Below are 65,016 nucleotides of genomic sequence, written 5' to 3' on the forward strand. Positions count from 1 at the left end.
ATGGTCAGTTGTTAACATTGTGGTGTCTTGATTGTCAAGTGTTAACATTGCTGTGACCTAGTGGTGGTCAAGTGTTGATATTGTGGTGTCTTGATGGTGTAGCTATTGCGATTGTGTTTATAGTGGGGCGTCCAAATGATGTAGTCATTGTGTTCGTGGTCATGTCTTTCTTGTGAATCTAGTTTTGTTCTGTTTATGTTCCTGGTGATGTCCAGATTAGGATTTCACCCTATCATGTTCCCAACGAGATACAACTCTCCTTAATCTGTATGTCGTCTCCTGCATTGATTCCTAACGGCTTCAGAAGCCTAATGTTACTGACATTGTAACATTATTTTGCAGTCATTTTTCAAATGCGTTAAGTCAACCATTTTTGTCTTCTACAAAATGTTCTGCTACTACATATGTAATTAGAGTGTGATAAGACGGCTGTGTCAAAGAGGGACTTGTGTTTTACTTACTTCAACCAGTTGAGCTCCGCCTACTGCTCCACCTGCAGGTTCGTGAAGATCAAAGGTCGGACATAGTGCATACAGGAGTATCCATAAAATGGATAGCATATTATAGAACGGCCTTTTGGCATCTATGTGTAAAGTTTAGATACACCTTTGCTTGGAGCAATGCAAAGAGTCCTCTGGCTCTGTATAGGCTCTGTATTATAAAAGAAGATTCAAAACTGTAAACGTTTACAACAGACAAACATAGAGGAACGACAGCTTTTTAATAATAACACATAATCGTGGTTACTCGTGGACAAAGGAAAATGGAAAATGACCTTTTCTTCTTATGAATTTCTTACTTTGTATACTTCAGTTTATATCTTTGTCTATCAGTTCAGGTTTAGCTATACCAGACCCATGGCAACCATAAATATCTTCTGATGTCACAGCCGTGAAACAATCTACTTTATCAGTTCTTCACAATTTGTTCGTCAACTTCATCTTTTCTGTTGTTAAATGAGCCTGAGCTGCTTGACACGAGAGGCGTCCCCTGGTCGCCTGATGTGTGTACACATCCCTTTCGAGCAGATGTGGAAGTGGAGATCATCGTGTCTTCCAATGCTTTCCCCCTGGTCTCTTCGAGTCCAATGGTAGCAAGCACAGTGAGAACCGCCAGAATTCCCAGAGCAACGAATGGCACCATGAGGTCCTTAGTTCCACCCTGAAACGTTTATTATTATTTAAACAAATGTGGATTTCACTGAATCATAAAACACAATACAAGTCATAATTTTTCGGCGAAGATTTCGAAGAGCACCACGCGAACGTTGCTCAAACGTTGTTTGATCAGGGTTACAATATTCAGGGCCTCAGCCAAGCCTCCGAGGTGTTTTGTGATAGACACGTGGAGGACAGTTCCAAATCCGACGCATCAGTGACAAAAATCATTATTTTAGATCATAATTCGGCCAGAAAACAATCAGTATATTTTGTTCATTATTAACCCTAAAACAAATATTGCTTGACATTTTAATAAAGTGATTTGATATGAAATTGAAAAATATGCACTTGCAACCTTTTAAGAAAATGCTCATCAGGGGACCCCATTGAGTGAAAGCAAATCATCTCACAGACTCCCTAATTATAATTAATAGAGCTGTGATGGAAATTTGAGTGAGTGAATGAGGATCGAACCAAGTTCTTCGGCATGACGCGCGAACGCGCTTAACCACTAGGCCACACCACCACATGAGAAGGGAGACAGCGAGAAAGAGAGACAGATTGAATACTGCAGACTGCGCTGCCTCAAGCAACAATTACACACACGCACACACAAACACTTTACTTTTAATGATTTGTTACCAGACACTGACCAGAGACAGAACTTGACCTGCGAATATACCACCGATTCTTGCAGCGGCACTCTGAGCAGCAGACGACAAGTTTCTGGAAGAACAAATGTATTACTTTATCACAAGTTGATACATCAATGTCAACTTACATAACTTTTCGGAAACTAATAATAATAATGTCCTTTTTGACACTAATGTGATTGACAAGATTCGGGAAAAACGTCTCAAATATGCGGACCAGTGGATGCCCAGCTTAGGCACAGACACAGTATCGTAAGCGACATGATGGCGTGGCTCCATTATTGTGTTACCGTCTTCGCCATGCTTGTGGTTTTGACACAGAGGTCCATCCATGGTACGACCAAGAATATGTAGAGGGCGTCATGGAAAATGATAAATAGAAAATTCTTTGGAATAGGCCCTCAGACCTCAGACCTAACCGGGCCAACAAACCTGATAGTGACCTTTTTGATGAATACAATGAAATCATTTATATCGTTGAATTTTCTGTCCCCTTTGACACTATATTATTGATAATATACAGGAAAAACATGGCAAATATCCGAACCTCGCTTTCGAAATATCACGTTTGAATACCAAGTACCAAGTTGTCCGAGTCCCCATTGTTCTCGGTGCCTGAGGTTTGGTACCTCCCAATCTGTTGACTGACATTGGGAGAGTACTCGGATTTTCTACAGCCCTTCTGACAATCTGGGTAATGCAGAAGGCTGCAGTGTTGGTCAGTCTTCACATTCTCCGAAAAAGTTCTGGGTGGGTTTGACTAGGCAGCGCTTCCTGGGAGAAGTCCCATTCGCTGTCTGGGCTGTGTGTAGAAGGGGCAAGGGCCCTGAGTTGATGCTGACCCTAACCAGCCTGACTGTGCCAGGATCATCCAAACCCTCTTTGCTGCATTTTATCATTTTAATCTGTACATAATACTACTACTACTACTAATAATAATGATAATATTTTTTCCTAGGCGCGGCTTTACATCCACTGTGGAATTCCTAATGACTGTTTTAAACAAGTGTGTTTTTAACCCGGTCATGAAACTGTTCAGTGTTGTGGAGCATTTCATTTCATCTGGTAGAGTGTTCCATTTCACGACAGCAGAATGTTTTGAAAGATCAGTATCCAAACGTCTTGAGGGCGTGTACACATTTAGCAGAGTAAGTGAATGAGCTTGGCTTAACGCGGCTTTGAACATTATTCCAGTTATATCGCGGCGTGTCAGCTTGATGTTGGAGGAAAGCCCGAAGTGATGCAGGTCTCAGACGTTTACCACTTCGGTGAAACCCATGAGCACGGGTATGGTGCTGACAAACCTAGAAACATAATCGGGGCGAACCGGGATTCGAATCCACAATCATAGGTTTCTGGCGTACCCAAGGGATGCAACTCTGCACAGCACATTGCGGCGCCTCAGACAACTAAGCCACCCGTGCGATCACAGGGGCCAAGAGATCGCCAGGGGCCGTTCTTTTATGCACTGAGTTGTCAAAGAGAAAACTCAACCCGAGCTTGTACTGGGAGCCAACGAAGAGACTCAGTATTGGTGTGATGTGAGTTCATGTCAAAATCGCCTTTTGTGCCACTTGTTTTTGAGCAAAACCTGTTCCACCATGGCCCCGCATATTAACCTTTTGAATTGTTAAGTAAACACCACTTTGCAATAACGAAACTGCTTTTAACCCTTTCACTGCCTTGAGGACAGAACAATATCACGAAAAACGTCGAACCCGCGAAGACCGCACTGTAGGGAGACGGATGTAGTCTCTTGCAGCGGCGACATGGAAGACATTTTATGAAACTGACAATTGAATATTCACTTACGCCGAGTTTATAGTTTATCCTTTTTGAACGGTGAAATATGTTTTATGCAGAACGTTGTATTATAGTCTATGCATTATATGTACGTGTGATTCGATAGGTTTTCGTTCACAGAAACAAACAGATTGAAAAGAAATTACTCTTGTATTGATCAGGGCTATGTTTAAGCATGAGTGACCCATCAACATATGCAAGTAATAGTTAGGTGATAAATATGCTCGAAAGGCGGTCTGTATATTACAGGAAATACTGTTTACCTGATAACTGTAGGGAACTGTTCTGCGCACAAAGTCAAACAAACTAGCCACCCTGTGGAGATTGTAAATTTGGCTGCTATTGCACATGCGTTGATGTAATTTCCTCTTTCATCAGCAGGTGCTAAACATACAGAAATGTATGGTAAATAAACGCATGGTGCACACAACAACTGAGTTGCTTGCCTCTTACATTTTTATAAAGAGTAAACGACTGAACATAACAGGCTAAAACCATACTTGCTGACATCGACCTGCTACACTGAATTCTGCTTCAATTTTTACTATATTATCTACCCGTGCGTATCCAGTTAGAATTGGTCTTCAGAAACCCATGCTTATCGTAAGAGGCGACTAACGGTACTGGGTGATCAGGCTCGCTAACTAGGTTGATGCATGTAGTCGTATCCCAATTGCGTGGATCGATGCTCACTGAATTGTCTGGTCCATTGAGTGAGTGGGGATTGACCGCCGTCATATACCTTGAATTTTGCGGCGTAAAACAACAAAGAAACATGATTAATAACGGTTTTTTTCCATTATTATTATTTAGTTCGAAATGAAACAAACATTTTAAGATTTTTTTGGTTATGAGCAGATAAACAAACCGACGTCAGTTTTGTTGGTTGACAGCTGCATAATACCTGCAACCTGTTAGCTCTTGTATCCAAAATTTTATGTTTTGAAAAGATTGTAATTATTTGCAGACTGCCTTAACTCAGCTGGAATACTGCTGGGTGCGGCTTTAAACAATAAGCAAACAAACAATTTTATCTAATAAATGCAACACAAGCTGACTGTACCTAACCGTGTTGATATTGCCAGTCCAAAGCACAATGCAGCCGTCAAGAAGAATGATAACGCAGCCCCAACTCGCCGTCCGAAACTGTGAACAGGATGAGCATGCACACATTTAGTGAGTGAGTGAGTGAGTGAGTTGGGTTTAACGCCGCTTTGAACAATATGCCAACCCTATAATGTTGGAGTGAGTGAGTGAGTGAGTTGGGTTTAACGCCGCTTTGAACAATATGCCAACCTTATAATGTTGGAGTGAGTGAGTGAGTGAATTGGGTTTAACGCCGCTTGGAACAATATGCCAACCTTATAATGTTGGAAGAGCCTTAAATGATGCAGGTCTCAGACGTTTACCACTTTGGTGATACCCACGAACATGGGAATGGTACTGATAAACCTAGAAACATAATGAGCGACGTTAAACTCAATTTCACCTCACCTCAAAACATGTAATTTCTGAGAAAAACGCACTAAGTTTAAGGGCACGAATAATTATTAGAATGCGATCAAGAACAATGAAAAATGTAAAGATAGCAAAAAATGGTAAAAGTGTGCAATCAAACTTCGTTATAATAATCTTTTACAATAAAGGAAGATCTGTACTATGTTAACCCGTTTTACATTAAGTGTTAACAGGTAAATTCTTACAAGAAAAGTACTATTTACATTTAAGGTTGTAACACTATTTGTATTCTAATACAATTAATGGCATAACGGATGCACAACTACACAATTAAAATCGAGTTTATCAGACATATGATATCGATAGATGAACCATTTGCGTATTAGTTATCGTTGTCATCTGAATATATACTATACTTATTGAAGATTTAGACATTGATGTGGCAACTTGTTAACAGATGAATTCGATCAGTAAGTTTTAGAATCCTTCAAGAATATTAATTTTAAAGCTGCGTTGATTATGGATTACTTATTGTTTTGTGTATTGCATTATCGCCCCATGTAAAGCAGTTGTCCAAACTTCCATCTTGAAAACTCACAAAGAGGTGATGAGGATGATGCAAGGAGTTATAGGCAGCTCTGTGAGAGCCATTAATGTCAGGTTCATGTAGAAGTCACCGGACAGATTCTTCAGGCCGAAGGCTATACCATAGTATACTACAGCGCATCCAAACCTAGTGGGAAAAACACAAACCAATTACATCCACATGCTGTAACGTTGAATGCACTCACAGAAGTCAAAGAAGTTACTGAGAGTTCTGAAATTGCATTCTGTAACATCACTGAAAGACTTCTTCGCTAAAATGGAAGAAGCTACTTAAAGTGATACCTATGACCTTTTAGACTAGAAATAATACAAGCAAACACTGAAATACATGCAGCTGAACCATTTCATATTTTTTTCTGTACAAATCAAGAACAATCTACGTCTGTGCCCCCACATTAAATGAACGACTTCATTTCAGAAAAAAATAATTCTGATATACCCTCTTTACTATTACTTTAAATTGGACTTGACTAGCACAATTATATCATCAAGGTCTACGAGTGATTATGGTAGGCAACTTTCAGACCAGGTGAACGTTCACACATGATCTGTGGCATCGTAGTGAAGGCAATATGCTTTAATTGAAATCAAAAGGTAAATATGAATATAGAACCAGTCAGAAAACACTGAATTATTTGCATGCAATCCCATTTACTTCAACGGCATTGCAAACCTCTCTGTCTCTCTGACAAGTCTTTCTGCATAAAAAGGAGGATGTTCAGGCCAGGCTTACCAGATAAAACATGAATAAAATGTTTTCTTGAAGAGCTTCTTTGTCCTCAGTAGATCCAGATAAGAGTAGTTCCTGGTTTGTTTCCCCTCCGCCTTCTCCTCCTCAGCTATCAGCTCCAAGATGGACGTGTCCGGAACTGGCTTCTTGTTATAGGCCGCCATCTTGTTGATGACACTCTTCGCCTCCTCCAGACGTCCTTTCACAGTAAGCCAACGAAGCGATTCTGGTACAAAGCTACAAGATCACTTAAGAACTTAAATACTTTGTTTCACAGTGGTTTTGGCTTGGTAATATGATCTCCGTTAAATGTCATCAAGATGAGCCATCCCCAGCCCTCTCTGCATAAGGACCAGCACTGAGTCTGTTAATGGAATATCAATTTGTAACTTGAAACTACACAGTCTCAGCTCAGATCCGAACACATTCTGACCACTGGAGGATATAGTATAAAGGCACGTTTCCACTTGTAACATTTTTTAATTAACAACATTAGAAAGATTATGTCCAATAAATGAATGACAAAACTTCGTCATTAGATATGATTATCATCATGATTGTGAACTTCAGAAAGACCACGTTTTTGTTCTTTAAATCAAATACTTACAACCATGTACAGAGGTATGGGAATGTCAAAGCTGCCATTGCGAGATGGATCCATTTCCAGTTGTGGAGCCATTTAGCTAAGAGACTCAATACCAACATCCCTAGAGGCCAGTCAGGAAGTGATGCAACAAAGGCCCGCCATTTCGTTCCAACAAATTCTATCTGGTACAGGTATGCAGTTGCCAAGTGAAGACCACATCCAACGCCAAGAAATGCTCTCACAATTGTAAACATGATCCAGGAAACGGAAAAGGCTGATACGATATTTCCAAGGCAGGTCACAAATAATCCACCATAGAAGACCTTCTTTCGTCCGTATTTGTCTGCACAGTAGCCAGCGATTATTGCACCCACAAGCAAACCGGCCATTTGAACAGATATCATAGCATTGCTGACCCAACTCATTTCACAGACCAAATTCCACTGAAATGAAGCAAACCGAAACGTCGTTTAGTGAAGTATATAAGACAGCTTCACGATAAATCTCAACGAAGAATGAAGAACGAAGAGTTGTTTATTTCACGATAAAACATTGTTCTATCATGACGTCATTTCTGGATATTCGAACATGCGCTCACTTCTTGATGACATCTTAAATTGGACGACGTTATTTTTGAGGGGGAAGTGTCTCGTGAGTTGTTCCCCATAGATGTAACTGGGCAGAGCAGATGAAAGTGGGAGAGATATGACAATCGGTATTGGGAGAAAAGGTGCGGATAATTGTCATAAACATTGTGAGAATGCCAGACTTAACCTTGAAAAGGCTGTACAACATGTTGATATCTCATATAAAAAATATTCGACTCGTTGTCGTTGTCTATCGTACAATAAAACACTGCAGGGAGATTAAACCATGAGGGGCGCCACTCGTCGTTTATTTCTTAAATAGAACGGTGTTTTAACATTAGGTGGGACTGATGACGTTTTGCTTCCACATTGATCGTGATTTGCATCCTATAAGTGTTGTAAAGTCCGAAACGATGCACTGTAAACAATGTTTGTGTTGTCATAATGAGGGAAAAAACAAAGATAAGTTGGCTTGCCGTTTTACTCCTCTGTAAGTCACAAATATGAACAACAAAATAGATTGCGTTTTCACATATTTAAGTGTAAGTGCAATAAACTGGGACTGTAACTATAACAACAAAATAATCCCCGATCGATAGAGGAATGATTTTTTTCCTTAAGTTTGTAATATGAGATACAAGATCGAAAATCAAATGTTCCTTGAGAATTGAGTATTCACATGGTAATAATTCCACTTGCCTCAAAGTATTTTCTGTGAATATATAGAAAATCCTTCCTTGATTGGATTGAGGATTATGGTTAATGAAATAGAGACTTCATGATGTAGAATCCAGCCAAAGGCTGACAGTACTGAGGCGTGGTTTTGGCAGAGTTGTGACATTATTGGATATGTCAGTTATACCAAGTTCTTTGACCAGAAAATTAATATAGTGATGGTCAGTGGAAACAACTACAAACAGACTTTGGATGAGAGCTGGCTGGGACATCGTGGATGTATTCGAATTCTGTCGCACTGACTAAATCCACTCTGACGTACATTCAACTCTTTTTTACTGAGCCATATTGGCATATGCTTCTGCCGCATCCCTAAAGATTGTACAGTTGTGGTCTCAGTTGGTCATGGGCTGTTCATTTTGAGTCAAATGTGAATAATATGGCATTGTCAGTAATAGCGTCTCCTGTGATTAAATCATCTACACGGAGGAGCCACAAGTTACATCATGAGCTGCCAAATCCACCTTCTGCAACACGTCCCTACAATTGAACGTCTTTGAAGAAAAGGTGGGAAAATTAAACTGTTGGTAGTTCCTAGAATGTTTTTGGACATTTAGGGAATATAACTTTTTTCTGAGAAGGTTACTTGTGTTTAAAGCATCACTCTTCTTGGCTGCAAATTTCAAAATCTGAATTATATTGAGCATACCTCTGTGACAGCCGTCTCCATGACATCACTGAACTTCCGCTCACATGTTCCGTTCCAAACGCAATTTTGAAAGCTTCCGTTCAGTTGACTCGTATTCAACTGGCTGAGTTCATTGTCACCAGATGTACACCACCATGCAGGCTCCACACCAGCAAATGCCATCATCAACATCGTTTGAACAATTATTATCTTTGAACAGGCCAATGTCGGAATTAAGATTTTTTGGTAAAGACCAAATCCTCCGATATCTTCAATGAGACCTTCCAAATGCATGATGATCTCTAGTGCTATCTGTGATGGTCGCTGTATTGACTGAGTCTGATGTATCTGACATAGAAAAAACAAATACATCTAGCAACAGAATTTGAATTCATGGCAAGACAATGTCAGTCCAGTTGTCATTCACCAAATAATATTGTCTACTTCATATAAACCAATAACCTTTATCCTGACACTTAATGATTCAGTTTGGATCTATCAAAACGCCAGGCAACAAACTGATTGTAAACGGCCCATTATTATTATTAATGGTAGTAGTAGTATTATAAGAAGCAGTAGTAGTAGAATTATAAGTTGTAGTAGTAGTAGTAGTAGTAGTAGTAGTAGTATAAGTAATAGTAGTAGAATAAGTAGTAGTGGTAGTGGTGATAGTAGTAGTAGTAGTAGTAGAAGTAGTAGTGGTAGTACTAGTAGTTGTAGCAGTAGTAGTAGTAGTGGTAGTAGTAGTAGTGGTAGTAGTAGCAGTAGTAGTAGTAGTGGTTGTAGTAGTAGTGGTAGTAGTAGTGGTAGTAGTAGTAGTGGTTGTAGTAGTAGTGGTAGTAGTAGCAGTAGTAGTAGTAGTGGTTGTAGTAGTAGTGGTAGTAGTAGTGGTTGTAGTAGTAGTGGTAGTAGTAGTAGTAGTAGTAGTAGTAGTAGTAGTAGTGGTAGTAGTAGTAGTAGTGGTAGTAGTAGCAATAGTAGTAGTAGTGGTTGTAGTAGTAGTAGTAGTAGTGGTAGTAGTAGTAGTGGTAGAAGTAGCAGTAGTAGTAGTAGTGGTTGTAGTAGTAGTGGTAGTAGCAGCAGTAGTAGAAATAGTGGTTGTCGTAGTAGTAGTAGTAGTAGTAATAGTGGTGGTAGTAGTAGCAGTAGTAGTAGTCGTGGTTGTAGTAGTAGTGGTAGTAGTAGTAGTAGTAGTAGTAGTAGTAGTATAAGTATAAGTAGTAGTAGTAATAGGGGTAGCAGTAGTAGTAGTAGTGGTAGTAGTAGTAGTAGTAGTAGTAATAGGGGTAGCAGTAGTAGTAGTGGTAGTAGTAGCAGTAGCAGTAATAGTGGTAGTAGTAGTAGTAATAGTGGTGGTAGTAGAAGTAGTAGTGGTAGTAGTAGTAGTAGTAGTAGTAGTAGTGGTAGTAGTGGTAGTAGTAGTAGTAGTAGTAGTAGCGGTAGTAGTGGTAGTAGTAGTAGAAGTAGTAGTAGTAATAGTGGTGGTAGTAGTAGTAGTAGTGGTTGTAGTAGTAGTGGTAGTAGTAGTAGTAGTGGTAGTAGTAGTAGTGGTAGTAGTGGTAGTAGTAGCAGTAGTAGTAGTAGTGGTTGTAGTAGTAGTAGTGGTAGTAGTAGTAGTAGTAGTAGTAGCGGTAGTAGTGGTAGTAGTAGTAGAAGTAGTAGTAGTAATAGTGGTGGTAGTAGTAGTAGTAGTGGTTGTAGTAGTAGTGGTAGTAGTAGTAGTAGTGGTAGTAGTAGTAGTGGTAGTAGTAGCAGTAGTAGTAGTAGTGGTTGTAGTAGTAGTAGTGGTAGTAGTAGTAGTAGTATAAGTATAAGTAGTAGTAGTAATAGGGGTAGCAGTAGTAGTAGTAGTGGTAGTAGTAGTAGTAGTAGTAGTAGTAGTAGTAGGGGTAGCAGTAGTAGAAGTAGTAGTGGTAGTAGTAGCAGTAGCAGTAGTAGTAGTAGTAGTAGTAGTAGTAGTAGTGGTAGTAGTAGGGGTAGCAGTAGTAGTAGTAGTAGTAGTGGTAGTAGTAGTAGTAGTGGTAGTAGTAGTAGTAGTAGTAGCGGTAGTAGTGGTAGTAGTAATAGAAGTAGTAGTTGTAGTAGTAGTAGTAGTAGTAGTAGTAGTAGTAGTTGTAGCAGTAGTAGTAGTAGTGGTAGTAGTAGTAGTGGTAGTAGTAGCAGTAGTAGTAGTAGTGGTTGTAGTAGTAGTGGTAGTAGTAGTGGTTGTAGTAGTAGTGGTAGTAGTAGTAGTAGTAGTAGAAGTAGTAGTAGTAGTGGTAGTAGTAGTAGTAGTGGTAGTAGTAGCAATAGTAGTAGTAGTGGTTGTAGTAGTAGTAGTAGTAGTGGTAGTAGTAGTAGTGGTAGAAGTAGCAGTAGTAGTAGTAGTGGTTGTAGTAGTAGTAGTAGTAGCAGCAGTAGTAGAAATAGTGGTTGTCGTAGTAGTAGTAGTAGTAGTAATAGTGGTGGTAGTAGTAGCAGTAGTAGTAGTCGTGGTTGTAGTAGTAGTGGTAGTAGTAGTAGTAGTAGTAGTATAAGTATAAGTAGTAGTAGTAATAGGGGTAGCAGTAGTAGTAGTAGTGGTAGTAGTAGTAGTAGTAGTAGTGGTAGTAGTAGCAGTAGTAGTAGTAGTGGTTGTAGTAGTAGTGGTAGTAGTAGTAGTGGTAGTAGTAGTAGTGGTAGTAGTAGCAGTAGTAGTAGTAGTGGTTGTAGTAGTAGTGGTAGTAGTAGTAGTAGTAGTAGTATAAGTAGAAGTAGTAGTAGTAATAGGGGTAGCAGTAGTAGTAGTAGTGGTAGTAGTGGTAGTAGTAGTAGTAGTAGTAGTAGTAGTGGTAGCAGTAGTAGTAGTAGTAGTGGTAGTAGTAGCAGTAGCAGTAGTAGTGGTAGTAGTAGTAGTAATAGTGGTGGTAGTAGAAGTAGTAGTGGTAGTAGTAGTAGTGGTAGTAGTAGTAGTGGTAGTAGTAGCAGTAGTAGTAGTAGTGGTTGTAGTAGTAGTGGTAGTAGTAGTAGTGGTAGTAGTAGTAGTGGTAGTAGTAGCAGTAGTAGTAGTAGTGGTTGTAGTAGTAGTGGTAGTAGTAGTAGTAGTAGTATAAGTAGAAGTAGTAGTAGTAATAGGGGTAGCAGTAGTAGTAGTAGTGGTAGTAGTGGTAGTAGTAGTAGTAGTAGTAGTAGTAGTGGTAGCAGTAGTAGTAGTAGTAGTAGTGGTAGTAGTAGCAGTAGCAGTAGTAGTGGTAGTAGTAGTAGTAATAGTGGTGGTAGTAGAAGTAGTAGTGGTAGTAGTAGTAGTAGTAGCGGTAGTAGTGGTAGTAGTAGTAGAAGTAGTAGAAGGTGGTGGCTGCACATTTGAATGCAGGCAATTCTTGGCCCAAGATATCATAAAGAAACGTATAGAAAAATAATTATACTCAACAACAAAAGTTCCTGTGACTCCAATATTTTAGTGTATTTTTCAAACAAGTAAAGTTTGGTTTTCAATATTGTAGTACATGTATGGAATCAAGTCACAAAAACGCAACTGCTACAGTAAAGCACGCATTCCATGCAATCCCCATGCATTTCACTACCCAAGAATGGGTATAAAAACATGTGCGTTAACGGCATTCCATATGCATTGTTAAGCATCTTGCTGAAAAAAAACCTCAGAAAAACAACAAAATTACGCAATTATTCAACAGTACGAAATGCCACGCCTGTCCGAAAATGGGCGTCTGCGAGCCATTGGTATGCTTGAAGAAGGATCGAGTCAACGTGATATTGCAAGACAATTTAACGTCCACAGAAACACCATTTGATGTTGATGGCAACGTTGGCAACAGACGAATGCAGTCAGAGACCATCCTCGGAGTGGCAGGCCACGCGTAACCAATAATCGACATGACAACTGGATTCGACCAACACACCTACGAAATCGCTTCCAGTCAGCAACAGTGACTGCAAGAAGCATCCCTTGCCTTCGACGAATATCTTCACAAACCGTACGTCGTCGCCCTTTATGTGCAGGGATTGTCGCCAGAAGACCCGCCAGACGTCCCATTTTGACAGAAAACCACCGCCAAGCACGTCTACAGTGGTGCAGACAGCGTCTACGCTGGACGGCCATCCCGTGGGGACAAGTTCTATTCACTGACGAGTCTCGTTTTCACCTCAGCCACAGCGATGGATGGATTCGAGTGTACCGACGTCGAGGTGAACGTTACGTCAATCATTGTGTCATGGAAGAAGATTGGTTCGGGGGCGGCAGCGTTATGGTATGGGGTGGGATTACAGAGGACCCGGTTGATAGTGGTAGAGGGGAATCTCAATTAACAGCGCTACCGCGGCGAGATCATCGGCCCTGTTGTTCTATCATTTTTGCGTCGTCATGGCCCAGGCATTACCTTTCAACATGACAACGCCCGGTCTCACATTGCTCGACTTGTTCAGGATTCTCTTCAACAAAACAACGTGAATGTCATCCCCTGGCCGGTTCGCTCCCCTGATCTCTCACCAATCGAGCACATGTGGGATGAGATGGATCGGCACCTTCGACGTCAACCACGTGTTCCACAGACACTCCAGGAACGTTGAAACATGCTCCAGCAGATATGGACAGATATCCCCCAGGACTTTGTGCGGCGCCTGGTACATTCCATGAGACGAAGGTGTGTTGCTTGCATCGCAACCAGAGGTGGACACACACGCTATTGATTTGTAAATTGACATTTTGAAGTCAGTATGGCAAGTATGGCAAATGAAACGATTTGAACATTTACAGGAGTCTTTTATCTGTTGCAAACCGAAATTGTTTCAAATTTGGTAAAAAAAACATAACTTTACATTAAATCTTATTCAATGTCACAGGAACTTTTGTTGTTCAGTATATTATTTATTAAGTCATTTAAAAGTCTCTGCTAATAATGAGATTTGGTGAATGCTTTGACTTAATCGACACAAACTGTTTATTTTTGTGTGAAATTATTTGTTTTAAATACAGGAAGGCGCTGAGTTTAATATATTTAAAAACTATCTGGATGAACAGACGTTTGAATCACCTTCTTGAGCAAAAGATTTGTAACTGTGAAAATGACAAGAAAATGATAGGAAGCATGTTGTTAATTGACACTCGAATCCCCATAGTCATACAGAGATAAACCATAGTCATACAGAGATAAACCTTAGACATACAGAGATAATCCAGAGTCATACAGAGATAAACAATGGTCATACAGAGATAACCCATAGTCATACAGAGATAACCCATTTTCATACAGAGATAACCCTGAGTCGTACAGAGATAATCCATAGTCATACAGAGATAACCCATAGTCATACAGAGATAACCCAGAGTCATACAGAGATAACCCTGCGTCATACAGAGATAACCCTGAGTCATACAGAGATAACCCATAGTAATACAGAGATAACCCAGAGTCATACAGAGATAATCCATAGTCATACAGAGATAACCCATAGTCATACAGAGCTAACCCAGAGTCATACAGAGATAACCCAGAGTCATACAATAAACATCATGTAATCTGACACCGTCCAATCACAGTGTTGTATCTGCAAATGACTGGTAAATACTCACCTCTTTTTAAAAGATATTTCCTTATAACTATGAAAAAAAGAAGGTCAATTTTATCACAGAGAGTCCTGCTCTCTTCAGTATACGCTATAGATGTAGCACAGATGAGTTGGTAGCACGGAAGAGCTGTGTCACAGGATATGCCACATCACGGTGGGTCGTGTTTGTGATCAGATTAAATAATCTGAAAATGTCAAGTGTATCGTTACACAACAAAACGGCACTCTTTTTGTGAAAGTATGTGCAACTGGTACTTTCTTACCTCTTTGGACTACATATCTTTCAGTTATTCAATTATGATTCCATTATGATCAAAGTAGATCGATGTAACGCTGAAGGCTTCCCCCTGTTTAGGTAATTGAAACTACGTCAGATATAGCACAGCTTAGTCAGATGTGCGAGGGACGTGTGTCACAGATCGATATAAGGAATAATGTCAGATCGATATAAGGAATAATGTCCACAAAAACACCCAGCTTCCCGATTCAAGGTATGGTTTTGTGAGATGTGTGGACAAAATGTGGCTACAGCCATAATGACACAACTGTAGTGCAGTAATGTCAGCCATGATGACACAACTTTGGCGCAATAATGTCAGCCATAATGACACAACTGTAGCGCAATAATGTCAGCCATAATGACACAACTGTAGCGCATAATGTCAGCCATAATGACACAACTGTAGCGCAATAATGTCAGCCATAATGACACAACTGTAGTGAATAATGTCAGCCATAATGACACAACTGTAGCGCAATAATGTCAGTCATAATGACACAACCGTAGCGCAATCATGTCAGTCATAATGACACAACTGTAGCGCAATAATGTCAGTCATAATGTCACAACTGTAGCGCAATAGTGTCAGCCATAATGACACAACTGTAGTGAATAATGTCAGCAATAATGACACAACTGTAGCGCAATAATGTCAGTCATAATGACACAACTGTAGCGCAATAATGTTAGCCATAATGACACAACTGTAGCGCAATAATGTCAGCCATAATGACACAACTGTAGCGCAATAATGTCAGTCATGATGACACAACTGTAGCGCAATAATGTCAGCCATGATGACACAACTGTAGCGCAATAATGTCAGCCATAATGACACAACTGTAGCGCAATGTCAGCCATAATGATACAAATGTAGCGCAATCATGTCAGTCATAATGACACAACTGTAGCGCAATAATGTCAGCCATAATGACACAACTGTAGTGAATAATGTCAGCCATAATGACACAACTGTAGCGCAATAAAAATTGCAAAGATAAAGCTCAAAGGAACCTTAATAGTAATTCTTCTCAAATAAACAGCCAGGGGTGAAATATTTGAATTGGGAAAGTCCCTTTAAGCGACCAAAGTGGTTTAGTCTTTTAGTAGCACTTTGAACCCAAAGCTAGTGTAGTTTCGAATTGGCTGTAATGGGTTCTTTTTGTGTAGTGTTTATCGAGGACATTCGCAACTTTTTTTCTGAAAATGTGTTCGGCTGTTGATACATGACGGCCACAGTTAATCCACATCCAGAACTTGAATATTCTCTGTCGTGTGGCAGGAGTACTGCTGAACGGAATAGGGCAATACATACCTTACATGCCAATTGTGGGAGTGGCGGGTGCCACCTGTGGGGCAAGACATGCTTACCTTTTTCGCGAGCACCTGGTGTCATCATTGACTTTCAGTGATCCATTCATTTTCATCGCTATTTGCCTTTTACGCCCAATGTAATCGGTTTCGTCAGATAATACTCTGGCGTCAAGGGAAACCAAACTACGTTGTTGGTTGGTATCTGTAAATAACCGAGTCTGAACCAGACAATCCAGTAATTAATATCATGAGCATAGATCCACACAATTGGGATCGATGACATGCTTCAGCTTGATCACCCGATCCCGTTATTCGCCTCTTACGACAAGCATAGTCGCCTTTTACGGCAAGCGTGGGTTGCTGAAAACCTGTTCAATCCCGGATTTTCACGGGTCGAAACAACAGGGAATTCTATCACCCTAGATGGCGTCAATGGAGCAAAGATGATTTCTGAAACTTTAATGACATAAAATGTGACATATGGCTTTTTGCACTGAATTGGTTTAAAATAATTATTTTTTGTATCATCAAACATTCGTACATAGATGATACGGCAGTCTGAATGTGTATTATACATGTGTCGGAATAGAAACATAAATCAGCTGCGTACTGCCAACAAAAAATAATGTAGCTGTCGTTGAGCTAGGCACACGCCTTAAAATGCCTCCGAGAGGGTATCTCAATGGACAGACAAAATTGTCAATTGTGGGTACGACAGAGGGAGCCTATCCGTGTCCCTAATTGTCCCAATGTTTGGCAAATCAGAACGTGTCATTTCTCTACTGTGGGACAAGTACCGTCAAACTGGTGGGGTTGCACTGAGACCTGGGTGTGCGGACCTAAACAATGACACCCAGACAATATCGTCTTATGACATTAAGTGCACTGTGCAGCAGATTCAAATCTGCACCTGTAATCAATAGAGAATGTCATACAATAACAGGTAGGCGAATTTCAACATCTTCCGTTAAAGGCGTCATGTGAAGGGTGTGACCCTAACAGCTTACGATAGGCGGCAAAGATTACGTTGGGATGGGCTTTGCGATAATGGCGTTACACCATGTTTACAGACGAATCAAGGTTTTCCCTCCAATTCACAGATGGAAGAAAAGGTTGTTGGCGACGTAGCGGCGAGCGGTATGCCAGGGCAACAATTCTTGACCATGATCGGAATGGAGGATGTAGTGTCATGGTAAAGGACGGTAGTGTCACACTTGACAGGCGAACTGATTTGGTTATTGCGAATGGACATTTGACTGGCCAGCGATATGGTGACGCCGTTTTCGCTAGAATTATCGTTGGAAATATTGAACTGCAAGATGCCAATGTCAGACCACATCATGCCGAATATCCTTGCCGAGACGGCATACGAACATTGGACCAACTGTAGGATATTCTCGGGCGGATAGTGTATGCCAGCGACCCAGCAACCGCCGACGTGACCCAGCTTGGGGTAATAGCAATCAAGGCAACCAAAGACAAGTTAATCAACAGTATGCTATTAAGGTGTCATGCATGTATCGCCCACATGGTGGACACACCAGATGTCGATCTACACGCCCGAAAACATTTTTCCTCATTACATTTTCACTTTCATCTCATCAGTTATCTTTTTTTATGTCGGTAGTATATACATCGGCAGAACTAGTCCAACTATTGCATGTTTGGTACAGATGATGCGTTGATTTGATGCTTGAAATATATTATATATTATAATATATGAAATTAAATGAAAGTATGGTGAACAGGAATAATTCGCAGTGTCATTACTAGTAGTAGAATGGACAGTCGGTAATTGCGTTACACCACTGTCGCATCACGACTTCGCTCAAACATGCATATATGTATGTACACGAAGGCACGTCGACGCGCATATGTACGATTACATATAAGGTGTTTGAAGAAAAGGTGTTCACTAGCGCCCTGCATTTCGCAACCATCGATATTACATTTTTCGGCCCCATCCATGAACAAAAGAAAACAAATAGTTAAGATGTCTCTTAAGCATATACGTTATACCAGCGTAAATGAACAACGAGTTGTCTCCATGATCCTTTACGATAACAAGCTAAAATTGAACAAATAAAGATAACATCATGTGAATGAACTGGTTTATTAAACAAGGTGATTAAAGAAGATTTGAAAATACCTACTGTTCATCAGCATTGATATACAAACAAATCTATGTTACGCAAACCGTTGAGAGAGATACGCGACCTTACTGTAGTATCATGATACTGCAGCTGAGATCGCCTGATGAGCTGAATGCAGAGTATCGGGAGGACTCCAGGTTTCGAGTGTCAATTAACAGATTGCAGCACAACCAGAATTACAGTATTGGAGATTTCCTCCGTCGTGACATTTCCGTAAATCTGCTTTTTTTAGGGAAATTCTTGTCATTTTCACAGTTACAAATCTTTTGATCATGAAGGTGATCAAAACGTCTGTTCGTCCAAATATATTAAAATCAGCACCTTCCTGTTTTTAAAACAATATATTTCACACCAAAGCATTCACCAAATCTCATTATGAGCAGAGACTTTTAAATGACTTGTGATAATATGTTGGCTTTGTGTTGTTTAACAACACACTCCATATGACGTCAGCCCGTAGAAAATCGCGTCTGGACATGCTACCTATCCTATAAACATGGTCATCACTTTTTCTTGTATCACATGCTTTGAATTCAAACCAAGCTAAACATTATTAGCCAGGTTGTTCTTAGAACGAGAAGCAATATTTTCTCTGTACAAGTCCTTTTATTTAAGAATTGACTTAGAGATATAAACGGAAAAAGTTGTGCATATTGTGAAATCCGTATAACCCCATAACATCAAAAACATATTGAAGTCTATTAATATATAACGTCAACAATAATAACTTCAGACTGCTTATTTAAACATTAACACACACAAACATGTAGACAACAATACGAAATCAGTGACATCTGTCAGCGCTATATACAACATAAGCCCCTCCCATTCTATTATCAACCAATCAAGGAAGAGTAGTCCGATAGTAGGCGTGTCCTAAAATGTTTCGGAAGAAAAGGTTGTTTGTTTAGCCAATCAAATGCCTCGGATAGTCTATTGGTCTCTTTAATTATGCTTGTTTATGTGCTATTTCGTCGGGGGCACGGTGTCCATGTCGTCTAAGCATCACATCGCTGTACGTCCCTTGGGCACACCAGAAACTTATGGTTATGGGTTCGAATCCTGGTTCGCCCCGATTTTGTTTCTAGGTCTGGCTGCACCATACCCGTGCTCATGGGTTTCACCGAAGTGGTAAACGTCTGAGACCTGCATCACTTCGGGTTTTCTTCCAACATTAAGCTGCCACGCCTCTTTGTTTCATTCACTCACTCTTTATTTCATTTCCACATACAGCATCCCTAACATCAATAATCCTCGTCCCAATATCACTGACGTCCTGGTCATCTAGCGTGACATATCCATCTTTATCACCCTTGTCAAATTCGTGTCCATTGCTGTCAACATCGTTTGGTCCATTCTCTTGAATGATTACAGCTTCAGGGTTTAGTTTCATAAAACCATTCCTCGTGCGACCACAATCAGGGACGCCTGTATCAGCATCAGCTTTGTCACAGGCATAATCGGTTTCGGATGACATGTTTACTTCTCGTTCATCGGATTCAGATAACATGACATATTTCTGGTTCTTGGAAAATTCACTACAACCGTTTTCTACAACACCATTGCCACCATCGCCAAGCATATGTGTATCGTTCCCCTCAGTAAATGTCGCATCTTTGTCCTGGACTATACCATCCATGTCCTTTCTAAGGGGGATCATCTCCTCTGGTTTGTCTTTGGGTTTGTTCGTTATCTTGACCTCAATTGTGTCCTCCAGTGCACGACCGCTGGTTTCTTTCAGTAACAACGTCACAACACCATTCATGAAGATCAAAACGCCCATGGCTGCAAACGGTGACATGAGGTCATCCTTGCCTCCCTGCATAAAGAAATATATATATGAATCCAGAGACTTTTTTAACATGCATAATGTATATTTGGGCGACCTATGAGTTATGAGACTTAACACACACCACGATTGCATGAATTAGGGACTCTCATTTGATATTCTGGGGCTTGGATTTTCTCACCCAAAAACATTGTTCCAGATATTATTAAAAAAAATATTTATGCTTCAAACTGTTGAAAGAAAAATTCCCTGCGACAAAAATGACATTGTTGCAAGGTGTTTTTCTTTTTTTTCAAATTCTGGCTCATTGTCTTAAATAAAAATATATCTGGTTTTGTGGCAGTAGCTGAACAAATATATCTCGATACAAAATACCATTTTAGAAATTACAAAAGTGCAGTCTTATGACACTTATCTCTTTGGTGAAAAGCTTAACCAAGGATCATAATCAGGGTGAAACCCACAATCAGAGGATCCTGTTACGGAAATGTGTATGACTAAGAGTGGGTCATACTTACTTAAAGTTTTTATCTTTATTTACAATGCTCTTATCCTAAGGGGACTTTGTGAAAGGTGTAATGGTCAAAATGTTTATTTCCATTTTCTATCAATTATGACAGCTCAATTGGTTAAGGAGGTATAAAATCTGTTTTTTACAATTTCCACAAATTATGTATTGCATACAACAACAGTATTATACAATATGAAATAATTGTAATGGTTAGGATGTTTATTTTTATTTTAATTTCCTGGTTTTGAATGTTATGTTTCATTTTTGCCAATTTTATGTCAACCTTAATAAGAAGTGAGATAATCACAGATTGGTGTGGTCAAATCGCCATTTGGTTTGAGCAACATGCATGGAGAAGTCATGCAAGGCATGTTTGTGAGGTCTAAAGTAATTGTGAGGCACTTTTATTCACTCATTTGAAATTTCATAAATAGGAATTTGTTTGTAAATGCATCTTCGTAATTTCTACCATGCATAGTAACTTCATTCTTCATAATTTAGGTTTTGTGGCTGATTTAGACTTGGCTTATGGAAATATGGCCTAGACTCAACTTTTGTTCATAACTAATGTTGTGAACTGTACTGTTTTGACAGACGCATGGATCAACGTACGTGAAACAGATTCACTACATAAAGCATAAAGATAAAGACTCTGTATTATAACAATTGAAGGGCCCATGAACTTCCATACCAGCGACAAAACTTGTGCTGCCAGTATCCCTCCAATTCTGGCTACTGTGTTCTGCGACGCATAGGCAAGGTTCCTGAAAACAAGGAGAACATAGGTACAAATGTCCATTCGGATCACACAAAAACAAATCAGTTCCTGGAAATATGCAATCAGTGGAATTGAGTTAGTGTTCATTCCCAACATTAACCATTACACAATCTTATTTTAATTCCACTATAACTTCACCATTCACAATATTGCCCATGTTATATACAGAAATATCATATTTAAGGATACCCGCACTGGTCCAAATTACATTACACATGATATACAGCTTCACTATTCCATTCAATCTCACTTCTCCTAAAAGTACCGAGTCTGTCAGGTTCAACTGCAAACCAAATTTGGTACAAACATCACGTCGAAAGTGCACATTTTCTGTTGAAGAGGATTTTTTTTCTGTCACAGTTTCCAGGCATTCATTTCATGATAAGTGGAATGCTGTAACTGATCAATTTTGCGATTTGGTGTTGGGATTGGAGGTGTATTTCTACCTGATGACTGTTGGGTATTGCTCACTCGACAGTGCTTGCGAGAGGGACCATGCTGATATAGTTAGAAACTTAGCCATTTGTGCAAACGCGTTCTCCAGGGTGCCTTTCATGTGAGGAGGGGCTAGATCCAACAGAAAGTCATCTTTATAAACCTACAATCTCTTCTAAAAACACAAAACATTAAAGTGTTTATAATGAATAACCGGTTTCATAAATAATAATCTCATCAAAATCGGATCTTTTACTCCGATGTGATACCTCTAAAATGAAGATTTGAGGACACCTCCACGGGAGGACGCGTAAGGTAAGCCCTGAGCAAACGCTGACCACAACATCTAAATGAAAGATGCGTGGCTTCTTTGGGCCACCTTATGTCAGCTTTCTAAAACACCTAGCTCATTTGTTTACCACATCGATTAGGAATTTCTATTTGTACAAATAAAAAACACAAAGATGCTCCCGGGTGCTTTGGGTGTGGATGCCATGGTGCTAAGAAACGACCGGGTGTTTTTAATATCCACACAATATAATGACACGGTCTTTTATCTACATTCGAAAGTTCGCTGGCGAGATACAGAAACAAGACGTAGGTCTGAATGTTTCGCTCGCTCGTACTGGGCATCTGGAAGACTCAACGTTACTCTGATTATAGGAAAGTCGTCATTGGATCAAAGTGAAATATCTCATTTTAATGAGAGTGAGTAAATTACCGAATCTATCCATGCCTGCATTTGTTAATATTTCATTAGGACATCAATGCACAATTGAGCTGCATAATATCATCTCGTGATGAAATTATACATTTTATCTCACATTTCACAGTCGCCGCGTATTAATACAACAGAATACCAGTTTTTCCTGTGACCAGTTGTCAGTACATTGTGATTGTGACAACGTGTTGACGGCAGAGCACAACATTTATGGCATTTCATCCTTCATTTCCAATCAATCTTGTGACCGTGTAGAACTTACCAAGACGGTTAGCCATTGCAACTCCACAACACGAGAAAGAAGATAGAAAGAACAAAATTGTACAGGACCATCTACGTCCAAATCTGAAATATTCATCATCAGTGTTATTTCAAAATCTGAAACACAAATTTTGACTAAAGAAATGTGTTAACCCTTCCACAGACATATATGTACATGTGCGTGAATGAGGGGTAAACAATCTTGTGTGACATTCTTATTTCATTCTGTCAAGTATCACTCTTTTCATTTACATTAGGGGCGGTCGGGAAGCCTTGTGGTTAAAGCGTTCGCTCGTCACGCCGAAGACCCGGTTCGATTCCCAACATGGGTACAATGTGTGAATTTCAAATTTTACAGTTAGCTTCGTCGTGTCAGTAAGTGATCATGTAAATGAATAATAGACAACGCATTGTGGTGCAACATAACCTTTAAAATGATGGAACATGTACCTTGTGGTTATCGTTTAAACAGGAAGTTTTCTCCATAGTTTGTATGTTTCTTGTTTAACGCCGAACGTAGCAATATTCCAGCTATATGACGTCGATTTGAAAACAATCGAGTTTGGATCAGACAATCCAGTGATTGATATCATGAGCATCGATCCAAGCAATTGGGATCGATGACATGCATCAACCAAGTCAGCGAGTCTGACCACCTGCATATTCGCCTCTTTACAACAAGCATGGGTTGCTGAAGGCCTCTTCTACCCCGGATCTTCACGGGTCTTCCCCAAACGGAAACACCTACAATAGCGACACAAGGAGAACTGCAGGCATGACGGGAAGTTCCAGAACCGCAGTCGTCATCAAGTTCATATAGAAGTCTCCAGAAAGTTTCTTCATACCAAAGGAGATGGCGTAGTACACAACAGACAAAGTAAACCTTGAATGAAGAAATAAATGACCCATTTAATAAAGTGCATTCTATTATGAACAAGAAATCAACATAACGTATACACATTCGATTTGTTTTGTTTGTTTGGTTGTTGTTTGACGCCGAACTCGACAATATTCCAGGAATATAACGGCGGTCTTTAAAAAATCGAGTCTGGAACAGACAATCCTGTGATTGAAATCATGAGCATCAATCTTCGCAATTGGTATACGGTAACATGCATCAGCCGAGTCAGCGAGTCTGACACCCGATCCTGTTAGTCGCCGTTTACAGCAAGCATGGGTTGCCGCATTTAGCTCCTGTAACATGACGGCCATTTTAGAAGGGTATTCTGTGTTTTAAAGATTGTTTTGGCATCCGCCTGAAGACAAAATCGAAAACATAAACAAACAGAAACAAAGCTGTATTATTATGTAAGCTTCACCGCCAGATTGTTTTGTGTCATGTGATAGACACGTGCAGATCTGGTCCAGGTCATACTGGACTTGAATGGCGCCGAGTCATCTGGATTGAGAGACGGCAGATGACTCGGAACTTTAGCCGATATACTTACCAGATATACCATGTGATGACTGTTCTCTTCGTGAGGCTTCTGGTCAGGAAAAGGTGTTTGTAAGTATATGATTTTGACTTTTCGCCCTCCGCTTTCTCCTCCTGAGCAATCAGCTCCAAGATGGACGTGTCGGGCATTGGTTTCTTGTTGTAGGTCGCCATCTTACTGAGAACACTTCTCGCTTCCTCCAGACGCCCTTTCACTGCCAGCCAGCGTAGGGACTCGGGTACAATACTGACAACGTACATGTGAATACATGAGGCCATGTAGACGTACATACATGGTGGATATGTGGAATCTGCCTGAAGTTTACAATGGAGAGCCTATTCATGCAACAGGGCCCAAAGATCGATTTTTGATAAACATTAATTCATAATTCTATATAAAGTCACATCTCCGTCAACAAGTTCCTATTTCTGACTGTCTGGGCGACGGTCTTTCTTTCTTTAAATATTATCAGCAATAACCAATGCGACGTTAAACAATAGAAATAGACCATGACACTCCAGCAGCGTGAATGTAACCATGCCAAATCTTAAATTCTATTCTCTCGACAGAGCTGATGAGGTACATTCCTCCAACCAAAACGGTGCATGTATTTTATATTTGAAGTTCCTGCAACGTTATTGTGCAATGAGGTTAATATGCCGAGGTTCCTGCAACCACGTTTTGCAAGGAGGTTATTATGCCGAAGTTCCTGCAACCACATTGTGCAAGGAGGTTATTATGCCGAAGTTCCTGCAACCACATTGTGCAAGGAGGTTATTATGCCGAAGTTCCTGCAACCATAATCTGCAAGAGGATATTATGCCGAAGTTCCTCCAACTACAACGTGCATGGGTGTTGTTATGTCGAGGTTGTGGCAAAAGAAGGGAATGGTTTGCATGGTACCTTAAAATACTTACAACCACCCCAGCAAAAACGGGCATGACAAGGCTGCCGACGCCAGATGGAGCCACTTCCAGTGTTTGATCCACCACACCATTGCTGCAAATATGACCACGCCTAATGCCCACGTAGGGAGGGATGCTAAGAGAGAACGATACCGTCTTCCCACAAACTCCATTTGGTAAGGGTAGTTTACCGTGAACAGCATCCCAAGAGCAAAACCAAGTAGCAGTCTGTAACAAAGTGGAGGTCAATATAAGTTATCAACCGATCCTTCGGGGCATATGGTGTCATATACCTTGTGTGTGAGCCTGTGTACCCCGAGCCGTCAGTCTCGCTCATACACAGGGTACATCTCACCATATGCCCCAAAGGATCAGTTGACAAATAATTTATGCCAATTTGACAGCTAGTAACGAACCAATTTACAAGGTGTGCTCCGATAGATTTCTGACCGGGTAACGGAAACTAGTATTTAGTGTAAGAAGAGATCTTATTTATTTGTACATATTGCTTACTCGGGATTAACTTCCTCCAAAATAATCACTTTCTGTGATTTCATTGGAGTATGAACCTTCAAAGAGTGAGGACCAAACTGTATGAACGTCGAAGCTTGCTCAGTGAAAGTCAGTTCATCTTATTTTTATCACAATTTTATACCTCAAAGTATGTATGCCTAGATCTGTACACAATTTTATTTTGCACATGTGAGTTCAAGTTTACGCTGACAGCCACACAACAACCAGCTGTATCGCAGAATAAAATAGTTCCTCAAAAAGAGAAGTGGTATGAGCGTATGTACAACACATGTAATCAAATAATATCACCATTAGATGAGAAAGGTCTGTTAAATTTTTATCCTGATCAGAACTGATGGCATTTACCCTTCTCCCACTTCAGGAAACTCCAAGCATCTAGTATTGGATAAAGTGTTTCTCATTATTGTTAACGCGAACATTGTGTGGATCCCGCCAGCACAAAGCAAACATACAAGTCGGAAACCTCTTCAAAGTTTCAGCGAAATGTCCAACACACCTCATTGCAGCAAACATCACCCAGGACACAGAGAAGGCAGTCACGACATTTAAGACGGTGTTCAGAAGTAAGGCCGTGTAAAGGACTTTTTTCCGCCCATATGCGTCTGAGCAGTGACCTGCAATGGCTGCTCCTACAAACACGCCCGCCATTTGGATGGAGATGATGGTGTTTCCGATCCAGCTCTTTTCGCATACCAGATCCCACTGGAATGATAGAATAGTATCACCCATTGGTTTCCCCTTGCAGCACGGATATCGGTGCCATTATTTGCTGTACATTGTACAGAGCTTTTGTTACTCAAATTGTTTTGTTAGCGAAGCCGCCAATAGCAACGCGACAACAAATGGACGTTTTGCCGAAATTAGAGATACCATTTATGCCATTTAAAAAGAATACCGAGTAATGATGAATTATGAAGCATCTGTCCCTCGTAAATACATGTTATGGAGAACCAATAAATTATTGTTTTTCGTATTTCTCTAACAATGAATAGCCCCTTGCAAAATCAGAAATATACAATTCCAGTCAGTTTTCAACAGTGCTACGATATATCGTCTACGACGATGGTAATACATGGTCCAAGACTTGATATCACCACACACGTGAGAATATTGAGAGAATGGACGACGAACTACGAGGAAGTATCCGTCCTGAGAGACTTAATCTTGTACGTTCCAGACCTTAACGAGGGACCGCTAATCGGCTAATCCGTTATTCCGTAATCCGAATTACAAGTAGGTTATTCTACTATTATCACCAATTGTCTTTTTTAATGAGAAAATGTAGGAAAATGTTGGTTCCTGATCTCATGTTGACATAATGTCAGTCATCTATTGACGTATCTCCTCCCTAAATCCAGAAGGGGAGCTGACATGAAGGAAGTATCCAAGCACCCTTACACAGGAGTTGGAGTGGACCAAAGCAGGTTCTGTTGGGGGACAGATGATCTTACTTGACGCACACCAGTCATCATGGCTGGTAGCAAGCGATGGGGTAGATGATGAGATGTTGGTAACAAAATTGTTCAGAAAAAATACATAAACAAGGCACCAGATTAATCGCCCGGTCATACTATATTATCCGCTTATTCAGCTTACACACCTCTGTAACTATCGTGTGCATTGTTTTATCAAAATGGCGGTCGCATGTCGTGTTCCAGTCGCAATTCTTGTAGCTGCCATTTTCAAAACTGACTGATGATGAGTTTGAAGACTCGTCACGTGATTCACACCACCAACCAGGATTGACTCCAGCAAACGCCATCATCATCATCGACGATGCCATCACTACTTTGGTGAATCCAATCAATGGAATGATACATAGTTGATACCTCCCAAATCCTCCCAGGTCGTCGATCAAGGATTCAAGATGCATCTTCAACTACAATTATAAAAAAAGAATGTTTGTTATCTTTGCGTTTGAGTTCTAAAGGAAATCACCAATGCTTGCAACTGACTGTGTCATCTAGGTAGGAAACAGCTGCTGGCCATGTTTCTATCAATGTGTATTAGTTGGAAGCTACACATGTATTGACTCATGGAGTATTTTCTAAATTCATAGTTCCCTACTGATCCTGGAATGAAATGGTGGACATTATTTGATATCGTCTTTGGATATTTATCACTTATTGGCGCATCTTCCCGAGGCAGGCGTCTTAACTTGTCCTTATCAAAGTCTTGTTTCCACCCTTGCCATGTCAAGCCAACTTTTCTTGGCTCATCCGTGTCGCCACCCCATGTAGAGCACGAGTTGTGTCCCTTGTGACGAAAACGCGATATTTAATAAGATCTCTGTCCTTATTTGGAATGGATTCCCAGAGATTACTGCCTTAGCAGACGACCTGGTCCATCAGATGACGACATGATGTTAGATTCTTTCCCTGACAAGCGAAGAAAATGGCAGAATACCACAGTAAATATACTTATGACTTTCTTCACTCAAAAGACACTACAGTATCAAGGACACTGCAACGCTCAGAGGAGGTCGTCTAAAATAGCACCGTATGTCAGCCACTGCGATAAGGGTTCGAGTTAAAAAAGCAACCCTTGCTGTTCAATATATAAAAGTAATGTGAGAGTTGATCGAAAAGTTTGAACCTCTTCTAAAATATGTGTCTATGCTTAATGTTTGGAACAATTTCAACGCAAATTCGACAGGCGATGGCTGTGACCAAAGCAGCGACCATGCTTTAGGAACACAGATGTTGATATTGTAAAACGTTGTCTGATTGGACTATCCATATGTGCGATTGTCCACTCATATTTTAGCACAGGAAGTATTCTTGAAATGGCAAGGGTGAACAATGACTTTGATGTAGGCTTGTGGACACTCTTGCCTCGGGAAAATGTTATTGACCCTTCACCCTAATTATGTTTCAAGGTAAGTCAGCACAATACCACCCAAGTGGTAAACGTCTGAGACCTGCATCACTTCGGGCTTTCCTCCCATAACTGTTCAAAACGGCGTTAAACCCATCTCACTCATTCACTCATTTTTTACCATTCTTGACCGCTGGCCTCGGTTAATATCAGATTCTTGGGCACGTAAAAAACGATATTGTCGGAATTGTGGTCAATAATGTTTGATTACATAAAAAAATTAAAAATTCGAGTAAATAACAGCGGCACGGGCAGCCATATTGTTTTCCTTGGATATGCTGCTTCACAGCAACTATTGCGTTCCACTCTCGCTGATTGGCTGAAAGTATGTCTCTCCTTTAAGTCGACTGGCTGAACCATTACTTTTGATGGCGGCCCAGCAAGTTTGGTCTCAGGTCAACACCATGTTTTAAAAAAGGTCATGTGACCCTAAACGTAATAATAACATCAAATTAAACTGCCGGGCAAAACAAAGTACACACCCATGTTTGGTGGTAGCTAAACATGAAACAATCAAGAAACGGTTATTCGATGGTGATGTATTTGATGCGGGTATCAGAGTTGTGTTTTGGCGACTGTTTTCTACCAAGTAACATTTTGATAACGTTTGTAATTGTTTGTCTTCATAACGTGTATACCAAATATAAAACAAAAACAAATATTAAGTGTAAGACATCGCATCATTGGCATACAACAATACAGCCTACATGTATATTCACACTGTCAAAATTTATGTTGCTGTGTAGTAAATATGTCTCCCACTTTATATCGCGAAATGTCTCAAAAAGTGTTGCAATTGAAAACGTCTTTAAAATATACTTTACATTAACAATGGTTCCAACTCTGACTAAGTCAACAATGCACGTATTTCCAGCCATTCTCCATTATCAACACCATGGATCCTTCAGGCAGCCAGAGAATAATATAGTTTTCATTACATAGGATTCACGGGTTTGTCCAAGCGTCTAAGGCGCTGCAATGCGCTGTGCAGAGTTGCGTCCATTGGGCCAGAAACCTATGATTGTGGGTTCGAATCCCGGTTCGCCCCGATTATGTTTCTAGGTTTGTTAGCACCATACCTGTGCTCGTGGGTTTCACCGAAGAGGTAAACGTCTGAGACCTGCATCAAATCAGGCTTTCCTCCCACATTAAACTGACACGCCGTGATATAACTGGAATACTGTTAAAAGCGGCGTTAAACCCAACTCACTCACTCACTCAAACGAATCACGGACTGTAATCTCCTAAAATATATAGTCGTTTGAAGTTACACAAAACAAACCTACAATACCAGACTAATTTACGCAGTAAAAGATGGTTGTCATGCATTCATTTAAATTCCAATCACTATCAAGTTATATATAGGTTACCTTTCAACAGCGTCGATGTTGGGATAGCAAACCGTTGAAACAAGAGTCTGTCTGTAAGACACTGGTCCGCTGTAATGCAGTGTGCCAGTGTAAGACACGATGGCCGTGCTGTGTTTATATCAAGGTAATTTTGCAGGGGTTTGACGTCATTGTGTTATTCAATGTCACAACCAGGGCTGTAATAGTGATTAAATCTGTGACGCAATAAACTGACAATGGTAGAAACTTGTAATTCCTTGCCTGAATTATGCTTTCGAATCAGAGGTATTACCAAACAACTAAAAGGGATGGTGTTGTATCGAGAAAAAAATATTGTCCCAGAGAATGATTGAAAAAGATAATGCTTCAGACTTCTTTTTTAAAAATGTGTCTGCCACAAAATATACATTGTTGCAAAATGGGTTTTTTAATTCTTATTTTGGCTAATAGTTCTAACAAAATTAAATATCTAGTCTCCATATAAAAAAACAGACCCCTAGGATTTCAAATGCTCTGTCCCTAAATAGTGCCCATCAGAAAACCGTATATTATTAATTGTGTAATGTTGAGAAACATTCTTCAAAAGTCTATCGATCGCGAAAGACAGATAAGAGCCCAAAATGAATTGCTTGTGAAGTGATTTCATGTTCCCAGTATGAATGGCTTGTGAAGTGATTTCATGTGCCCAGTATGAATGGCTTGTGAAGTGATTTCATGTGCCCAATATAAATGGTTGTGAAGTGATTTCATGTGCCCAATATGAATTGCTTGTAAAGTGATTTCATGTGCCCAATACGAATTGCTTGTAAAGTGATTGCATGTGCCCAATATGAATTGCTTGTAAAGTGATTTTATGTGCCCAATATGAATTGCTTGTAAAGTGATTTCATGTGCCAAATATGAATGGCTTGTGAAGTGATTTCATGAGGCCAGTATGAATCGCTTTTAAAGTGGTAACATTTTTTAAGTGGATTGTGACAACCTCGTTGATACTTTCATAGTTTGTGGTCGAAGCATGACACTGTACACTCTCCAAAAACGAAACGTACAGTCAGATTTTTAGTAAATTTATTGTACCTAATAGAGTCTATATGTTTAATTTAATATCATAAAAACAAATATGAAATTTTGGAGCTCGATGGTCACCTGTTGCCGTTGTACAAAGGCATTGAAAACTGTTCATTGTCATATCACATAAGGCCACAAGGTTGCGCTGAGCTCCGTATCTCGTGTGACGAATTCTGTCCTACGGAATTCAGCGCCATTCTGCTTGTAACGCTTTGGCCAGTTGTGGGAGTGTTGGCGTATCCAGACAGACAATCTCCGCACTGTTGACCCGATACAACAACACCAACAGAGTTGACGACAGACCAAGGTCATGAAGACCAAGGGTGACAACCCAAGCACAAGATCGATACATCCGGCTGCGACACCTCCGAGACCGCACTACCATAGCCACGTCTACAACCACACAGATCCCTGGGGTACGCAGAATATCAGATCAAACGGTACGCAACAGACTGAGGGAGGCTGGACTTTTTGCACGAAGACCTGTTCGACGTCATGTATTGACCCCACGTCATCTGGTGGACTGTCTGCTTTGGTGCCAACAGAGGGATAGATGGACACGTGCAAGGTGGGGAAATGTACTGTTTACTGACGAGTCCCGTTTCCTACTCACACGTGCTGATGGGCGCGCACGTGTGTACAGACGTCGGGGTGAACGTTACGCCCCCAACTGTGTGCAGCAGGTTGTCCCATTTGGCGGCGGGAGTGTCATGGTATGGGCCGGAATTCATCACGGTGGAAGGACGCCTCTCGTGCACGTGGCAGGTGCATTGACAGGTGTGCTTTACAGAGACTTGATCCTACAGCCTTACGTTCTTCCTCACGTCAACGTTCATGGCGGACAGTTCCAGCAGGACAACGCTCGACCGCATATTGCACGTGTTTGTCAGGACTTCTTACAGCACAACAACATCCAGACATTACCTTTGCCAGCCCGGTCACCAGATTTGCCCCGATTGAGCATCTGTGGGACGAGTTGGATCGACGCGTTCGCCGAAGGAATCCACCGCCCCAAACACTTCCGGCGCTTCTTGATGCACTTCAGCATGAATGGCAGCACATTCAACAGCGTGTTATTGACAACTTGATTGCATCTATGGGTCGTCGGTGTCAAGCGGTGATTGATGCACGTGGTGGGCACAACCGATACTGACATTTTCTGTACCCCTGTGACATTAACTGTATCGTGTACGTGTGTCTGTCTAGGTGACACGGTTAATGCTTTGAACATTGTGTACATTGATCTTCAAACAGTGTTTAAATTTTGGTTTCTGTGTTCTATTTTGAAACAATCGAATTATATTACATTTTGAAAGTCAGTGTCAAGTTTCTTTTTTTTTTTTTGAAGAGTATATATGAAGAGAGAGGATCCCACCTCAGTGACTTCCGAGATCAAATATATCAAGACAACTTGATAAAAGTTACAAATATCCGAGGCTTGCCGATGTTATTTTTACTTTCTAAAACGAGTCTTGATATATTTTTAGTTTGGAAGAATCGCGATTTAATCATCCAAAATCATTATTCGAAACTGTTTTCAGTTTGTAAATGTTTTTCACCAAGACCTTCCATTGAAACTGTCGTTATATCTGTCGTGAAATGCTGCCTATAGTAAGATCAGGTATTTTAACACACAGGTTTAAAATATTATTTTGTAATTCCCTTAACCTGATTCTTTCAAACTGACAGCTATTTTCCAGATATCTGGTTCAAGCGCACAACTGTTCTCTGGAAGAGGCGATATCGAATACATGGGATTGGTAGCATGCGATGCCACGGAGCCCTTGAGTAACAAGATACAACTCAGAGCACCATCATTAAAACATGAAAAGATTTTCAAAATATCTGTCGATGCTTCTTAATCTTGCAGTCGACCGAAATCTGCACGTTGAAATCCACGTTGTTTACGAACCGGATGTTAGTTTGTTACGCGATTTTGATTGGACTATGCATAGACACGTTAGTCCAGCCAAAATGTAGCTCCGGAATTCCAGCCTAGTTCGGCAAGTGTGAAAACTGGACTTTAATAGTAAGTTAAGGCCCTTGCCCCGGGAAGGTATATCCCCGGACCCTGTAACACAATGCGATCGTAGTGCTAAGACGATCGTAACTCTCACACTTTAACATAGACTTTGTGCCCAGAACGACACTTCTTTAAGTCCCCGGTTGTAAACCTTGACGTCTGGCATTAGTCCTATGTGCCAATGAGCGTTATCTTGACAGGATACATGTGACCGAATCATCCAGGACCAAGATAGGATTGTCTTCAGTGACAAGCTTTAGTGAGATAAGCGAAATTACTTTGATTATATTTTTATAAAGCAGTTCCACTTACTGGGGTATTCATTAAGGTATAAATAATACAAGTAAGGACCTGCAATGGTTTTGTTTGTACATCTTTATTTCTTTTCAGAAGAATAGCAAAGTGACGAACCCGAATTTGATCCTTAGATGCCACTCCTATTTATTTCTTTGTCAAAACCATGGATCAAAGTCTGAACTGTTACTTTCACAAAGCCTAGCTGCCTTGTTCTGGTTTTATGAAGGTGGTACTCCTTGGTTCCTCCTCTTCATCCTTCTCTGGTACATTGTTATCAACCAGTTCCACGAATATTTTCACCTTTGACTGGCAAATACCTCCTCTTTCGTCATCATCGCCACATGGTATGGTATCAGCACCATCCTCTTCCATTTCAGGACTGTCGCCCTTCGCGCCAACACTACCGTTCACTGTCAGAGTATTAGCTTTTGGAAGAAGAGTTTCTTTAACCTCTTCGGTCGAGACTTCTATTGTATATTTCTTCATTGTGTCCTCTAATGCCATTTTGCTCGTCTCCTCAAGAGAGAAGCATGACAATGCTGTAAGAGTCATCAATATTCCCATGGCGATGAACGGTGGCATCAGATCGTTCTTGGAACCCTGGCAAGGGAATAAGGGGACGCTAATCAGGGTTATAGGTTTTACACTGTTTATACCAATATTCCTGTCATATCAGGCAGGGACAAACCTAGAATGGTATCCACATACAGTATCATGTAGAGAATATAACCAAACTGAATGCTTTAAACAAGAGGATTCCCAAACAACCGACAGCAATTTGGGCCGGACACCCTGCATTCTCGACGTCAACTTTGAGGAGCATGGTTTTACACCACTTTTAGAAAAACTACAACAATATCATGCCGGTGGACATCAGAAATGTGTTTTCTGGTCCATGTGGGGAATCGAACCCATGTCCTCGGTGTCAAGAACAAACGCTTTAACCACTAGGCTAACCCACTTCCCCCAACAAGGAGGAACGTTTAGCTCGGTGTCAGTATGATGTCACACGTTGAACTACGGCAAGGCTGTGGGACGCATTGTATGGGACGCAGTGGGCTCTTCAAAATAGGAAAAGTCTTTACACTGGTGTAGAGATCCATTTAATACTAACTTCATTTAATGCAAGATGCAACCGCCTCCGTGGTCTAGTGGATAGAGCGTCTGCCCAGAGTACGGAAGTTCGGGGTTTAGATCCCCAGACGCGACATACCAAAAGACGTTAAAAGATGGTACTTGTACACACACACACGCGCACACACACACACACACACACACACACACACACACACACACACACACACACACACACACACACACACACACGCACGCACGCACACACGTCGCTATGTAAGTGCAATAACGCAACGTTAGACACCACTTCACCTCGCCTCACCTCAATTTTGTCAACGTGTTATGTCAACATTTGTAGTACCGTGACAAGGGTTTATTGCAAATTATATGTCGTAACATGTCAAGGATAAAACCGAGTCTCGTATTGTTATCGACATCCTTTGCACAGGAACTCGATGATGGCGTGTATGACATAATGACAATATAACATAATATACTTCGTAAAGAAAAAAATCACACCCCTCTATAAATAGTCTATTTGTTTATAGAGTGGTGTGATTTTTTACTTTACGAATATATTATGTTATATTGTTATTATGTTATACACGCCATCATCGAGTTCCTGTGATCCCTTGCTGTTGACAAAGTGGTCAGATATAAAGATTTTTATTCCTTTACCAGAGAAAATATCTGAGCTGCCAAAATCCCTCCAATTCTTGCCACTATGTTTTGAGCAGCAACTGCCAAGTTTCTGAAACAGGTAAGATAGTTGCATAATATACAGTTGATTTACAATATAAATACAATAAATCGTAATTGTAAACTATATTTCATGGAACATAATAACAAATTTTGTTCGCCATCTTGGAATACTTTCGTGAATGAACTGGCACAACGATGTCTCGAAATCAACAGAGGGGCAAAAGTAAGTGTTAATTTTTTTTTAATGTAATTGAAATTTGGAATAACTGTTGTTTAATTTGAGTATGTCAATTTAACCATTACTCATCCCCATAACAGTTTGTAAAAAGTTATCTGTGCTAAGTTTGTAGTTTTTAGTTCAAAGAAGACTGGGGAAAGAATTTGCAACCACGTGACCTCTACCGTGTTTGAAATGTAAATTTGTGCCGGAAAAAAATAAGTATCTAAAATACACATCAGTGTATTATGCGGTTGTTGTTTTTAAAGTATTTATCATTTCAAAAATAAAACCAGAAGTATTCTTTGAGTGCTTTAAACACGAGTTCTAGTTCATTGTTTTAGATGCAATATCAGGAACTTAAAATAGTTTCAACTGAAAATCAAACATATCATAAAATCCTCTGAGAGGTCACGTAAAGCATAAAGTCACTCACTCACTCAACTGGGAGGTCACGTAAAGCATAAAGTCACTCACTCACTCAGCTGAGAGGTATACTTTCTTTTTCTCCTCAGTTGTTATACAAACATGATTAAGTTGAGTCAAGTAAAAAGAAGTACAAGTAAAGGTCAAGTATACTTGGTGCATCCAATGAAAAGATACCAATCACTCATCACATTCAACTGCGCTTAGGGGCGGTCGGGTAGCCTAGTGGTTAAAGCGTTCGCTCGTCACACTGAAGACCCGGATTCGAATCCCGACATGGGTACAATGTGTGAAGCCCATTTCTGGTGTCCCCCGCCGTGATATTGCTGGAATATTGCTAAAAGCGGCGTAAAACCATACTCACTCACTCACACAACTGCGATTAGGATAAGATGTAGGGCACACTGAAAGAGACCGCCTACGTGGTCTAGTGGTAGAGCGTCTGCCCGGAGAGCGGAAGGTCCGGGGTTTGATCCCAGGCCGCGTCATACCAAAAGATTTTACTTGTTGTTACCCTGACTGGCGCTCGGCATTAAGGGGCTAAAACAAGGACTGGTCGGCTCGGAGTCAGTATACTGTGTCTGAGTGGGGTATTCATGTTAAACTGTGGCATTGTATCTCAGTGGGCTAGCACTATAAATCGGCATCAGTCCGGACTAGTATAAGCTTTTTCTAAGATTACTGGACCGTACAGCTACATCTAGAGCACGAGTGGCCATGCAGATGTATGAGCACATTTCGCAGTGTAGAGTTGCGTCCCCTAGCCGTGACAGGATCCGCTTGTCGTTGGGTTTGAATGCCGTATTCTATTTCGATTTTTGGTACGTTGTTAATCATTACTCACTCAACAGTCCATGTTCTTAGCATGGCAATTTTAATCACCTGACCACAGTAGGGAACTGTTCACTAGACAGCGCCAGGACCAATAACCATGCGCTGATGTTGAATAATTTTGCGGAGATTGCAAATCCATTTTCTAGCGGCACTTTGATGTCCTCGGGAGCTGTAACAATATATAGTGTGTGTGTTTACAGTAAACAGCGAATTATATCATTCAGATACAGAAGCTAATATTCTTCATTGTCTGGTGAAAGCAGCATTGCCTTTCCTGTAACTAATAACACTATTGCCATTAATCAAGGGCAGGCGCGGTAGCTTAGTCACGCCAAAGACCAGGGTTCGATTCCCCACATAGGTACATATATGAAGTCCATTTCTGGTGTCCCCCTTGGTGATATTGCTGGAATATTGCTAAAAGCGGCGTAAAATCGTACTCACTCACTCACTCACTATAACATATCAATGTGCATCATTATACATTTTCCCCCAATTTTGCTTTCATTTAACGTCACAATTAAAGTGCTGCTAGGGTCAGTTTTCCTACAATATTCTACTGATAGTTTCCCACAAACTCTACTTTTCCAAACAAACTGCCAATGACACTATATGTCACTCAACAGAGTCGAAACAAAGATGCATACTCACCAAGCTTTGTGACTATGGCAACACCAAAACACGTAACAGCTGACAGCAAGAACAGTAAGGCGCACGCCCAACGCCGGCTGAACCTGTGCGTTGATAAAAAGACTCGAGTTCCAACAGTAAAACTAGTCAACAGGTGCATGCAAGGAGGTGATGGACTCGAGTCAGATGGCTTTGTTTATTTGACGGCGGCCTGTAAATAATCGAGTCTAGACCAAACAGTCCAGAGATTGATATCATGAGCACCGATCTACTCAATGTGGGATTCGATTACATTCATCAGCCAAGTCAGCGAGCCTGATCACCCGATCCCGTTAGTCGCCTCTTACGACAAGCTCAGTAGCCTTTTTACGGCAAGCATAGGTTGCTGAAGACCTATCCTACCCCGGATCTTCACGGGGAGACAAGCATGGGTTGCTGAAGACCTATCCTACCCCGGATTTTCACGGGGAGACAAGCATGGGTTGCTGAAGACCTATCCTACCCCGGATCATCACGGGGAGACAAGCATGGGTTGCTGAAGACCTATCCTACCCCGGATCTTCACGGGTCCGAGTCAGTTGGCAGGCCAGCTTCGGAGGCGAATTGGAGTTTTGATATCCATATCAGTCTAACCGGTTTAATACGGTAAACCCTTAACACGTTTTGATTTAAGCATATTTTATTGGAATAATATAAGTCAAATGGATTGAGTAAAAGCCCATCTTACGACACCCTTTCAATGAACTAATATACTGGGACAATAATACAAATATTGAACTCTGGAATATTTTAGGTGCATATCTATTTAGGGCAATACTTATAGCACGTATGACGTCACATATGACACAAGTCACACCGACTAGAACTAGACTGGGAATTGGCCCCAGCCCCAGGAACATACGCCTTAATATTCTATGTGAGTGGACCGTCTCCGTGATCTAGTGGAACGGTAGCCTGTCCGGAGAGCGTAGGTCGATCCCTGACCGCGTCACACCAAAATACGTTAAAAGATGGTACTTGTTGCTACCCTGCCTGCCGCTTGACATTCAGGGACTGGTCGGCTCGGAGTCAGTATACTGTGTCTGAGTGTTACTTGTTAAACTGCGGCATGGTGTCTCAATGGACTTACACTGAGACCATGAAGAGCTGCACAAGTGCCATCGGTAGCTCCAGCAGCCCCATGATCATCAGATTGAGGTAGAAGTCGCCTGACAGGTTCCTTACACCGAACGATATAGCATAGTACACGGCGGACAGGGAGAACCTGAAACAGCAGACATGTGCAGCTGAAAGTGGGCTTTGTTGAGGCTGATGGCGACACTGGTCATAATTATTGCTGGTGGAGTTGCTGAAATCTTTGCTGGTGATAATGTCGATGAAATTATTCTGCAACAGGTGATGATGATGATGATGATGATGATGATGATGATGATGATGATGATGATGATGATTACAATGATAACAAAATGACAACACTTCATAAAAGTGAGATGACACTCTGTTTAAGTAATACAAATTGTACCAAATATTTACCAAATAAAGAGTGTTATCACAGTTCTCCACCTCAGTGTCCGGGTTCTGACCAGATCTACATAAGTGTAGGATTTAGCTTTGTCCCCCTCCGCCTTCTCCTCCTCGGCTATCAGCTCCAGGATGGACGTGTCCGGAACTGGCCTTTTGTTGTACATCGCAATCCTGTTGGCGACGCGCCTCGCCTCCTCAAGATGTCCCTTCACAGCTAACCAGCGGAGTGACTCGGGCATCACACTAAGTGAATGTACAGTTCAACATCCATGTAAATATAGGCGTTGTTCCGCATAATGGATACTTACACCCGTGCTCATACAAACACAAACAAGTGCAGTCCCGCACTCTTAAAAACATAACGTGACGAGATCTAGCATCTTTAAAACAGCTAAAACGAGACAGTGATCAAGGTTCCAAATTCAGGACTCGTTTTTACAATTTCTGTTGATACTTTTCATAGATGTTAATGTTGGACAAGAATGTGAGTGAATCATGTTTAACATTCAAAGACAAATATTTGTTATTTTTTTAAAGTCCTCTTTGTTCCGTACAACGGGAGATATTCTTAGAGCTGGTTCTTTGTCGGATACAAATGGAATAAGTGTATTGAGGTGAATGGAGATAATATTGAAAAATAAAAGTGCAAAAGATATTCTGCTACTTGGTCTTATATTGAAGTTGCAAAACTTACTGAACGGCCCTCGTAGTTGAAATGAGTGTTCATAGCGTAATCCACAAGACTGGACACAAATGATTGTGTATTTATAGCTTGACGGTAATTCACTTACAACCAAGTTAACAGCAGGGGTATGTTGAATGCCGCGATAGTGAGATGCAACCACTTCCAGTTCCGGGTGGTCCAAGTAAATGTAGCAAATAGCACCATTCCGAGGGACCACGAGGGAATCGTTGCGCACACTCCTCGCCATTTCTTTCCCACAAACTCCAATTGGTACAAAAAGGAACAAGACAAGGTCATCCCTACCGACGTGCCGATGATGACGCGGACCACAGCGAACATGACCCACGACACAGAGAACGCAGCAATGATGTTGCTGATGGTGCTCAAAACCAGTCCACCATACACCACCTTCTTCCGGCCGTATCTGTCTGCGCAGTAGCCTGCAATGACGCTGCCGAGAAGGACACCCGCCATTTGTATGGAGATGATTGTGTTGCTGATCCACCTCTTGCTGCACACGAGGCTCCACTGAAATGACCGGAAGTTGCAAAAACAGGCAAAAAATAATATCTATTGAACCTGAATGGGCGTTTCCTGTTATTAGATTACGATATCGAAATAGGGTAGCACGATTCATCTTCGAATTATGAAGGTAAAAGAATCATTCTATGGCCAATAAAAATGACTTTCGATTAAAATTACCGTCAAATCCTCTTTTCAGTTTAGCTTAGAATTGGTCTTTTCTTTACCCACCAAAGGCTTTGTCTCAAACAAAACCACCCAATCCAGATGCTATACTACTTTTTTCAAGGTGTGTGTGTGGGGGGTGGGTGGGTGGGGGGGGGATTCCTCCGTTGACGCGGGTCTCGGACGTTAATCTGGTTGACTGATGCTAACAAACCAAGTCTCGTTTTCACAACTGGAGATCAGCGGGACGCAACTTGCAAAATGAACTGCGGCGCCTAAGAAGACGGGGTCAAGGTCACCCATGCCTCCAGTTCTATTGGACGCACTATGACCAACCTTAAGCCATGCAAGATTTCGACATATCGAACCAGGCAGATAGTGAGACTTACCTCAGATACAATGGTTACCGTTTCTGACTCAAATATTCTCTGACACGTCCCGTTCCACTGACAGTTTTGGTAACTGCCATTTGTAAAGATGGCGACGTCATCCTGATCACGTGACTCGCACCACCAATCGGGCTCAAGCCCTGCGAAGGCCATGGTCATCATGGGTGCGACGGTGAGGCCTTTGCACACTGCGAGCACACAGACGATGCATCTCTGATAGCGACCAAAACTGCCAATGTCTTCGATGAGACTCTCGAGATGCATCGTACGATACGGAGAATACGGTTCTTCTTAGGATGACCTTGAAATAAATATATGTTGTTTATTGGTGTTTTTTTGTTGAGACAACGATCACCTTTCCGCGAACACCTGGTATCATCACTATTTCAAAGTGATTCATAAACACATGCTCATGATATAGTCGGAGTTGTACAATATCTCTTCTTTTAGCAGATATTTATTATGAATATGGAAAGGGTTTTGTCGCTTTTATTGTCCTGCACTATGACTGATAAATTATATAAGAACGCTTCACCCGTATCTGTCTACTTGAGGTGTTCCAGGCGCACTAATTTTGTCATGTTCTAAATTGTAATATGTGTTTAATAGTCAGAGGAAGCTTATGTAAAATTGCACAACTATGCCTTATAGAATGGTCGGTATATGCTTACGTTGTAGATTTAACAAGCCCTTCAAACTTACAGTCCGTCAACCATCATTTAGCACCTGGTTTTTCACAATTATTTACCATTAAACACACAATCACGCGATGAAAGTCAGTTATTGTCGAATAATGATTATTGACCTTGAATTGAACTAGAATTACCAGTTTTGTAATATTTCATGTCCGATTAAAACTAGTTTCTTTATTGTTATCATGTATTTTTGTGACCGTCGACATGACCTTGTAGTGGGGTGTAAGTACAGGCGATGTATGGCTGCTGTATTTTGTTAACGCTTGCTCCTTTTAGACCTTGGGTCACCCTTCACCTCGGGGTATACCTGTAGTAGCATTATAAGGCGAAAAATCTTGTGTAAGGTAGAGATGTTGTCAAAGTAAGCCCGTGATGTTATTCATAAGGTGCGTTTTCATTTAACGTGAATCTAAAAGAGAACATGGTATGCAGCTGACACATCGAGAAGGACTTTAATCCGAATTATCTCCCCTAATAAGAGTGTCAATCATGACGATGACGTACCCATGAGGGCCATCCCATACACAAGAAGCAAAAGCCAGACAGTTTTGTTTGTTTGTCTTACGCCACACTCAGCAATATCCGAGGTATATGCCGGCGGTCTGTAAATAATCGAGTCGGGACCAGACAATCCAGTGACTGACATCATGAGCATTGATCCACGCAATTGGGACGCGACATCATGCATCAAGTCAGCGAGCCTGATCCCCGACCCCGTTAGTCGCCTCTTACGACAAGCGTAGTCACCGTTTACGGCAAGCATGGGTTGCTGAAGACCTACTCTACCCCGGATCTTCACGTGGAGACAAGCATGGGTTGCTGAAGACCTATTCTACCCCGGATCTTCACGGGTCTAGACAGTTTTAGACATCTGGGCATTGAGAGGCGTCATTCGTAGATTTAACAGTAAAAATAAACATATTTCTTCCAGAAAGCTTAAGAAAATCCTGAACGAAGAGTATGACAGTGTGTCCAGGCATAATTATGTTTTCATATACTAAGGTATTAAAAGTCATATTTCATTTCATAACTCATGTTAATTTATTTACATGTCATTGAGACATTCCGTCTTCCTCGGGCTGGATATCATGAGATGACTTAGGGTCATGCATGCAGCAAGAATGTTTGACACGCATTATGCCATTGTAGTGAGACGTTTAATCAATGAAAATATTCTTATCCGGAAAAGAAATATTACAAAACTGGTAATACTAATTTGCTCAGAGATTATTATTCGATAACAACCGACTTTCATCGCGTGACTGTGTGTTTTATGGAGAAAAATTGTGGAAAACCGTGTGGCAAAGTGATGATTGAGGGACAATAGCTGATTTCGCACCACGAGTATAAACACCGCTGGAAGCGCTCATACAATCTCCAACATACGCAAGAATATGACAACGCGTAACCCACATCTCAACGATTGCAGTTCTGAGACTTCAACCAACATTACAGTTATGTTGCACATTTTGAAAAGACACTGGCATCCGTTACCAGGGGAACTATTTTAATGGAAACCTTTATTTTTCATAACATTACAATTTCTGACAATAGTTTTCAAAGAAATAAGGTTTCTAAAATGTGATACATTAATACATTATTACTTGTTTGACATGTATATATTGAAATGATATTGTTCTGACTATATGTGCATCAGACGCTCCAAATAGTCATAACATATAGCCTTTAAAGAAGTTCAAAGTACAAACGTTTCGTGTTCAATTGTATCTCTTAACTAACACAAATCCTCGAACACATCACAATGAACCGCTGGATGAGCTCGTTGGAGCTTGTGGGGTTACTAACTAGGTACATACTGTGTTGGGGGTGTTCTCTGCCCTGTGTTGGGGGTGTTCTCTGCTCTTATGTGAAGGTGTTCTCTGCTCTGCGTTGTGAACTTAGCAAGTTGACCCCACTCCATCCACGCTTTGTGTTGAAACAACAACGGTCTAACCGAGATCCCAATTGGAGTATTCTTAAAGGGACAGTCCCGTGAAGCCTGGGATAACATGGCTTACACCGTGAAGCCTGGGATAACATGGCTTACACTGTGAAGCCTGGGATAACATGGCTTACACCGTGAAGCCTGGGATAACATGGCTTACACTGTGAAGCCTGGGATAACATGGCTTACACCGTGAAGCCTGGGATAACATGGCTTACACTGTGAAGCCTGGGATAACATGGCTTACACCGTGAAGCCTGGGATAACATGGCTTACACCGTGAAGCCTGGGATAACATGGCTTACACCGTGAAGCCTGGGATAACATGGCTTACACCGTGAAGCCTGGGATAACATGGCTTACACCGTGAAGCCTGGGATAACATGGCTTACACCGTGAAGCCTGGGATAACATGGCTTACACCGTGAAGCCTGGGATAACATGGCTTACACTATGAAGCCTGGGATAACATGGCTTACACTATGAAGCCTGGGATAACATGGCTTACACCGTGAAGCCTGGGATAACATGGCTTACACCGTGAAGCCTGGGATAACATGGCTTACACTATGAAGCCTGGGATAATATGGCTTACACTGTGAAGCCTGGGATAACATGGCTTACACCGTGAAGCCTGGGATAACATGGCTTACACCGTGAAGCCTGGGATAACATGGCTTACACTGTGAAGCCTGGGATAACATGGCTTACACCGTGAAGCCTGGGATAACATGGCTTACACTGTGAAGCCTGGGATAACATGGCTTACACTGTGAAGCCTGGGATAACATGGCTTACACTGAACTGAACGCAAACCACTAGCGAACACATGGACATCGAAATCTTTAGGCGGCTCCAAATTTCTCAAATACGGATAATAGATTTCAGAAACTGTTTTTTCTTTTACGACCAATCTGTTAATTAGCTCATTGGATTAATGAAAGAAAATACCAATAGAATAGAGTGGAAGGTCCATATGGGAAGCAAAATAAACCTCCTTTGTTTATTTCTCTCGGTTGGAAATCATTTTCAGAAACCCCTTTTTAAACCTTTTGAATAATTGATCTATAGTTTCTATTTAAATAACAGGCCTTGCGCAAAAAAACCCGTAAATCCAAGTGATTAAGAAAAGGTAACTTTGTACTCCCTGTGCTTTACATATTATGCTTTACAACTGGAATTGATAAAATAACACTCAACTTATTTACGAAGCTTAGGAACTACGGCGAACGACTTTAAAGTTGCTTCCATCTTTAATTGCATCGGTGATGTCCAGTCACGTGGCATCGTGCAAGTTGTCAGGTTCGTATGATTCGTCACAGAGCAGCGAGTCCTGCCTGCCCACTGTCAGGCTTCGTATCCAGTGACGATTCTGTTATTGATATCAGAGGCCCACAAACAGTTCCATAAAACGCCTTTTCCTTCGTGTTTTTCAATGGTAGAGGGAAAGAATAATAACAATAATAATGTTTTCGGCTTTAAAGAAATCAATCTAATCTTGATGTTAAAATTGGAAGACGGTGAAATGATTAAGAACTGCATCGTTATAAAAAGATATTTGTGAAGGGATGGAATAGGAAACAGCATGGTATTATTGTGGCACTGAAGCTCACGTGACTTGGTTGTGTAAGCCAACAACTATGTGCAAATAAACGAGTTACATTATTGGTCAGCAGTCCATCTATTTATAGTGATGATAAATACTTGTTTAAGATCATGAGGCAAGATATACTTCTGTGTGTAAGAGGGCGTTTAATCGGCGAACTTTCTTTGTTCTCATTATGTGATACTATGTGTATAAATGGTTAATCTGCCTTGTCAAACATAATAGACAGGTAAGTATGAACTTAAAACTACACTACTTGTCTTAAAGCTGTAAATGTAAAACGCCTATCATTTCACGTCTAGATGACTAGACGGTTGGACGGTTATCTTTGGTGTTTTAAGACATAGAAACTAGACCGTTTTAGAAAGACAAATTATCGACCCGGAAGGGTTTTATTTCTAAAAAAAGAAAAATATATACAGGAAACTACGTTTATAACGAGCACGTTCATATCAAACTGACGGATATAACGAGTGAGTGAGTCGGGTTTAACGCCGCTTTTAACAGTATTACAGTTATATCGCGGCGTGTCAGCTTAATGTGGGAGGAAAGCCCGAAATGATGCAGGTCTGAGACGTTTACCACTTCGGTGAAACCCATGAGTACGTGTATGGTGCTGACAAACCTAGAAACATAATCAGGGCGAACCGGGATTCGAACCCACAATCATAGGTTTCTGGCGTGCCTAAGGGCCACAACTCTGCACAGCAAATCGCGGCGCCTTAGACGACTGGGCCACCCGTGCCCCCGACGGATATAACGAAATGTGTTTTGATCCCGTAGATTTGCTGTATATTTGCTGTAAATATGCTTATGACGAACTACGGTTATAACGAACTAAAATTAGCGGTCCCTTTGAGTTCGTTATAACCGTAGTTTACTGTATATGACAATGTAAAGGGCACAGGTTAAATAAACAAAGTAAACTACCGGGCAAAAGAAACTTATCACTTGTAAAAATCTTTATCTGAATTAAAGACGGTTCGTTATCAGAAGAAAATCACCAAAACACACCCTGTGCACACATGAAAGTCACTTTTTGCAGGATTCGGTAAATTCCATGCAGTCATGGAAAATGGGAAAAACAGGAATTGGGGGAACTGTTAAAAATGTTCGTGCATGATTCTTACATAAATACCGGCGTGGGGCAGAGCAAGGATGCAGCATCAAAAAGAACATCAGAGAAATCCCTAGACTCACACAACAAGAACGTGACAGAGCTATTGGTATGGCCGATATGGGGGCCTCTCTACGGCAGATTGCAGACCTTTAACTGCAGCCAAACCGGTATCGGCAACTTGTTGAGCTGTTATCAGCAAACGGGCTCGACACAAGACCGTCAAAAATCGGAAAGACCAAGGGCCACAAAGCCAGTTGAAGATCGATACATCCAGACAATCTGCCTGCCGAACCGATATGTAACGACGACGGCACTTGGACACCCAATCAGCTGACGAACAGTGTTACGACGACTCCGCATTGGTGATATCAGAGCCTCCTGTCCCTTCTGTTGATTGGCCTTGACCCCTCTACACCGTCAACGCAGATTACAATGGGCAAGAACTATACGTCGGTGGTAACGGCGGGATTGGGAAAGGGTGATGTTCACAGATGAAAGTCGCTTTTACTTGTTCCGAAATGATGGCCGAGTCTGTGTTTATCGACGTAGGGGAGAGCGACTGGCACCTAACTGCATCCAACATGTGCACCCTTATGGTGGAGGCGGCGTCTTGGTATGGGACGGTTTTTGCGGTCAGCGGACAACAAGGCTTGTCATCATCCGTTGGAATATGACTGGCCAAAGATACAGAAATGAAGTGTTGCGACCTGTTGTAGTTCCATTCTTACGTGGACAGCCAAGGGGTACCCTTTTGCAGCAGGACAATGCACATCTGACCGCCAGACTTGTTCTGCAATATCTGCACAACGTTAACGTCAACGTACTGCCTTGGCCAGCATGTTCTCCAGGCATGAATCCCATGGAGCATCTCTGGGATCATATTGATCGACAGCTGGGACAACGCGTACCTCCCCCAGCAAACAGACAGCAGCAGTTTTATTGGATGAGTGGCGCAGAATTCCTGCTGGCGTCATCCAGCGATTGACGACATCCATGAGGAGACGTATTTTGACGTGCATTAATGGTGACGAGGGTTCACAGACAAAGACTGCGGTGAAGGGGGATGCTGAAGAAGTTGAAGAAAAGTTGGATATTCTGAGTCTCAAGTCGTAATTGAAAAAAATGAACAGAGTTTTCATTTGGAAGAAAGGCGATGTTAATTTTCGACCCGAGTGTGTGTGGCCTTGTGAAAAAGAAACCATGGTTGCATTACATTTCACGGAGTTGGAACTTTAGGTGGAAATATAAACTCTCTACAAAATATTGGTATTTTCATGCCGATCTTCGGTCGGTTCCAGCATTTTTGCCGTTAATGACTTCATCCTTAAAGATGACAAAGCACCTGTTCGTCGACCAAATGCCCTGAAAACCTGCTTCGGGGAAAGTTACATTTATGATATGAAAAATAAACTGAAAGCGACATCACGCGAATAATTATAGTCACGTGTAGACATAGCCATATTGTTCTGATATGTGACATAGTCACCGATAACGACTTTCCGGGCATTTTGGTCTTAGACAAAAGCATAATTAAACCGTCTTTCGGCTGTTATTTGCGGACTGAAAGGAGAAAAAATGTGAAAATATTAATGCGATTCGAACCCTTGTTGCGTGTGCGACAAACCTTTGAAGTAACGAGTTGAATACAAAGACTGAGTTGTCTCCCTTTTTAACTCTTTCGTGATTGAAAACAACATACACCCGAAGCATGGCGGTAATCTCAAATTCAACATGACAGACGGGAAACGAAAGAGATTGAGCTTAAAAAACAAGAAACCATCTGTTCCACGGGGTATATTTCCTGACAACGACAATAATGGGAACGTTTGTAAGAAGAGAAAGATTTCCAGTACCATGCGGTCTAATTCCAGTCCTAAAAACCTGGAGAACATCGCAGAAGGAAATGAAGATTCTGAAGAACCCGAAATTATCTGCCTCTCAGACGAGGAAACAGGCAATCGTAAACAAGTCCACCAAAGGTTTGAAGGAGAACACTCATGTATTTGTATATTGTTTGCGTTCCAGTGGTTTTCAATGTAATGCTCAATGAGATCCTTGTATAATGCCATAATATTGTAAAGGCATTGGATACTCGGATGGAGAACAAACGTAAGTCTAGATGTTGGTTAAATATTTCGAACTGGCTTCATTTCATCACACAAAACTTTCACATTAAATCAAATTGAATGTTGTGAAAGTGTTTCTGTATGTACCGACTTCTTTGTTAACCCTGTTCACCTTCGCGTTTCAACTTGGGAATCAGCATGTAAAAGTACATGGCAAACAATTGGCAAATTGATACAACTGTATATAATAATAATGTCTCTGGTACGGTAGTTTCTTGAGTACAGTGCACACTTTTTTCCCAAGAAAAACACAGCTGTGTAGAAAGGGGTGCGCATTATACTCGCCATAATGAGTTTTGATGTGTGTTTTTTCCCACCAATGCAAAGACATTACCATGAGCATGTAACACCGGAAATACCATGTCAACAAATCCGTACTGAAGTACGCAAATTAATCATGTAATGAAACTGTCTGGCTATAAAAAGTGTTCATTGTATATCTGGACTTATGTTTGTAACTTATTTCATTAATTTTTTTCAAAATTCCATTTATTATCATGATTATTGTTTTAATTAATTTCGGCGAAATCGTGTATGAAGCGATCGGAAGATCACACAACTCACCATTATTAACAGCAACCATGGTCAGATTACAGCTATTGACGCCTTGTAACAAACTTTAGTTGACAGAGAATGGATACATATATCATAAATGCCATACTTTGACTCGTTAAAAGTCATATTTGTTAGAGTTTTGATGATTCTATGTCAACACATAGTTCTCGCGGTCACCTGCACAGGAGCCTCAGCGGTGAATGGTCAAATTGTTCCAAGTGAACCAAGTAATCCCTGGATGCCTAGCAGAACAAAAAATACAATTTAAACGGTAAATCAACATGTCAGGTGATTTTTTTTTGTCTCAAATTTCAAATTTGTACTGACAAAGTTTCTTCATCTGTTCGTTTACCGGAATTCTCTGAAGGGGTACAGTGTCATTTTTTTTCTGCACATAATATTCGAATTAACTGAAGCCGTTAGAGGGGATTGCGCATGATACTTGGGTGCTCACTATACTCAAGAAAATATGGTAGATCTATGCACTGTCACGACTATATGGAATGCATGTGATGAGTGTGTTCAGTGGTGTTTGGTTTGATAAATGTTATTGTTTATGAATGATAAGTTTTGTTGTAACCTTTCATGCGTGACCTCAGCAAGGTCACAGTTATCCAATCAAACAAATAAAACTTAGTAAACCTTGTGACATACAGACCTCACGACCTGTCTCTTCACCCATGGGTAATAAGGAAAGGTAGCTGGGGTATATTTGTGTCGTGCCTGTGCTGACAATTTAGTTTTCATCTAGTGAGCTGATATTTATTTTGGATGGGTTATTTACCCTAGATCTACTGAAAATGCATCCAGAAGATAATAAGCTTATGTTGTTTTTCAGAAGCAGTGATACAGTGGTTGCATCAATTCTAGATGTTCCTGACAAACAGTTAAGAGAATTGAGAAGAAGATTACTTGAACTAAGAAGACAGGAGTCGGAGACAGGATACATACAAGAGTTGCCCGAACTTAAACTGATGGAAAAACAGGTTTGTTATCATGGCTATTGTTATCATCACTGATCATGCTTATTTATAACCTTGATAACCACATCCTGGGTCTAGTGCTCAGACAGCAGATGTTCGATGTATTGATTTGTGGCCGTGTCATACCAAAAGACATTATGAATGGTACTTGTTGTTACCCTGTCTGGCGCTCGGCATTAAGGGACTGAAACAAGGACTGGTCGGCTCGGAGTCAGTATACTGTGTCTAAGTGGGGTATTCAAGTTAAACTGTGGCATGGTTTCTCATTGGGCTAGCAGTATGCGCAAGGGGTGTGCGATATAACTGGTGTACCGGTATATTGCAGTACGTCCGTCAGTAATACTGTGCACATTTTGCAATACAGCTGATACAGTACATTCCCAATACAATGTATTAATATTTTTGGTATAAATGGAACAGTTGAATAGACGAATGAATATATAATTATATAAATTGTATCTACCATCATGAGATATTTAGATGGACTGGGTTTCTATCTAAACCATGTAGCAGCCTTAGAAATTGGCACTAGTCCTTAAGTCCTTGCTACACTGCCCAGTAGTAAAGGTATCCTAAGGACCAGTAGAAAGTTGCCATTATTAAGGGTTTTTCTATATGTTATCAGAAGGACTAGTGAACTGAAACTATTAGTTTCTACTGCTGTGCAGCCACACTTCAAGTTGTTAACCTTAATTATTCCATATTGATGATGTAATAGGTAGTCTTGTTTATCCATACTACCCCTCTGACAATCTGAAGTCTGGATTATTCAATGGATTACCATTTGAACAGTACAAATATGAATAATTTGGGCCCCAATATGTAAATTGCAATATTTTTTGCAATACAGCTCTCCGTATTGCAATATATTGCAATATGATTTATGTGCCAGTATGCCAAGCCCAGTATGCCTGTCACTGTATGCATGAAAGTGCAATAAGCTTGAACACGACATTAAAACCTCATTTCACCTGATCTATCGGGTGTCTAGCCGGGAGCGCCACATTTCAGAAATGGCTATTGCCGGTAGAGCCACATTTTCAGCTGAGTGCATTTCACCTATTTTAGCGGGTAATTAATTAATCCGATTACCGATACCTTTAAATGAGTGTCCCACATTTAAATTACTAAGCGTGGTGTTCTTTAGAGATACCTTTAAATGAGTGTCCCACATTTAAATTACTAAGCGTGGTGTTACTTACTTACTTACTTTGGAGATTTAACGTGCGCTTTCCGACTGATGCGTATTTCGCACACGGGCCCGGCCAGGCCATTTAATGTGTTTCCGAAAGGGACGAAAGTGGTGTGTGCAACCCAAGAGGGGGCTTTAGGGGTTGCTTATATAGAATTTGGGAATTTTGAGATTTGGAATAAATGCTGATGGGGTTGGGGAGGAGAACTAAGGGAGCTGGGTATGGTGGATGATTGTTTGTTTATGTGATTTTGATTTGGTAGGTTATTATGGTTTTAGAGGCGTTTCATTAGTTCCGTTTTGATTAAGAATACGCCTAAGGCCTTGAAGTTTTCTAGTTTATTTTGTGGGTTTAGTATTGCTTCTAGAGTGAGAGCCTTGTTTAGATTGAGGGTGGTTTGTAATGCGGTTCGATGTGTTAGGTAGTGTGTGCAGTGGATGAGTGCGTGTTCTGGGGTTTCTGGTTGTTTGCAGTGTGGGCAGTTACCTGTAGTGTGTTTTTTTATTTTTTTTATGTGGTTATTTAGGTTGGTGTGTCCTGTTTGGAGTTTAGTGATTACTCTGTCGATTTTTTTTGATGGATGGAGAATTTTTGGTTTGGTTAGTGGTTTGCTGAGCACTCTTTTGATTTGGCTATTTGAGTTTAGATATAGGTTATGCCATTTTTTGTGATTTTTTGTTTGTTTACACTTTTAATTTCTGATTTTGAGATTGGTAAGTTTAAGCTTATTTCTGGGATTTTGAGGGATAGTTTAGCTGCTTTATCGGCGTTTTTATTACCGTATATTCCTACGTGGGCGGGTATCCACAAGAAGGTTATTTGTTTGCCTGCCTTAGTTAGGTCGTTGGAGCTTTTAAGTATTTGATTTATTAATTTAGGTCGGTTTTTGGTATTTTTGTTTTGGAGGGCTTGTAGTTCACTTAGGGAGTCAGTAAGTATTAGGATTTTTTGGTGGTTTTTGGATTCTTGATTGTGGAGGGCTGTTTGATTGTTTAGCTGGAGGATTGGGGAGGCGGGTTTCATGTTTTTATGTTTGAATACTATTCCTGTTGTTTTTTCTGAGTTAAGGGAGAAGCCCCATTTGTCAGCCCATTGTTGTATTTTATTAAGAGATTTTTGGAGTAGATATTCAACAAGATAAAGAAACTTGCCCAGAAGTGCCACCCGAACATCTACGAGGTAGTGAAGCTATTTCAGCGAGAACAGTCACTCAAAGAGGTTGCAGTCCTGAGACTCTCTCACCAGTGGTCAGAACCTTCACGAAGAAAGAAGTACATGGCAATCGATGCACGTATTGCGTCCCTCAAGATCCAGCTCCTGAACCAACACCTGAGTGAGATGGAATATGCTGACCACGTGGGTGACCTCCTTCATCTGCAGTTATGATCCATTATGATATTCATATGCTATTCATATTCATCAATGTAAAGTTCTGATGAATATGTTATCCTTGTTGAATAAGAAATGAGAAAACAAGACTTGTTTTGTTATATACGGTAACCTGTTAGAATCACAAAGCATGTTTTGACAGCATAGCCGTGAGAGCCACATTATACAATCACGCAACCATAACCATTGCCGGGAGCGCCACATCAATTTGGGCTATCTATTTTCGAAATGTGGCTTTGCCGGCCTGTAACCATCTATCGTCATGGTAATATAGTCAGTGGTGTGGCAATATCATGAAATTATATTGATCGGTGACAAAATCAAGAGAATATTTGAATCTACAGTTAAATGTGCTGATACAGGGATGCATCTTGGATTCCGAGGTAAATATAATATGGTCCGTTTTCTCAAGGCAACATTGTCCACTAGATCATATCAAATTCTAGTTTACTCTTGCCTTTTCAAGCTGACTTTACTGTGCTAGAAACCACTTTACACGATCGTCATCCAGGTTCCCAAAACATGGCCGTTGTTTTGGCCACCCCCATATCCATGTTTAATTTCCTCTGAAATTATTCCAATAATTAAGCCAAGACAAATATTTGTTAGGTTTTTCGACTCTTACCAAGTTTCCAATCAACCTGATCAAGTACTATGTACATTTTATTGTTAGTGCAAACTTGATTGTATTCTAAGTAGAGCAACAGAATGCCTATCGCAGTGAAGGAGATGCAGTGCTATTCTGAGACAACCCATGCTGAGTGTTTCATGTTAACGCGATGTGCAGTGTTACTTGATACTGTTTAGTCTGCGAGTCTCGATTATTGTAAGAGCTAAATGTGACAGTAATAAGTATCTTTACTGTGGTGGTCTGTTATTTTATTTTTCTGTCAGTGTCAGGGATGAAATTTTGATTCTATATGTTATCTGATCGACCAGGTCATCTTCTATGGTAGTGACCATCTTTGTGAAGCAATTAATAACTAGTACAGCGATCTTGGAGAGTGTGTCATCACAAGGGCTAGCGCCATGATGGCAAGGGCGGAAATGTTTGATGAAGGCTCTCTTGCCTCAGGAAGATGCTGTGGTCTATCAGAGGTTTCAAACAGCTGGTTTGACAGGCGGATCAATACGGAAGCTGATACATTTAGAAAACTACTTCTATTGTCATCATAGTCCAAAGGCCTTTTGAAATAATGATGAATACAATATTGAATGTCAGAGGCAATACATTTTCAGGGAAATACTCGGTACAACAATAGTGTATTACGAGTGTTAGAGACAACAGAGATCTTGTAATCTTGCGTCACAATGAGCTATGTGATATTTACAGTGTTTACAACAGTGATGTAAGGTGTAAAACTAAACCTTGCAAGGCTGACTTAATTTTCTTTTAATCCAGTTAAGGTTGGCTTATGAAGTATCTGTCCTTCACACTTTCAGTAAAGTATAATGATCATGATGGTGTAAGCAAATGGTGTTTGGGCAAATGCAGTATTATGTTTTGTAAAAGAGGTTCAGGTTCACGTTGACAACCCATTCAAAACATTGGAGTCGACCCTGGCTGCTTCACTCAACAATCATGGTGACCTGTGAAGACCCGGGGTAGAAAAGGTCTTCAGCAACCCATACTTGCCGTAAAAGGTGACTGTGCTTGTACTTTTGTAGTAAGAGGCGACTAATGGGATCAGGTGGTCAGACTCACTGACTTGGTTGATGTCATGTCATCGTATCCCAATTGTGTGGATTGATGCTCATGATGTCAATCACCGGATTGTCTGGTCCAGACTTGATTATTTACAGACCGCCGTCATATAGCTGGAATATTGCTGAATGCGGCATTAAACAACAAACAAACAAACAAACAACCAATAATCACAGTAGAAACCAGCTGTACATAATGTATTTTTGATGTAGAGTTACCTGTAGATTTAACCTTGCAGAATTAAACATTTGAAACCTCACACTGCACGCTCAGTTCCAAATTCAATCTAGTACGGTTATTTCCTGTATGTCTATCACCTATTTATTTTTAAATTGGTTGTTTTAAACAAATGTTCTTATGGCTAGATCACAGAAAACCGGATACCTTCCGCCATTTTGGTAAGGTTTGGCGCAAGCTCCTTCCTTAGTTACGGTTTGTAAGTTTGTCAGCTTCCATTTTGACCGTCTTGTAACATTAAAAGGGGCTTTTGGGGCCTTGCCTTCTACACAAGCATTTGTGATTAAAGCTTTTGTAAGTAAATGCCATTTTCAGTCACTAAAGTTAATAAAAAACACTATGTGTTTGTTGAAAGGTAGCCCCTATGCTTGTAACTGATGAGGTTGCCTCGTGCCATCAGAGTTAAAGATTGTGAGATGACATGAATGTAGGCATAGGCTTTTCACCAGTTGCCATGTCGACAACCCATCCACCATCTTCAAAGTGAGCGTCTGGAGGCCGAACAAAGACTTACTGAACATGTTTACTTGAGTTAACTTTGTAATGATTAGCAGAAATTCAGACTGACATGACATTGTCTGTTGAGTGGCACATATGAATATTGTGATGCGCCATCATAGAGTCAGAAACTGAAGGGTCAAGGACGCAACCACTGGCAAAATGAAGTACCACATTATCAAATTCAACAAACAATGGCATAGAAACTGTTGCTCACACTTGATTGAATAGCAGTCTCTTTAGACCAGATATTTTAACTTTAGTCCTATTGACAGTTTGAATCCGATTTGAATGAATTTGGATGAAATAGTATCTGATCAAACTTACTTGTGTTTGTCAAATCCTTTTTTTTCATTTAAAACAAATACACAAGCTATTATCAAGATCATGTTAATAACTTGATCTACATTTAGTAATATTTTGTGTATTTGATTTTTGAAATTGGCTGAATATGACTTTATCTTAAACGTGTTAACTCTTTCATCACTGGCTGCCCCAGAGTTATGTCCCTTGAAACCCTGCAGTCCCTGACACTGACAAGGCCTGTACACTGGCCTCCCTGGCAGTATTATTGGAAAATCACACCATCATTTTTGATGCACTTTTTCTACCAGAAACTTGCTTTTAATATACATTGATCATATACCATTGTAAAGAGGATTAAGTATACTTTAATATTCTTTGTTGTTATTGTCTCTAACCTTTGTCATTATCTAATTACAGGTGTTTACAAGTGAAATAAAACTTGAAAACACTGAAAAAATGAAAACAGACAATGAATTTTGGCTCAAATTGTATTAAAAATCACAAAACTAAATCACAGATACAAGGTAAACATAACACAGTGGTCTTGTCATCTTGGACGGCACAGGTAATCGCAGGTGTTACAGGTAAATTCTCTTCATGCACATCTGTAAACAAATAAACAAGTTTACAACTCTTGGTACTGACTTTGTTTTCTATACTGATGTCACATATTACTTATGATACACCTACAGCCTCTTAGGTAAACTCGTTAACACAGGTAAACTTGTTAACGCAGGTAAACTCGTTAACACAGGTAAAAACAAATATTTGATTTATTTTGTTCTTTTTCAGGATTTGAAACAAAAATTAAGTATTTAAGTTTTTAAAAAGTAATTTATCACATTACATGAACATTGAACCACAGCTACTATAAGAATGACATCACAGGGAAGATATCACAGATTGATCTGAAGAGGGAAAGATTGTAAAAGGACAGAAAGATCGTAAATTCAAGTTCTGCAAATATAAAAGTTGTGATAACATATTTACAATACACTGCTATTTACAACTGCATAATAAATTAAATCAGTACTTTATTAAATCAATCAATAAATAAATAATTTATACAGTTACTAAAATTTAAATTAAGCTGTAAAAAACAAGAGAACAAACATGATTATAGAAATAAATTTTATTCAAATTGAGCGAAATATAAGGACATACGACAAACCGGCAAACTACAATTCGGATTGCGATCAGAAAAATAAATTAAAAAAAAAGAAACAAATACGTCATGCCACTCACCTTTGTTGTTGTTGTGATCGCTCGTTCACGTGTAGGCTGCATTCTCATTCGTCGCACTGATAATCTGTTCAAACACAGAATCATTGTAAAACAGTTGGAAAAAATCAATAGCATGACTCTTCACTCACCGTACGTGTCAATATATATATATTCTTGAGTCCGGTCGCCTCTTCAAAATCCCTCATGTCTCCACTGTTGTGATCCCTCTGCCACTCCCATTCTTGAAAGTTGGCGGGGGGGACACCTCGTCGAAACCGTCAAAATCTTCACCAAAATATTCGCGAAATTCCCTCTCCCCTTCGCTTAAATTATTCAATTCAAACACATTATTATTCCCGATAGAGTCGTTGTTAATCATCTGATCGCTATCCGAATCGTAGTTGGCCGCCATTACGCTTGATTTACGATTCAAGCGAGAAAAATACCTGTCGCGAAAACAGGTGACATCCGCGATTTTCGCGCCAAAAAGACGGGGAAATTCCATAGAATGACGTGTCAATCACGTGTAGATCTCGTTTCCATATTTAGAACGAGATTACACACGAGAAAGGAAGTAGAAAGAGCGATTTTGTAAACACGCTCGCGCCGCCCGATTTATCGGGCAGCCGGGTGTGGGGCTTGGACTGTTCTCGCCCGATTTTTCGGGCAGCCGGGTACTGGGACACGGTTTATGCTGCCCGATAAATCGGGCAGTCGGGGCGAAAGGGTTAACAAGGAATAATCTGCATTTCAGAAAAAAGATGGACCAAGGGAAACAACTCATGTTGCCTTATTGTCATCCAGTGATCAGGAGTACTCTCCCCTGCCTCAGATGTGTTCTGCATGTGCAAGGAGGAAACCAATAAATCATGATTTAAGCTCAGTCGTGAACTCAATACTAAATTCATCACAGAGCAATAACAGTTCTTCAGATTGCAATTCTCCAAAGGTAACCATGGTAACGGCCTCTAAAATGACTGAAAGCTGTTCACCACTGAAGCAAAGATCTTCCCCATCAGAATGTGATGAACATGATCAGGCTGTTGTCACTTCAAAATCATTTGTGTTAGATTCTGAAGATATGTCAGATTTTGAAGAAGATGTTCTGATGTTTGATACTAAAGAGACAGATAAGATGCAAAAACGTGAAAAAAGCAAAATAGTTTTAAAAAACCCAACACCGAACACACTGAAAGATGGACCCAGTTCATCTGTTGATGTTGAGACGTCAGCTCCTCGCTGTGAGGACAACATACTGTCTGCATGTCCGTTGTGTACCATGGAGTTTGGAAAAGGGTACGTAGAATATATAACCTGATCTAAAATGTTGGCAGCATAGATGGCCTAGTCCTCTGAGGCAGAATTACGTCCATTAGGCACGCCAGAAACCTATAACCGTTGGTTCAGTCCCAGTTCGCCCCAATTATGTTTCTAGGTTTGTCAGCAACATACCCGTGCTCGTGGGTTTCACCGAAGTGGTAAACGTCTAAGACCTTTCGGGCTTTCCTCCCACATTAAGCTGGCACACCGTGATATTACTGGAATACTGTTCAAAGCGGCATTAAACCCAACTCACTCTAAAATAAACAAATAGGGAGAATATATTGATATATATTTGATAGACATGTGAGCATGTCACGTTTGGCAGTGGAGTTGATGAACTGGAACATATCCCCTGTGTTTAATCGATAGTGTAATATGCCCTCATTAACCCATGATTGTCATTAGCATTCCTTGGGCACTTCTTCTGTTACTTCTTCAAGTTGACCAAAGGGGGGGATAATAATCATCGTCTGTAAACCAACAGCCCATAAAGATGTCGGACTTACACTCTTGTGCAGTCTGTGGAAAAAACTATACTCGAAGGGATAGTTTGCGCCGCCATTTCAGCACCACCCATTCTTCTAACCGTATCGAGTGTGCAATCTGCACAAAATCCTTCAAAAGGCCTGATGATGCACGGGCACACGTTAAACGTATACACAGACCTTCCCTGGAGGCCAACTGCAAAACGGGCGACTATCTGATTAAGAAGTCTGGAGGGAAGTCCTGCCACAACAGCAACGAGGCGATGAGGACACTGAACCATGGACGGTGTTCCCCCAACAGAACCGGGAACACCTAAAAAAAACCAAGCCGGTAATATCGCCGCAGAACTCGACAATATCCTGGAAGAATATAGGGAACTCCGACCGGGAGCTACCCACACGGACATTTTACCAACCAGTATGCTACTGACCTTGTGAGTTCCAGCATCCAGTGACTGGCACACTCAGCAGCCCGCTTCAGATTTACCCAGTGTGCCCTACCAGCCGTCTATTTCACCAAACACTAGACATATTATATGTACAATTTTATTCCATTTTGTCATATAATAAAAACACAACACATGTTTATTTCACCTTTTATTCAACTCTCTCGTTTTCACATATGACACATACAGAACATACAATGTTGAACAACTATAAACACTTATGTTCATCATAGGATGCAATTCGCATCCTTGCCTTAAATATCTTTGCAAAAATAACTGTCATTTAGAACAAATCAGTGTTCGACTAACGATCCTTATAACTAAATAGGTGTCTGTTTAAACCGGCAAGCCACTGGCCACCATTCACAACCATCACCGGCGACCCATCCAGGCCACCATTAACACATTCAGAAATAACACCGGCGACCAAAACAATAATTTGGTACGACTAGCATATTCAAACCGTCCATAAATGCATCAAACAGTCACAAAGCCATACACAACAACTGGCGACCACCCATCCCCGGCGGCACTAGTGAGTCGCCAAAACCTGCGACTATACATTACGCCACACCACCAGCGACCCACCACCGGCGTGTCGCCATAATGACACACCGCTTATCCGTCAAGTTACCAATGACAGACTTACACATCACGGAATTAACGACCTCACCGGTTTATTCAGGTATTTAAGGACGCACACGCCCCTAAGCAATTAGTCTGATGAGTGCAAGTCGCGCGAAACTAGTAACTATCCCTATTGCTTCCAGTAGCTACAGCGGCTGTCGGGTAGCCTAGTGGTTAAAGCGTTCGCTTGTCACGCCGAAGACCCGGGTTCGATTCCCGACATGGGTACAATGTGTGAAGCCCATTTCTGGTGTCCCCCGCCGTGATATTGCTGGAATATTGCTAAAAGCTGCGTAAACCATACTCACTCACTCCAATAGCTACTTATCTACTGGTGAAGCCCCACTAGTCAGTTTTTCTTCTGTTACTGGTATAAGATTTTTTATTTGGACCTGGTCAGAGTCCTCAAGTCTGCAGCAAATTATATATGCATGTATAATAGTTTTAATTTAATTAATTAATTGCACACTTTTCCTGATGTTTTATATTTATGCATTGATTGAAATATCAAAATACAATGTAAATGAATAAAATCAGAATTTAAGACAATTTAAGAAAAGAACTTTTTTCCCTATTTGCATGTCAGGTGCACTCTTTTTAAAATCCTGCATGTGCCTGTCGTCAGTTCATGAACACGACATCCAGATGATTTGCTCTGAACAATGTGTCCTGATGTCAATAGTTAGCATCTACCGCTCTCTTGCAGGACATCCCAACTGGACATAGATGGCCACATCGCTGCCTGCCTCTCAGCTGCTGGAGATGATGCCACATGGTGATCTGGACACCAAGCCTTCATCCTGTGAAGATCCGACTTAGAATGAGTCTTCAGAAACCCATGCTTGTCGTAAGAGGCGACGAACGGGACAGAGTGGTTAGACTCACTGATGTGGTTGATGCATATCAGTGTATCCAGTTGCATAGATTGATGTTCAGGGGTGGAAATTTGCCATTTCCCGACTCCCGGGGCAAGTAGAAATACGAGGTCGGGCAACAAAATCACTTACTTTAACTTGTCCGGAGGCAAGTAATATTGGAAATTACTATCACTGTCTACATGTCTAACTACTGGTAAAATGGTACAATAAATTAGCTGAGAGAAATTTCGTAATCGCGCTTTCGTAACATCGCCTGTTTTTTTCCCCGTAGTTATAACAAGTGAAGTCATTGGATTAAAATTGGTTTCTAATGACGCTTTCTTGCCGAAATCTGCTACAAGTTTCGTGATTGGTCTATATTGAGCACATGACCTTAGGCAGCCAGTCAAATTACAGCTGTGATACCAAGCTTGTGTTTGATAAATTTCAGAAGTTGGCGAAAGATTTTTGTTAAATCATGTTATTCTGACCGTTTTAAGCAGGAAATCATGATATATATATAAAAAGTATGGAACTTCGTGAATGTATTGTGCTAGGTTACGAGCTGTGACAAAGATTTTTCATGCATATTTTTTTGCATTAAACATCGTGTCCAAGCTGAGAATTCAAGGCGATGAAAGCTGAGATGTCATTTGACTTACATTACACGCAATCGCACGAAACGATGGAAATAATAACTTAGATGTAAGTTTGATTACTTTTAGATATATTTTTGTTGATTTTATTTATCACTTTGTATAATATATTTAAAGATTTGCTTAAAACTTCTTTATTTTGCTCTTTGACATTTTCGATGTGGACCCGTTGTCGAAATGTGTGTCCGAGAATTTTATTTTCAATAACATCGCGGGAAATAGTGAATAATTTTTTAATTTATCCATAAAAAATGATAAATGGTAATGGAATACGTATTTCAGGGCAAGTGAAAGTTGGCTTTAAACTTGTCCGATGGCAAGTTCAGTTCTTTTTAAAATTTCCACCCCTGATGTTCATGATGTCAATCACAGGATTGTCTGGTCAAGACTTGATTATTTCCAGACTCTCGTCATATAGCTGAAATATTGTAGAGTGTGACATTAAACAACAAACAAACAAATAGACAAGGACGAAGTTAGGAAAAGTCATTTGGTGATCTGGTAAATGTTAGCCTAATGTTGTCATTCTGAGGCTAGAAGAGGTCACATGGTGATCTGGTCACTGAGTCTTCTGTTGTCATACTGAGGCTAGAGACGTCACATGTCGATCTGGTCACTGAGCCTTCTGTTGTCATACTGAGGCTGGAGACGTCACATGGTGATCTGGTCACTGAGCCTTCAGTTGCCACACTGAAGCTGGAGACGTCACATGGTGATCTGGTCACTGAGGCTAGAGACGTCACATGGTGATCTGGTCACTGAGGCTAGAGACGTCACATGGTGATCTGGTCACTGAGGCTGGAGACGTCACATGGTGATCTGGGCACTGAGGCTGGAGACATCACATGGTGATCTGGTCACTGAGGCTAGAGACGTCACATGGTGATCTGGTCACTGAGGCTGGAGACGTCACATGGTGATCTGGGCACTGAGGCTGGAGACATCACATGGTGATCTGGTCACTGAGGCTGGAGACATCACATGGTGATCTGGTCACTGAGGCTAGAGACGTCACATGGTGATCTGGTCACTGAGGCTGGAGACGTCACATGGTGATCTGGGCACTGAGGCTGGAGACGTCACATGGTGATCTGGGCACTGAGGCTGGAGACATCACATGGTGATCTGGTCACTGAGGCTGGAGACGTCACATGGTGATCTGGTCACTGAGGTTGGAGACGTCACATGGTGATCTGGTCACAGAGGCTGGAGACGTCACATGGTGATCTGGTCACTGAGGCTAGAGACGTCACATGGTGATCTGGTCACTGAGGTTGGAGACGTCACATGGTGATCTGGTCACAGAGGCTGGAGACGTCACATGGTGATCTGGTCACTGAGCCTTCTGTTGTCATACTGAGGCTGGAGACGTCACATGGTGATCTGGTCACTGAGCCTTCTGTTGTCATACTTAGGCTGGAGACGTCACATGGTGATCTGGTCACTGAGTCTTCTGTTGCCACACTGAGGCTGAAGACGTCACATGGTGATCTGGTCACTGAGGCTGGAGACGTCACATGGTGATCTGGTCACTGAGGCTGAAGACGTCACATGGTTATCTGGTCACTGAGGCTGGAGACGTCACATGGTGATCTGGTCACTGAGGTTGGAGACGTCACATGGTGATCTGGTCACTGAGGCTGGAGACGTCACATGGTGATCTGGTCACTGAGGTTGGAGACGTCACATGGTGATCTGGTCACTGAGGCTGGAAACGTCACATGGTGATCTGGTCACAGAGGCTGGAGACGTCACATGGTGATCTGGTCACTGAGCCTTCTGTTGTCATACTGAGGCTGGAGACGTCACATGGTGATCTGGTCACTGAGCCTTCTGTTGTCATACTGAGGCTGGAGACGTCACATGGTGATCTGGTCACTGAGGCTAGAGACGTCACATGGTGATCTGGTCACTGAGGCTGGAGACGTCACATGGTGATCTGGTCACTGAGGCTGGAGACGTCACATGGTGATCTGGTCACTGAGGCTAGAGACGTCACATGGTGATCTGGTCACTGAGGTTGGAGACGTCACATGGTGATCTGGTCACTGAGCCTTCTGTTGTCATACTGAGGCTGGAGACGTCACATGGTGATCTGGTCACTGAGGCTGGAGACGTCACATGGTGATCTGGTCACTGAGGCTGAAGACGTCACATGGTTATCTGGTCACTGAGGCTGGAGACGTCACATGGTGATCTGGTCACTGAGGTTGGAGACGTCACATGGTGATCTGGTCACTGAGGCTGGAGACGTCACATGGTGATCTGGTCACTGAGCCTTCTGTTGTCATACTGAGGCTGGAGATGTCATATGGTGATCTGGTCACTGAGCCTTCTGTTGTCATACTGAGGCTGGAGACGTCACATGGTGATCTGGTCACTGAGCCTTCTGTTGCCACACTGAGGCTAGAGACGTCACATGGTGATCTGGTCACTGAGGCTGGAGACGTCACATGGTGATCTGGTCACTGAGGCTGGAGACGTCACATGGTGATCTGGTCACTGAGGCTGGAGACGTCACATGGTGATCTGGTCACTGAGCCTTCTGTTGTCATACTGAGGCTAGAGACGTCACATGGTGATCTGGTCACTGAGCCTTCTGTTGTCACACTGAGGCTGGAGACGTCACATGGTGACCTGGTCACTGAGCCTTCTGTTGTCACACTGAGGCTGGAGACGTCACATGGTGATCTGGTCACTGAGCCTTCTGTTGTCACACTGAGGCTGGAGACTTCACATGGTGATCTGGTCACTGAGGCTGGAGACGTCACATGGTGATCTGGTCACTGAGGTTGGAGACGTCACATGGTGATCTGGTCACTGAGGCTGGAGACGTCACATGGTGATCTGGTCACTGAGGCTGGAGACGTCACATGGTGATCTGGTCACTGAGGCTGGAGATGTCACATGGTGATCTGGTCACTGAGGCTGGAGACGTCACATGGTGATCTGGTCACTGAGGTTGGAGACGTCACATGGTGATCTGGTCACTGAGGCTGGAGACGTCACATGGTGATCTGGTCACTGAGGCTGGAGACGTCACATGGTGATCTGGTCACTGAGGCTGGAGACGTCACATGGTGATCTGGTCACTGAGGCTGGAGACGTCATATGGTGATCTGGTCACTGAGGCTGGAGACGTCACATGGTGATCTGGTCACTGAGCCTTCTGTTGTCATACTGAGGCTGGAGACGTCACATGGTGATCTGGTCAGAGAGCCTTCTGTTGTCATACTGAGGCTGGAGACGTCACATGGTGATCTGGTCACTGAGGCTGGAGACGTCACATGGTGATCTGGTCACTGAGGCTGGAGACGTCACATGGTGATCTGGTCACTGAGCCTTCTGTTGCCATGTCGGGCTGTGGTTGATCCTAGAGGTTAAAGCGCCAATGGTCCAGGTCCGTTTCCCCACATTGGTACCGTAGAATATGTGACAAAGTAGACACAACTTCTTTAATTACTGTAAGGGCAACGTTTCAGTATAGATCCTTTTACCGTTTTCAAGCAAGACAACATTGTACCGAAACGTCTTCTTTGTCATCCGTCAACTTCCTAGTAATGCCTATCAAACAATTCGTAGAATGTGGATCACATATCTGGTGCCCCCTCCATGTCAGTGCAGGATTGCCGCTGAACAGAGTGTAAAACCATACTCATTCTCACTGACGCTGGAGACGATGACTGTAGCTTGTAGTACTTTTGAATGCTCTTTTGAATTTATATTCAAGATGTTTGCTTTTATCCTGAACCTTATATCATAAAATATAGAATAAGTTGTAGCAAAAATGAGATGTGGTATGTTATGTATGTTGTACCCATGTCGGGAATCGAACCCATGTCTTCAGCGTGACGAGCGAACGCTTTAACCACCAGGCTACCTGACTGCCCCATGGCACATGTTATATATACAAGAAAGTCACCTCCCACTTCCCTAAATGGACTCATTTGGGAGCCCGGGTTGAATTAGTCCCCAGCTATCTCTGCTGGTCGTGACATGCAGCTTTAGGGTTGGCCTTGATGACTTGGTTGATCGCGTGATCACGTACCACACAATGGCATGGATCGTTGTTCATAATATCACTCACCAGATCGATTATTTACAGGCCACATCCAGACAGCTGGAATATTGCTGAGTATCATTAAACAAGAAACACACATATATTTCAGTGTTTTAGACCAGTAGCAATAACAAGTTCTGTATTGTTAGTTTTTTTAACAAATTTAGATTATACCTGACCTTGTTATATTAAGGCCCAAAGTCGTCAGACCCCATACAGGGGTTCCAGGGTCATCTTGGTCCCCAATACCCTCGGAATATCAGGTTGATAACATGTCATCAAACTATGGAAGGTTGCTCATCCTATCGACCACTGGTTTGTTGCATGTGCAGAGCCCCTCCTACAATGCCGACTGTGGGAGTGGTCATACTGTGCAATTCGGGCATACACACTGCTCAACTTGCCCAATGAGACATGGGTGGCCCAGTTGTCTAAAGACTACGCACGCCAGAAACCTGGAGTACGGGTTTGCATCCTGATTCGCCCCCATTATGTTTTTAGATCTGTCAGCACCATACCCATGTTCGAGACCTGCATCACTTTGGGCTTTCCGCCAACATTAAACTGACATGCCGTGATTTAACTGGGATA

General features: G+C 41.3%; 3 protein-coding genes across 3 annotated transcripts; 1 reads left to right on the forward strand and 2 right to left on the reverse strand.

Annotated features, from left to right (window-relative positions):
* Positions 1-909: 909 nt before the first annotated feature.
* On the reverse strand, positions 910-27,480 carry LOC139471894 (uncharacterized). The gene is made up of 17 exons (XM_071254405.1): positions 27,208-27,480; positions 26,104-26,309; positions 25,086-25,301; positions 24,181-24,414; positions 23,481-23,615; positions 22,734-22,816; positions 21,762-21,882; positions 21,229-21,301; positions 19,469-20,056; positions 8,968-9,294; positions 7,018-7,439; positions 6,414-6,647; positions 5,673-5,807; positions 4,680-4,762; positions 3,880-4,000; positions 1,814-1,886; positions 910-1,161 (listed from the first exon to the last, which is right to left on the reverse strand). Exons 1-17 carry the CDS (start codon positions 27,478-27,480, stop codon positions 910-912), a joined length of 3,576 nt encoding a protein of 1,191 aa, XP_071110506.1.
* A 5,939-nt stretch (positions 27,481-33,419) lies between these two features.
* Positions 33,420-40,653, reverse strand: LOC139471860 (organic cation transporter protein-like). The gene is made up of 8 exons (XM_071254360.1): positions 40,390-40,653; positions 39,420-39,841; positions 38,638-38,871; positions 38,234-38,368; positions 37,126-37,208; positions 36,523-36,643; positions 34,974-35,046; positions 33,420-33,821 (listed from the first exon to the last, which is right to left on the reverse strand). Exons 1-8 carry the CDS (start codon positions 40,651-40,653, stop codon positions 33,420-33,422), a joined length of 1,734 nt encoding a protein of 577 aa, XP_071110461.1.
* Positions 40,654-47,480: 6,827 nt separating this feature from the next.
* On the forward strand, positions 47,481-59,992 carry LOC139471828 (uncharacterized). The gene is made up of 4 exons (XM_071254329.1): positions 47,481-47,734; positions 49,275-49,422; positions 56,726-57,267; positions 59,559-59,992. Exons 1-4 carry the CDS (start codon positions 47,487-47,489, stop codon positions 59,629-59,631), a joined length of 1,011 nt encoding a protein of 336 aa, XP_071110430.1. The 5' UTR covers positions 47,481-47,486; the 3' UTR covers positions 59,632-59,992.
* Positions 59,993-65,016: the final 5,024 nt, after the last annotated feature.

The sequence above is a fragment of the Haliotis cracherodii genome, unplaced genomic scaffold (genome assembly GCF_022045235.1).
Source record: "Haliotis cracherodii isolate W230 unplaced genomic scaffold, xgHalCrac1.p SCAF_23, whole genome shotgun sequence".
NCBI classification, from domain to species: Eukaryota; Metazoa; Mollusca; class Gastropoda; order Lepetellida; family Haliotidae; genus Haliotis; species Haliotis cracherodii.

What these genes read in the sequence shown, in the direction of transcription:
- LOC139471860 (XM_071254360.1), bottom strand. Translation starts at nt 40,653, where the DNA reads ATGCATCTCGAGAGTCTCATCGAAGACATTGGCAGTTTTGGTCGCTAT. An exon ending in CGGTAACCATTGTATCTGAG is followed by an intron (nt 39,842 to 40,389) that starts GTAAGTCTCACT and finishes CGGTCATTTCAG; the next exon opens with TGGAGCCTCGTGTGCAGCAA. An exon ending in CAGCTCAGATATTTTCTCTG is followed by an intron (nt 33,822 to 34,973) that starts GTAAAGGAATAA and finishes TTCCCTTGCCAG; the next exon opens with GGTTCCAAGAACGATCTGAT.
- LOC139471894 (XM_071254405.1), bottom strand. Translation starts at nt 27,480, where the DNA reads ATGCATCTTGAATCCTTGATCGACGACCTGGGAGGATTTGGGAGGTAT. An exon ending in CCGTTTTTGCTGGGGTGGTT is followed by an intron (nt 24,415 to 25,085) that starts GTAAGTATTTTA and finishes GTACGTTGTCAG; the next exon opens with TATTGTACCCGAGTCCCTAC. An exon ending in CAGTTCCCTACAGTTATCAG is followed by an intron (nt 1,887 to 3,879) that starts GTAAACAGTATT and finishes TTGTTCTTCCAG; the next exon opens with AAACTTGTCGTCTGCTGCTC.
- LOC139471828 (XM_071254329.1), top strand. Translation starts at nt 47,487, where the DNA reads ATGACAGACGGGAAACGAAAGAGATTGAGCTTAAAAAACAAGAAACCA. An exon ending in CGTAAACAAGTCCACCAAAG is followed by an intron (nt 47,735 to 49,274) that starts GTTTGAAGGAGA and finishes GTTGTTTTTCAG; the next exon opens with AAGCAGTGATACAGTGGTTG. An exon ending in TTAAACTGATGGAAAAACAG is followed by an intron (nt 49,423 to 56,725) that starts GTTTGTTATCAT and finishes TCTGCATTTCAG; the next exon opens with AAAAAAGATGGACCAAGGGA.